This window comes from Passer montanus, unplaced genomic scaffold (assembly GCF_014805655.1).
Source record: "Passer montanus isolate IOZ18808 unplaced genomic scaffold, ASM1480565v1 scaffold126, whole genome shotgun sequence".
Taxonomy (NCBI): domain Eukaryota; kingdom Metazoa; phylum Chordata; class Aves; order Passeriformes; family Passeridae; genus Passer; species Passer montanus.
The window spans coordinates 765915-837360 of NW_024359388.1; the positions used below are offsets into that span (position 1 = coordinate 765915).

Here is a 71446-nt window from a genome sequence, read left to right on the forward strand (position 1 = left end):
CTTGTAGCACTCTGGCATATTCATCTCACCAGGATATCTGGGTGTAGAAATAACTATCAGTGATATTTGTGCACATCCAGATCATGTCTCAATGGTTGTCTGCCTTTTCAAATCATCAATAGTTTTAATTTAAAGTTATTTCTTCCCAGAGGCTGAACCTAGCCCTGCAAAGTGGCACATTCCCAGCTGAGAGTTAGGAGCAACAGGATTGTCATCAATTACTTACCTCCTAAATGGAAAACCATTAAAAAAATTATATGTTGGTGTAAACATGTTTGTATGAAGACACAACTTTTACCTTTGTATCTTTATATAGCATGTACCTAAAGCATTTACATAAACTCACCAGCAAGTGCAGTCCAGACAGGCTGTGTGTTAAAGGAACAATTATCCATGTACAATCCATGTACAATTATCTGTCTTTTCATGATGTTTCCCTCAGCTGTAGCTCATTCAAATTCCAACAGAACTACTGAGTAATGTCAGGGTGACCAACATCGAGGTGAAATCTTACCCATTCCATTTTGCAAATGGCATTTATGCATGAGGTAGATCTGATACCCCTGAATTTGTCTGGATGCATTGGCGACCTCCTATATAGGTGAATAAGATGTGGCAACGTAAGTATTTTCTATGTAAGTACTGGGTGATGCCTTTGGTTTACAGGGTTGGAGGGATGGGATAGAAATTTGCCCGGTTTGTGCCTTGACCACGTTCTCCATGCATACTGTTGCCTTTCAGGACTTCCATGTTTTGATGGCACAGAGAAATTCTCGGATCTGGAGGACTATTGTTAACTAGACACTCATTTTCTGTTGCCATCTGAGTGGATCAATAAGAATTGACCCAGAATTGCTGAAAAATTGTCTGCTATCCCTGGGTAGATCTGGCAAAGAAAGAAGTCCAGCAGCAGAAAGAGGAAGAAGAGTTGAGAGACAGAAACAAGAGTGAACTTACCAAAACGGCTGTAGAAAGCAAGGAAAGGTGTAAAATCTTATATGACCAAAAAAACCAGTGATAAAACTAAACCTCAGTTCTAAAACCAGAGCAAACTTGATGGACAGGATAATAGGATTGTTTCTTATCCCATTGGCCTTGATTTTCCACTCACTTCCTCTGCAATAAACAAGGAGTAATTCAGATAAGTTAATGAAACAGTGTTAGTGCCAGTCTGGTATACAGAGCTTATTGAAGCCAATGGAAATTTTACCGTGAACATGAGTAAAAGCAGGGGGAAAAAAAAGCAAGCTTACAGCCTTCCTCCATTTTGCATGTTTTTGTACAGCAGAATTAATCAGCAGTAATATCTCAGTGCGATTGGAACAATGCAGGCACATTGAAAAAAAGTGGAAGTGGTGGGGTTAAGTGTTAGTGCCAGTCTGGTATAGAGAGCTTATTGAAGCCAATGGAAATCTTACCGTGAACATGAGTAAAAGCAGGGGGGAAAAAAAAGCAAGCTTACAGCCTTTCTCCATTTTGCATGTTTTTGTACAGCAGAATTAATCAGCAGTAATATCTCAGTGCGATTGGAACAATGCAGGCACATTGAAAAAAAGTGGAAGTGGTGGGGTTATTTTTGGGCTCTTGCCATTGGGTGCAGTCCATTTCTGAGGCTGTGAGCTGGTTCCCCATGAAACCACCATGAGGGGGTGTTCAATTGGCCTTGCTGTCAGGAGTTGGGGTGGAGTTTGAAGTAGCTGACAAGTGCATTAGAAAAAATAAATATAACTGGAATGCTTGGGAAGTTACCTCATTCAGAGCTAGAAAATAATTTGGACTGCTGTGAGAAGGAATATTTGAAAAAAGATTATTCAGTAGGAAAATGCTTAGATTGGCTATTAATCCCCAGTGCTAGCATATTTTTTCTATATTTTTGTAATTATATTATTGCCAGCTACTGTGGGACAATTGACAAATAACATCTGGTCACAAAGCCTGTTCAGGGTGACGGAAAAATCACTACAGCAGCAATTAAAATGCTGAGAGCCAAAGAATAAAACAGCATGCAGCAATCAAATGAAACAGAGCATACTCTACAGTCAACAGTTTTTCTCCCTCAGTTTTAAATACAGCAGTGCCAGTCCTGGTTGTAACAGACACAGACTCACTGCTTTCTCAAGTGGTTCCTGCAGACTCTCCTGACACATTAAACTAACCAGGACTTTTGCATCAAATCCTGCTTGATCCTAGATGGGGATTCATGCTTTTGCTCCCTTTCTGGGTTAAATTCTTTGCTGTCCCTCTTTTCTTGATTTGCTTCCTCTCTTCTTTTTTTTTCTTTTTTTTTTTCTTTTTTTTTCTTTTTTTTTTTTTTAAGAGTCTGAATGGGGAGTGGAAAGGGGGCAGTGAAAATTGCTTTCAGTTTGTCTTATTTCTGAACACCTTATGCATATGCTTAATTTATAATTTAGCAGATAACTTTTGTATAAAAATAACTATCTCACAATTACCCCATACATGTATATAATTCTAGGTGTAGCACATGTGAAGAAACATGAGTGAATGTTTACAACTCAAGCCATATGATTTCTTCAGTTTACAGGAACTGTTTAAAAGATCTGTTCAATAGCTGAGGTGTATACATCAGTAGAATGATTACCTTTAAACTTTTGAAACAATATTTCAGCAACAATTTCCTTGTCTACAACTTTACAAGGCTGTAAATAGCCCCTGTGTGCATAATGAATTCTGACATCATAGGCCAGGGTTCTTATACACAGCAGGTTTTCCAGCACTTTTATGAGCAAGTTACACCTTGAGGCAAAACTAAACCCCCCAACTTCTATTATAAATGTTACAATAAAATGTTCCTTTGAGTTTTCCTAGAGCTCAATGTTCCGTCTTTCTTCCCGTTCCAAGTCATTCTTTCTGTGCTGTGCACGGATTTGATACCTGAAAAATGTGTTTTGCTGCAGACATATTGGATATTAGGTATGGTTACAAGGTGTTTTTTATGGCTAGGCTTGCAGGACCAATGTAACAAGGTGATAAAGAACAAAATCTCTTGCTCTTACAATACTGCACTCAAGGCTGCTGCTATTCCTACATGAACCATGGGCGGTGATTTTATTTATCCAAGCGCTGGGTGTAACAAAGCTCCAACATGTCACAAGCAAGGACTGGGAGGAGAAAGAGTCAAACGATTTTTTCAAAACATTGAGTAGAGACAGGCTTGCAATGAAACTATTCCGTGTAGCCTGACTGTGTTTCTCTTCACCCCCAGTGCTGTGGTGAGCCCATCTAACAGTGCTGTTCTAGGCTCCTTCATATTCCACCACAAAGCTGATGCAGCTTGTAAAGGTCCTTCTCCTCAGTTTTCCCACAGTAAGTACAGGCTTTAAAATCACAAACAAATCAAACTAGATATATAAACTAGATATTCAACTGATACAAGCAATCTTCTTTTAATCACTAGAGCCATTCCCAGCAACTAAAAGTGATCTTGGTTCAAGAAAATAAAGAAACATCACTTTTGTCCTCTGCATTGTCCCTGGGCAAGCCACTTGCATCTACATTTCTGAGCAGTAGACTAGCTAAAGGGTGGGAACAGTTGAATTAGTCAAGAAAGCACTTCAAAAGATGCAAGCAGACATTATTCCTAGGTGAAAAATGCAAATGGTAGTGCATCCTCACTGTGTAAAATCCTTTCCGAGCCCTTCCTTTCAGAAAAGATTTTGTGACAATGTGACCAACACCTGACTGTGCACAGGAAAAAGAAACCTAAGCAAGGTGAACTGAAGATGTTTATACAATCAGCTGCTTACTGAATGTGTGCTGCTGCCAAATGGCCATGCAAACACCCCCATTCCTGCTTTTGACCCTAGTTTCCCCTTCACTTTCAGTTCTGTGTCTGTGCCTACGTTTCTGGTATCCTCTGGTACGAATGACCAAAATCCACACTGAGACTATATATCTAAGGCAGAAGAGCTTGATTTGCATGCTTCCTCTGTGCCTTCAGGTTGAAAAGTTGTGGATAACGTGGAGCTACTTTTTCTTTGGATTCCATTTCACCTTGGTCTGTGGAAAGCAGACTTCTCAGGTGAGAGGATCAAGGCAAGTGGAGGCAGCACCACTTAGCTAGTGCTGCTAGGACAGGAAAATTCACTTCAAATCTCTGTCAGAAAACAGTTTTTTTAGAAAGCTGATACTCTTCTCCTTTTACAGACTCATCAGACGAAGATCAAAATGATGACAGAGTTTTCCTTGGCTCATTTCCTACGGCAGCAAAGCATCTTCCCAGTGTTGCCCCTCCGCCTCCTCAGCACACTGTAAGTTTCATTGTTGCTGAAGCAGGTTATCTAGAGGTCAGTAGGCTAACAGGGTGTTTGGATTTCCTAAAATTGTGCCTGTCCTTAAACGTGGCAAATGGGATTGTTTACCCACACACTCCCTCCTGAGCGTGGACCGCACACTGAAAGCCGCATACAATGCTGCTATTTCTGCTGCCCTGCTCCCCACCCCCTCCCTGCAGGTATTTCGGCTTTCCGTGGGGGGGCTCATTAAGGTTCATAAAACACAGTAAAGGACCTGGCTGGAGACACTTGTAATTCTACAGGTCCACCATGTGGGATATGCAATAAAAAAAATTGCATAGCTGGAAAGAGATGTCCTCAATAAAAGGCTTAATTGAAAGCAGCCCTGATGGTCAAAGTGGTATCAAGAGGAAGGAACTGCCATGACACTGAGGTTTGAATTTGTTTCCTCTGACACTGATTTCCTGTATGGCTTTGAGCAGTAAGGCACTAAATTTCTTCAGAGGTCTGTTTCCTACCCATAAAACAGGGATAAGAAGATTGCTTTTATTTTATTGCATTTTATCTTACCTATTTGGACTGTGAGTCCTTCAGCACAGAACCTCTCTCTAGCTGGCTAACAGCATCCACGTGGATGGCTGTTTAAGGTGCCAGCATTACACTGTCCAAAGACAGACAATATCTCTGTTCTCTTCTGCTATTTTGTGGCTCAAGAGGGTTTTATTATGAAGTGCAGGAGTGAATGTTACATTCTGCTCTTCTTCCTAGACCAGTAAAGAAGCCCCCTTTGCAAGAGTTCTCTTGAATTATTGAGGGCCCTTTTGGGTCTTCATTAAGAACTACATTATTCTTATTTACCTCAAGGTACTTCCACTGAGATAATTTCACTGTCTTCACAGATATTTTACCTTCTGTTTTTTCTCAATAAAAATATACCTGTAAAAGAATGACCCAATTAATATTCTAAACTTGAAACTTTCCAGTAATGTCATCAGCTTTGAACCGAGTATGAGAAACAAGGAAGAGCCTCCAACAATATATTTTTTTTTACTTCTAAAGTAGTGATAATCATAAAAAAGTCCTAGTTCTAGTTAAAGTGAGTGACATTTCTATTGCTTTTTGCTTTTCCTAAACACAATATTCAAACTGAATCTTAGCTTTGGCTGCTGTTCACTGAAAATACAGCATAGCACGAACACTTAGTACTACTTCTACGTTTTCTTGCCCATTTGTGTCATGCATATAATGTTAGAAATCACACATTACTTTGCTTACAGATTGACACTTAAACATTAATGTTAAAAAGGCCTTAGGTGCATAGTGAAATTTTGGGCCAGAAGAGGACAGTTTTGGAGAGGCTGAAAAATCACACAGATTTTGAAAACATCTATGTCTAGCTTAAGGGCTGGACATAAAGTTAAGGAGCTCTTACTGGAATATTAAAACATATATAATAAACTGAGCTTATAAGGTTTACATCATTCTGTCTTTTTGTCATGGCTTCATATTGTCTCCCTCCTTCCGTGCATGCCTGGCACCCATCCTGGAAACCACCACTGGTGTGAGCAGCAAGTAGTGTGAGGGATCCATCTACACATAGAAAAGTAATAGAAAAATGACAAAGTAGAAGCCATTCCAACAGCTAATGGCCACCACATCACTTTGAGTTGTGCTTGTGTCGGACAGCTGCAGGAGAGATACCATGGCACTAGGAATTGCACTGGGAACAAGGGATCTAACATCCACCCCAAACCCATGCTTGTATAGATATGAGAGACCACTTGAAGGATGACGGCCATCACCTGCCTGCTGTTCTGAGGGAATATAAGGCCAGGCTGAGTGCATGCAAATGCTCTGAGCCTGAGCAGCACAGTTCTTTTCAATATACTGCTGATTAAGGCAACCATAAAAACGAGGGTGGCCCACGGGCTGGGTTAGTGGTCACAACTGGGTGTTCTTTGTGGTTTGCAAACAGGTAAGTTGCTGTAGTACTTGCTGTATGTTTTTTAGACCCACCAAATATCAGTTGAGTAGTTGTTGTGTGAGTTGTTTCAATCCCCTTTGGGTAACAGACAGAAAAAAAGGAGTTGTCATCTTCAGCAGAAAGTGTTCAGTTGTATGCTTGAACCTTATTGTTGTAAGGCATGGATTAGTTCTTGGTATCTCTGAAGTTACAGTTGTGTGACTCTTTATCAATAAGTAATTGAGGCAGAGGGTGTGGCTAAGACAAGTTGTAATTTTGTATGTGAGCCTGTGAAAGACTTTTTTTAGAAGAAAAGGCAGAAGGTGCTATGAGTGCAGTGTCTAAAATATTGAGAGATCATTGGTGGTCAGAGGATGTTGTTGATAAGTGGCAGACTTCAGAAGGGCACAGAAATGGTCCTCAGACTGCTTCCCCAGTTCTTCTGTGCAGTAGGAAGTACTTAAGTTGGAGACATCATGGGAAGATGAATTGTAATGGTGTTTTTCTGACTGCTTTTTCTTATGTCAGTGCAGAGGAGCCACAGTCAGTGTGACCCTACCCAAATGGGAAATAATTCTGGGGCTTGGGGGAATCACAGCTCCTGTCCTTGTAAGTAGAGAGTCAGGCAGGAGCAGGTAAGTGCCAGAGGGGACTGTGTGGCTGAGCAAAGGGACAAGATAGAGTCTCTGTGTCTGCTGATCGTGAACTTTGTGTGCTCTAAAAAAGAAGAAATAAAAAACGATGTCCAGTTAGTTAAGCAGGGAGAAAGCATTTCTTGGCAGAAGACAGAACTAGGCTTGAAAAGACTTTTGGTAGGCATCCACAGCTAAATTAGTCTCCTGTCACCTGTTGGAGATAGAATGAGGACCCTTATAAAAGCCATCACAGAAACAGAACTGAGAATAATAGGGCAGTGAACTGAGTGCTTGGGATCTCTCTACACTACGACTAATGGTATGGCAATTAAAAAAAAGTATCCGAAGCATTAGACTACAGCCAAAGGTAAGTTATAAAAGGTGTTGTAGAAACTTGGGAGATGGGATTCTATAACTGCTATATCAGAATAAGTTACCATGGAAGGGAGACAGGGAAACAAAGGAAAGAGATTGCAGTACATGCCAAGAATTTTATACTTTCTCCGGAGAAGTAGAGATGAGTACCTAGTTTACGGGATGCTTCTGGGACACAGAAGTAAATATCTATAAGATTTCTGAGGTCACAAAACTGAATGGAGGAGTTAGAGTAGAACTTGGTTTTGAGTGACTATTGGAAGGATTTAAAAGGCAGGTCATGGTGGAGTTTTAATAAAATATATAACAGGACAAAACTAATCAAAATTTTGGAGAGTGCTGAGAACATTTAACTGTAGGAATGTGGAGAAAGCAATAAAAGGTGTTATTTCTGGCTGTTATTTCAAGAAGCTGACAAAGGATCTGAAGTTCTGAGGTAATTTAAGTGAAGAGGATAGTCTGAAATGGTTTGAAAATGGTAGTGGTAAAGCACCCGAGCTCCAAGGAGAAGAATATGTTCAAATAATGGAGTGGGACAATAGACTTGAAAAAAACTGTCTGCACCAGGCTGCCTCCTGGGACTTTAACAAGGTATCTGTCTGCTAAATCAAAGAAGGTAATGAGTGTTAGCTGATTTGGTCCCCACTTGTTTGTTCCTTTTCAGTCCAAAGTCTCTATTTCTCTCTTATGCTCACAGTTCCGTGTAAAATTACATTTATTGCTCATCATCTTGAGGTTTTTAGAGTTTCCCATGCAAATAAACATCCATGGATAAGTAAAGAATTCTACCAATAACCTTCACCAAGTCCTTCAATTATTGAGAAGGGTGGGGGTTTGGGAGGAAGAGGGAAGGAAAGATAGATAATTATTTCCTTCTAGTTATGAACACAGCCTGAATAATTTATTTGGGTCTACTTAATACATAGCCCATTGAAGTGACTTCAGAAGATCTTCTAGCCTGTCACTGCCACTGTGTGTCCTCTGGGAGTGGAGAACAGAGGAGTATCCAGGTGTGTCCTGGTGTTATCTTAAAACACACCTGCAGGCTGCAGTGTTGCCTTGATTATCTGCACACCTTCACAAAGGTTCTGCTTTGTTTTTGTTCTTAATGGTATACTAATCACCAGTTGTAGAAACTGGTGAAACTGGAGTCAAGAGAAAGCCAGCAAAGTGGCTCCAAAGTAAGACAATGCTGGTTAGACGATTTGATTGTTGTCACTCAGAATAATGTGGGTATTTTGTCAGTTCTAATAGAAATGTGTCTGTTCCTACCAAGGAGATCTAAGAGACACAAGGTTTGTAATGGTTGCTCATGTTTCTGTTGAAAGCTAAACCCATCTTGGCTTAGAAAGTCCCTTTTCCTACAAGTACCTACGAAGTCCCTCATACTAAAAGATATTTAGTTTTGTGTCCAAGAAGTAATATTAAATTCTGTCTTATCTTTTTACTTTGGAAAGCATGCGTCTGAAGAATAGAATGAGGGCCAAATATGTTCTGTAGGAATAGTTCCTCCTTTTGTAAGGGTGAATGATAAAAAAGGGAAGGTTTTGAGTCTGAGTTTTTCAGTCTGTGTAGAAAAGGGTTAGGATGTCCAGAGGTTGTTGCTGAAGAACATTTAAGACTGTCTTGGGAAAGGCAAATTGACCCAGTTATCATTTGGACAGTGGGAAGGGAAGAATCTGCTCTTCATTGGGGGTGTGTGGGCATGAAGTTTTTTGTTCTGATCCTCGATTGCAAAGTGACTTTGTCTAGTGCACAGCACAGGTGTCACACTTGCTGGATCAGATTTAGACGTCACGGAAACAGAAGATGGAGCATCTCAAGTGCCTCTATGGAGATGAGCTCCTGGGCAAGCCCTTGGTAGATTCAGTCCCAATGCAGACATAAGTCAAGGCATGCAGACCAGCACCTCCTTGTGCTGCAGGTCTGCTCTGCTCAGTGAGAATCAAAAGGATTTAGAAATGGAGTTTGGATGCTTTGGTGGAACCCTTGGCTGCAAGGGTCAGCACCATGAATCCTTCTATCTAGAAAGCAATTAACAATAGGAAATTGTGTCCCACTGAGAGTTACCCACTGTTGTGTTGACCTGATTAAATTGCCAGTCTGTGTGGAAAGGCAAAATGTATGTTGGAGCATTGGGCAGCTCTTGGTTGATGCAAGGCTTAGGCTTGTAAACTACACTGAGAGAGCTGTGGGCTAAAGGAGAAGTTATGAATCTGGAGAGACCAAGGGTGCTCTGTTGATCCTGACTGGTGTTGCTGTTAGACAGGGATCTGGAGATGTGGATGTTGCAAATGAATTAGAGGCACAGAAACCAAGTGCAGTCCCAGGTTAATCTGCCCACAGGCACTGTCCTGCTCAGCTGCAAGGAGACTTCTCTGTGAGCTATTAAACTTTTCCTTTTTTTCTGTAACAAAAAAAAAGGCATCTAGATCCTGCAAGCCTCATTTATTGGTGAAGTTTTTAGGCAAATTTAACAATTAACAAAACTGGGCCTTGTATACATTCACCCCAATATTCAAGACTGTAGATTTCTGTTGTATTCTGAGGTGTTTTTTCTTCCTCCACTCACTTGCTGCCTCTGGGTTAATTATGTTTAACTGATGCAAAGCAACTCTTCCACAGCAAGATATTTTTGAGCCTGATCCTGCAGGTTGTTACCCATCAATTAAATTCCAAGTCTTTGTTTTGCTTCTTATGCAGAATTCTTATGTTTTCTAGGTCAATATATATATGACTGTATGCATGACATGTAATTTTTTTTTCTTATAGTATTCCCCCACTGAGTTGTGTACTCTCCACAGTCCTTAACAAGTCCGGAAGAAGGGAACAAGTAGTCTCATCACCTGCAGCTTTACAGATAAACTGTCTCACTAGTATATGCTCTTACCTGAAAGGACTTCCTGGTGGCTAGAGCTAGACTTACAGCTAAGGACTCCATTTCCATGCTGCAGATGTAATTTTCCTGTTATAACAGTACAGCTGGTCATGTGTTTTGTATTTTTCTTGATGTAAAAGTGCCTAGGAATAGATATATCCGCTTGTATCTCAACTGCTTCAGATGCTTCCTACAACTCTTGCTAGGGCTGTCTGCATAGGTCAACATTTCCAGAAATGAAATACCTAGAAAGCATTCAAACCTGTATTTGGGAATCTGAATAGATGGCCAGCTTTTTTTTTTTTCTTTCTGGAAGGATGCAAAACAAATGCTATCATCACTAAAATCAGTGCTGGCTCTGATTTCTCAGCTATGACAGGAACATATGTCCACTTTAATTTCCTTTACAGTTCTAGTCCCTTAGTTCTATAGAAGAAAAAGGGGAACAACATGGAAAACATTCAGTGTCTGATCCAAAGCATGTTGAAATGTATGCAGATCACTGTCATGGGCTTTGGATCAGGTCCTAAGTAAACTAATTCTTGGATTGTCACCTCTGGTCATAATGACCCTTTATTTTGCCTTTTTAATAAATGATTGTTATAAAAAGCCTTATGTAATTTCTGGCATGGTTAGGTGTGTAAAGGAAGGTGTGTAATCTTAGAAATGCTCTAGCCAGTTTCTTGGGTTGTGTAACAAATAATTATGGAATCTCGTTGAGTCTTGCTTTATTATTATACAGCTTCAGGCTTTACCCCTAGTGGCTTTACATGCTTGTTAATATTTGAGCTATCTTGTAGCTTGGGTAATTTGTAATGAGTTTTGTTGTCGTTGTTACTGAAGGTAGTATTAAACAAAAGTAGTTGTTGGAGGAAAGGGGGAAAATGTGATGGATGATTTGTTCTTCTGAAAATGCTCTTCCTTGTTTTAACACCTTTTGGCTCATTCACAGATACAAATATGAACTAGGAAGCTCTTCCAAAACTTTCCTTGTGTGCTTCTCTAGCTTATCAGGAACACACAGCACTGTACTTCTCAGCAGATTGGGCAGTGGTGAGCACTAAGTTTTGATATAAAGAATACTTTGGTGTAAAATATAGATCACTCTTAAAGATGGTGGTTTTGCCTACTAAGACTAAGCTCTAGACAAAGACTATTAAAACAGAGGTCTTCTGACTGTAGAAAGTATCTCAGTTCATAGAAAGGTTGGAGAGAATTTGCTGTGAGGTCTTCTGCCTGTAGAAAGTATCTCAGTTCAGAGAGAATTTGGTCAACCTTTGCTGTGAAAAAGTGGACAAGATAGCTCTTGTCCCTGATGATTTTGCACCATCCTGTTTAATCATGAGCTCTTCCTTTGACAGCTCCAGTCAAAACCCAAGAACTTTCTGGTTGCTTATTCAAGACATCTGTGATCTATCTTCAGGGTCAGAAGAACAGATCAAAACCAGAAAAGTTTTGTGGAGAATTGAAGTTGGTCTTTGGCAGGCCAGAGCTTCTGCTTATATATGTGGTAGACAAGGCTTCAAGAATAGAATGTGCAACTATGAAAGGTCCTGGTATGGATGGAATGGTGGGGGGGGCGGTGCCTGGAGGGATTTAAATCATGACTTATTGTTAACCTCACTCTCCCTCACCAGCTTTTGTGGTCTTCACAGGGACCTGAGGACAGCACGAGCTGCATGGTCTGCATGATTCTTGATCCAAGGCAAAGGGACAGAGCTAGACAGCCTAATACTGATGACACAGACAGGTCCAATCCTCCCTACCAAAGCTGAAGTGTGTCTGGCTTTTTGAAAGAGAGCAGTTTTAATGGTGGAGAAAAAAAGCTTCAGGTAGGCTCTGAAATAACACTTACCACACAGGAGTGTTGCTTTGATTTTCCTAATAAAAAAGTCCAGATTGAGCTGCAATTGGAGAAACAGTAGCAACCAGTAAAGGTATTATGTTCATGATTACCAGTTCACTTGTGTTTGCAGAATATGGGTCCTTGGCATACTCAGCTCTCAAATCCTGTCTGTGGTTGGAGGCCTCCCAACCCAGAACTTTTGCCAACAACCTTACCTCTCAAAGCAAGGCACAGTAAAGGTAGAATAAGGTTCACAGGTATGATCAGGATGAGAGATGAATTTATCAAAACTGTTCAAGAGATTTCTCATAAGCGGGATTTAATGCAAGTCTGAAGTTATGAATAAAGAGCTTTTGGGCAATGGTTGCAAATTTGCCCCCGATGGCAGCTACAATTTATCCTGTGGCCTGTTATTAGGAAGTGCTTTTGTAACAAAATAGCAAGAGGTCCCTCTTCACACCACACAAAACTGACTGTGAAATTCAACTGAAAAAATTGGAATGGTCTTAAGAAGTGACAGGACAGATTTGCTAAAGAAAAGGGTTTTTTAGAGCTATTAAGCACAAAAATCCTGTTTTGATTTAGGAACACCCTCATTTTCATGCAGAGTTTGGAAATGCATGGGACTATGTTTACCTGCTGTTGGCCATTCCCTGAGCTATAGAGAATAGGTGTACTGGAGACAGGACCTTGGGCTAACCAAAGTTTCCCATTGATATAGGACTGGCAGATTTTTGGACATATATGAAGGGATTTTGGAATTACACAGCTTCCTATGTAAAGATACATAACAATTCTCACAGTCAAGCTTGGTGTTCCTTATGACATTTTTTCAACAGGTCAGTTGGAAAACTCTATACAAGTTGGTTGTAAATTTGGGCTTTTAGTAAGATATATTTCAGCTGCATGGAACATGCTGGAGTTATCCTGGGCAGAGCATCCAGGGAAAAGCTAATTCACCTGGCAGGCTGTGCTGGTGGTAGTCCAGCAAGCCTGTCCACCCTGCTTGGGTCTTTCAGCATCCCAACCAGGAACAGGCTGGGAGATGTTGTCAGAACTCACAGGTTCAAGTGAAGCATGTGGGCCCCTGGGGGGATGGACAGCAGTCACCTGTGCCACTTGTGGTACAAGTGCACGCTCCTGTCCAGAAGGACACATTCCCTTACTTGCCCACATCAAAAGGATGAATTCCCTCTCCCCTGTAGCATGTGGGTCTTTCTCTGATTGCAGAATAAGAAACTGGCTCTGCAAGTCTTTTTTCATACAGAACCTTCATTTTTTTCATGCTTCTATTTACATCATTGAAACTTGGAGTTTTAAAACCTATTTTTTTTTTCTAGCTTTGAGCTCTGTGTTCATAGTGCAAATATGGCCACATTTAATCCATATTTCTACTCTATCATATTATACAGCTGTTCACCAAGACATCATTTCAGTAAATGCCAATATATATTTATCTCTGAGGCCATAAACAGCCATAAAAATGTTTTTCATATAAGTGTAAATGGTGACTTGCCAAATAATTGAGGTTTTTATGTGTAGATAATATTTTGATGTATTATTCACACTGTGCATTGATGGGCCCTTTGCAATTACTTTTATTGGATGATACTTTAAAAAAAAGGTGGTTTTTCCCCCCTAATTTTGTCTGGCGTTACTAAGTAAATAGGTACTGGATTAAATAGAGCAAATGAAAAGTAGTACTATGTTTGACAGTGTTGATCAGGTCTCTGAGAAAGAAACTAAAGTTGAAATGTGAATAATTTCAAATAGGATGGTTTTTTTCTCCTTCCTGACTGAAAATCAGTTTCTGGTTTTGTTCTCACTATAACTTTATTTTAATGAAAAAAAAAATCTAGTTAAATATTTAGTTTTTCCTGTATGTTCAGTCTGTAGAACTAATGGAGCAAGGAGAGAGCCTTATGCAAGCAGGGCCACCAGTCAAGCTCCTCTACCAGCCTGTACATATAAACACCTCAGAGTTCAGGTATGTTTTCAGGCTGATATGGGTGATCAACACCGTATGGTTATCTCGCATCAGTGCAACTTGAACAGTAGTTGAGTTTACATGATAGAAAATGATGATAACATATCTCTGCATTGATGGGCAGAAGGGAACCCCCAGGGCTCAGAGCTATACATGGTGATAAGAGTGTTTAGGTTGGAAGCTTATAAACTTCTAGACTTGTGACTGATATGGTGTCAGGCAGAGCTGAAGCAAGGCCTTCAGGAGACTGAGTGGTTTCCTCCTCCTTTCCTAGGCTCCATCCAGTTGCTGCTTTGAGAGTTGATTGTCCTGAGAGGCAGCAGGGCTTGGACAAAGCTTCTATCTCTGCAGACATCGTGTGGAGTAGTTTTAGTTGGAACATGAATCCATGACCCTCTGGACCTCAGGATTGTCTCCAAGGTCCTAGTTCTCATGGATGTGGGAGCAGCTTCCCTCTGCTTTTTTAAAGGATGATGTGTCCTTGTCCATGAGTATCTGACTAACTCCTGCCTATCATGACCCTCCCTGAAGAATTAGTGTGTATTTTGAAGGCTTAAGCGGTTTTGTTCTGCTCATAAGGGGATGTGCCCTTGCAAGACCTGGTCTGTCAGACATTCCAGGTGTTGCTCATTGATTTCACCTCCCACTGGAGTAAAAATTCTTCTATCTTTGGTAAGGATGGCACTGCATGTACTTCTGGGTGGCATTGTATGAGGTGGAATTCTCTGTTCCATGCTGAGAACCTCAGAAGAACTGGATGCAGCCTGGCCCATGGTAAGCTCAGCACCCTGAAATCCCTCTGGTTCCTCCCAGCTTACTGCCATAAGGTTGTGGCCATAAGGCTCTTTGAAATAAGTTGAAATCCAGGAAAGCAGTTACTGTGCAAATGATCATTCTGTTCAGACTCTTGAGATCTCAAATTTGCTGTTATAAGGCAAGTTTAAAGAAATGCAACAGAAATATGAAAATAATGAACTATCGGAAACTTAGTTTTATGATTTTTTTGGCTTTATGACAAAATAAGTGTCTTGCTCAAAACAGAGTTTGATGTCAGTGTTTGAGCCTTCTAATTTGAACACCTATTTGGCCTTTTAATAATGCAGGGGACACAAAAATACCCCTTCATGCCACTGGTTGCTCAATTTGGCTGGGGTTTCCCATTACCTTCTTTCCCAGACTATTTATAGAATAGCAATTAAGATTAATGTATAGCTGCTCACCTTTAGTTCCTGGCTCAGCTGGGTTTTGAGCCACTCCCAGTAAGAGCTGACTGACTGAGATATTTAATGTCCATGAGAACTCCTGCTGAAATCAGCTGGAGCCATCTGTCATGCAGGTAGATATGTGCCTATCTGGAAAATAAATGGACCTTTTTTGCGTTTTTCACCATTGTGAAATGAAATTTTGAGGCTGAAGTCAAAAAGAACATACTTCTCAGTCAATCTATGGAAAACATCTTCAGTTTTTCTCAGTCTATTCTTGTAATTGAACGGGAAATTTATCAAATAAATAGAAGTGAGCTCCCTATGTGCATCCAATCCTAATCCAACCCTTTTGAGGGAAAATAGCCTTAAAATTCAACCATTTTACAGTTGTTATGAAGTGATGAAATGCAGTGATTGGTGAGGTTTTCTTCTGCCTGCAAGATTTTGTGGTTAGGATGTGACTGGGGACAATTGTGTAGGCATGGTCTGAGGGGTGCATGTGCCACTTAGAGGAATGTACTCTAGCAATAAGTGCACAAAACCGAAGTTCTTTTTGTGATGGAGATCCCTGTGATAGTCCTGTGCTGCACTTTGTATAGTGGTGGCTGATAGATTGATCCAGGCTATTGGCACAATCCCTGATTGTAGGATGTTACTTGCTGGCCCTGTGTCAGGGGATGTGGATGGATGGTGCTCACAAAAGCAGCCAACCAAAATAAATTGAACTCGAGCAGTGTTCAATCCTGTTTTGCAAGCAATTAAATAAGAATGAATATGATGATATGGTTTTGTCAGCCCTCATCACATCTGGGAGACCTGTAGGCACCAGCCTGTTAAGCCAGACTTCTTGATCTGGTAAGGAAGAGCAGAACTGTGCCAAAGGGAAGGGTCCCACGGCTTAGATTGTTATCTGAGTTAGATTCAAGTCTGGGTGCCTGTGACTCCTCAGAAATTGCAAAACCTCATTTCTTAAAGGATACTATGACAGAGTGTGCAAGTCCACAAGAGCCCCGCTTTTCCATTGCAGTGTCCACTGTGTTAGAATGGATTCTGGCAAAGTAACACAACTGTCTGTGTTCCTGATAAAGCTAACTACCAGAAGTACTCTAAATAAAAAAAAAAGTCTTTGCATACAACAGGTTTCTATATATCCTGACACCAAGCTGGCTGAAAAGAAGTTAGAGTTTAGTTGTCCCATGCACATCTATAATACTGTCACTTAAATATTTAAAACATTCACTCTTTTCCAGAGGTTTTTATTCACATTTAGAATAAACCTCCTGACTTCCACTGAATCAGGGCCCTGAAAACAATTTTTATTTTAGTTCCACAAGACAGTTTCCTTTCCACAACAAATAGTTATATTGGATGGTGCAGCAATCCTATAGGAAGAGGAGAAGTGTGGTCCTTTAATTTAAATAGTTCACTATGGTGATATGTGCATTGAATTAAAAGGGGCTAAAATAATGGTGAACACTGGTCCATTTTTAAAATTTATTTGCTTTAAGATGTTTTATTGTAGGGGCTTTTATTAATGTAGTACATATAAATGTGAAAATAATTACTAATTACTGATACCACGCTGCGACCTGAATTAAAAGGTTTTTATGACATCTTAGAGTAAGACAGTAAACTTCAGCTTTGGCTAATTAGCACAAGTAATAGCTCTAGAACTGTATTCCATGCTCTTCTCTGTTGTACAGATTTACTCCTCCAACTAACAGGCCTTTGGCAGCACTGCAGTGTTCACAAACCCATGGGTGACCTGGCTGACTTCTAGCTGCTTCAGCTGTTTCCTAGTTTGAGTCATCTCCACGCTGTAGGAAACCCCAGCATAATTCCCCAACATTTAAATCAAGCTATGAAAATTTACACCTTTCACTTCTTTTCACACAGATGATCTCTTGGTCTTGAGATTTCAGTTGTGCAAAGAACAAAAAGGTGTCTAACATAAATTTTCCTGATGCAAATATTAATTAAAGTTTGGGTAATCTTAGAATCCCTGCTCTGGTTGTTTGTAGTGGAGAGGAAGATGTTATAACAACAACATGATGATATATGTTGATTGTGTTGAGTCACCTGCTCAGATTTGAATTTCTCATCTGTGGTGCTAGAGATAATAACACAAAGAGGATATTCTCCCTTGCATCCACTGGTAACAGTATGGGATAGGGGAACCTTATTCTCAGCAAAGAATAAAACCAATCTTCTTTGTATGGAATAAAGAAATGGGGAGCAGTACCTAGTTCCTGTGGAGCAGGAAAATTCTAACCTGAATTCTTCTTGGGAGCTCTGACAAGTGTTTTATCTTGTTAGCTGTGGAAGATCCAAGAATTTCCCAATTTCTTTGGGAAATGGCATGAGCTGTGCTATACTGCAATTTTGCTTTGGCCAAGCTCTCAGCAGTGACTTTACTATGGGATGAACAGGCTTTGGTTTAGGAGCTGTGACCAGACAAAATACAGTTTATATGCTTTTTCTTCCCAATTTAGGATCTGGAAGGAGAGATGCTGTCTGTTAGAGACTTGGGGCAAAGTCCTCTTAGCAGAGGTTGCTAAGGCATCAGAAGAGTCAATGGCAAGTTCTGCCATTTTGTAGCCAGTTAGATTTGAGGGCAAAATAGTTTCTGTTTCCTTAAGGATAGCTTTGAATAAGGGCAAGCAAGACAAGGGAGCAGAGGGAAGTGAAAGGGGAAGGCTGCTTCTCTGACTGAACAAGGTTGTTGAAATGTTACACTGCAGTGGTTTTTTTTGATGGTTATTGCTGAGAAGGTTGAGTAACTGCAGTCTGTACTCTGTTGTCATGTGTGAGCCTGGCTGCTTTGGAAATAATTTATAACTTCTTTGTCCTTTTTTAACCTGCTTCTTCTGGAGCTGGCGGGCATGGGAAGAGCCTGATATGACTCCAGGTATTGTGACACAGAAAGCTATGCCTTGGCCATGTTCTTGCAATTAGTCAGAAAGAGATGATCCAGAGGAGTTCAGAGAAACACAGAAATGACTTGGGGGCTTCCTGGATTGACTTACGAGGAAAGAATTGGGTAAGTTTTTACTGTACATCTGTAAAGTTCTGCTAAATGATTAATGGGAAATGTGATGATAACATACAACTAATTGAGGCTTGTGTATGCCAAAGCAAGGGGAAGTACTCTGGTGTTGTATGAGGATGAGTACGGAGCACTTACCACTGTATTGAAGGTGGCTCTGTGAAGCACCCAGAGCAACAGCAGGTGCTTGCTGGTGAAAGAGAACTGCATTGTACTCTTGTTTTAGGAATAATACTAAAAATCTGCTGTCACCTAGTTATGCAACTTAACTAGTCTCACAAAGAAAGCCTGCAAAGATATGGTTTTCTTCTTCATTGCTTAGGATGCTCTAAATATAGCTACTAAATAATGCCTTGTTCCAGAAGTTTTTAAAAATAAACTTAAAGAAACTGCACTGGAGGGGAAGTAACTGGGTGATTCCAGAAGATGTTCCTATCCACATTTTTATACATTCTTATTAGAAATCTAGTGAAGATATTTCTGTAGTAAGATGCTGTGATTTTAAACAGTAATGCTGTGGAAAGAACTGAGATGGACAGTTTGGCGTCATATGCCTGGTTTGAAAGACCATAAGTAATCTGAGGTTTTACAGAAAATTGTCTTTTCAAAAATTCAAGATTGACAACTTCTACTTGGAATGTTGAAGTTCGCCTGCCTGTTTGTAACAGCTACTGAATAAAGTAATATGCCAGGAAAATGGAGTCCCAGATTTCTGCTGAAACATTGAGATCTTTAAGACAGTTAACTTAAAGATCTACCAAATAAAAAAATTAATTTCACAGAAGCAGTCTTGTTGAAGAGTCCTCCCAGTAAAGTATCCTGGGGTAACTCATGGACCCACAGAGTGCCTGTAGTTAAGCCGAATTTTGCTCAGGTGTGTTATTCATTAATACTATTTCTCTACAATGGACTAAAAACATTTTAGCAATATTAAGGATAAACAAGAAGCGTATTATTTATATGAAGGGTTGCCAGCTGACTGTCAGATGTTATTGGAATAACATCTCCAGTACCAAATTATGACTTAAAATAACAACAACAATTCAAACACAGCTAAAATAAACCCATTGGACCCTAAACCAGCTAAATTGTACTTATTAAAGCATTTATGAACACATACTGCATATAAACGTGTTCCGTGAATAGTTATGATCAGGAAGCAACTACAGAGGAATTTGGAAATTAGGCCAAACTAGGTGTTGGCCTATTTTCTTGGTTTTTCCCCTCTTACATGTTTTTTCTACCTTGGGGTCCTAGGTCCCACATGCTCAGCGCAAGACTTTGTACTGAGGACTAGAGTTGTATTGCTCCATCTTGGATATTTTCTGCAATTAAGGAGGGGAAAGAACCCACAAAAACATTGCTTTTCCCCATAGCAAAGGAGGCTATTAGTGTGCCATGCTGCTTGAAAGAGCTCTAACATTTTGAAACAGGTCATAATAAAGAAAACAATAGCATGGTGCAAGAGCACAAATGTGTAATGACTGTGTTCTCTCAATCCTTCATCATACTCTGCCCCCTCTGGCCCTGGAATAGAGGACAAAGACCTAGTCCATCCAGAGGTATCGAGGTATAACTTCCTGAACAGCAATGTTTAGCTCCTATGCAGGAGTAGCTTTCTGAAGCTGTCAATAGATAACCTGAAAAAGTATCATTAATATGTTTGGATGTTTAGAAGGGACTAGGTGTTCTGTAGCCATTTGTCTGAATTTTATGATAGGGTATTTGCACTCCATAGATGTCTTCTCTGAAGCTGGTTTTGGGACTTCTGAGAGTCAATGAAGACAATTTAGTCAAGAGGAAAATGTTTCCTCTTCAGGATGTAAACGAAAGATGGAACTATATTCACCCCATCATTAAAGTGCTACCGTAGTGCTCAGCAAAGTTGCAACAAACACTCTTGCCAAAATCACAACTTAGTGCCTCGAATTTGGCTGGAGGTGGATTTCAGCTTTGTTTTTGTCTACTTCAGACTTAAAAGGCAAGAAGCCTGGCACAACAAAAGGACTGACTCTCTTGCCTGTTATTAAAAGAAACACCTCCTCCAGCCCAGTGAAGAGTTGTGCAAAATGTGGGCTTTGGTTAGAAGCACTACCCTTCTATGTAGGGCTGTGTTGCTCTCCTTGCTCTTGTGTAGGAAGTTTCACCTTGGGTTTCTTGAAGCATGGTGTGAAAAATGAAGGCCCTGTGAATCTGAGTCCTTTGTATGTGCCTTTTTTGGGGTGGAATTTCTTTTTCTAAGGGTCTTCTGTTCCTGAAACATCCAGCCCTTAAGAATCACCATTTTGAAAAAATGGTTTGGGGTAGAAATACTTGCAAATTCCCAAGACAAAAATCCATCCAACTTTTTTTCAGTCTTCTTAGCATCTAGTATGATATGAAGGGCCACACTTTTTTCCTTAGGAGCCTTCACTAAAGAGCTGTGTTGAAATGAGTTTTGCAGCTAGCACTCCTGTTGAATAAAATGTTTGATTTCAGTGGATTCCTTCCTGAGTAGCATTATGGATACTGATGGGATACTTATGCCATCTTATGGGTGATTTGGAAGGCAAGCTGAAAGCAAATTTCAGGCTTCTTCAGATCCGGATGGTGAAAATTTGGGTTAATTAATCTGAAAGGAAAATAACAATCAAAAGGCTGTCCTGCTGGCATGCTTCTACTGAGATACAGGAGCTAAACACTTTGCCTCCACTGTAGAGGAAAATAGGCACAGTACTGTTATCCTGCTGCATGGACTCTGTGTAATATATGCAAGCTGTTATCCACAGATTGCTTTTGCAAGCTCATTTCTTTTATGAGTTCATGTTTGGCAGCTATTAATTCCTCAAGTGCACAAAATTCTGCTTAAACATCTCCTTTGCATTAATTTGATCTTATTCCATTCAGGAAAGGTTTATGCAGTTCTGCTGCTCACCAGCTTAAAATCTGTAGAGATGTAGGAAAGCAGCTAGGACTAACATTATTCAGGTAACCATTTTACTCACTACCTGCTATAGCTGGGGCAGGATATGGAGAAGCTGCCCAAAATAGTTGATCAAAATACTTTGATTGGCAGGTATGATTTTTTTTTCCCCTGCTTTAAAGCAAGTTTAAACATTCAAAGCCTGAAAGAGATGAATCAGTTATAGGGGGGGAAAAGTCTGAGGAACAAAATATATTTATTTGGGAAAGCTAAATCTCTCCTCAAAAAAGTGCTTAAAACCAGAGCCTGGTCTGAATCTGAATTCGCATGCAGTTCTGCTTAAACTGGTGTTTTATTGAAGAAACTGCAGCGGGATTGGAACAGCCAGCATGGGATATTTTCAGGTCCTTTCACACAGTGATAGACTTCTTTTGCTCCTTGTTCCTGTCAGGCTTTCTTTGCTATTGACTTAATTTTTGCCTGTGCAGTGTGTAAAAATCCCTCAAGTATCATCACAAACGGCACCCATTCAACAAACACGCTGTGGGTGATGCAGACACTGGTAGGGCTAAAAGGCCATGGCGCCAAAGTGTTGGCTCGCTGCTGATGTGTCAAATATCACAGGGCAAAAGGCTTTGTCTCTCTTCTGTCATCCTGATTTATTAGACGTTTAAAAAGACAAAGTACCCAGACATACAAACATCGCTGTTTTGGGAAGGTCTGTGAAATGGTTAATGCGCTTGTTCCGCACAAAAATGTAAAGTGTCGGTTCTCTGATTACCTGCCGCTGGAAAGTGTTTGGACAGGTGCTGTGTTTCACCAGCCGTCTGTCACAGCCGACAGCTCGGATTTATGGCTGTGCAGCGGGTCCGAGTGCCGGGCTGCGGCTGCTGCGGTCCCCGCGGCCGCTCTGCCCGCCCGGCCGTGCCTCTGCCGGGTGGCGGGGCCGCGGCACCGGCACAGCGGCTTTTCCCTGCGGCTTTTCCCTTCGCTCCCTCGGGAAGCCAATCAGCCCGCGTGCTCTGAGAAGTAGCGCGAATGGGACAATTTCCACCCAAAGGCCAACTGGGGGAAATTCGTCTCTTGCCTCCTCTTAGGAGGATGATGCTCAAGCAGGAGGAGGCGGAGAAGACCCTCCCTACCCTTCAGCAAGTGACAGCCGCACAGCCCCGCCGCCGAGCGGGCTCCGCACAGCAGGAGATACCTGCCCCCTGCTCCCACCGCCCCGCACCGGGGACCGCTTTAAACCCTCATCTCGACCGTCTGAGGAAACCCAAACAAGGGCTAAGAAAGGACCGCGAGGACACAGATATCCCTGTTACTGTACTGTTGCCATGCGTTTCTCGACATATCAAAAAATGGAGTTTCACAGAAGATAAATACAGAATAGAATACTTATTAACAAGGGCTATGTCGAACTCTGCGGGCTTTTTTTTTTGTTTTGTTTTTGTTCTTTTGTTGTTAAAATAAAGCTCAATGTCATCCTGTTCAACATACGTTTACACACAGCTCATCCCTATTCACACTTAAATATATCCGATTAAAATACACGCTTGTGGCTATAATAACTAATTCCACTTTCCATCAAGATATTTTTAATATACCCTGAAATATGACTTTTACAGATGGACAAAAGCAAAAGACACCAGGAGTTGCGTGCTAACAGGTTATATGGACTCCCATAAAAAAGAGACGGTAAAAAATACAAGCCAGAGGAAAGAGCAGATTATGGAAGGGTAGATTACTATTTGCACAGAGCCTTGAAGGCAGAATGATGTCGAAATAGTGTGTGTGTATGTGTGCGTGCGCGTGTGTACATAAAAACCAATTCCTTCAAGGGCTGGATTACTTCATACATTAGTCACTAATCTCTCGCAATGTTCTGATGGATGTTATGGTCTGAGCTTAACGCGGCGTGAAATCTGTTTGAGCTGTATTGAAACAAGCCGGTGTTTTCGGCCGCAGATTGTTCTGTTTGAAGCTTTCCTTTCACAACACACCTTTGTTATTCGGAATAATTTTTACGAGTGGGGTAGAAGCTAGGCTTCAGTTGCTGAATCTCGGCGCTGAGGGAACAAGAGGTAGGAGAGAAACTCCAAGGTCCGAAATAGGTATAATTAAAAATTCTCCTTGACATCGTTTTTTTAGGTAACCTGAGCTTACAGAGGACTTGAAGGGGAAAAAAACTCGCCGATTTTCATACTTTTAAAAGTATTAATTAAAACAAGCAACCGAACAAACGAACCCCGAATGATCATTTCAGCATTTGTATAATCTCTTCGAGTTCGGGAAAGACACTGATTGGTAATTCAGCAGCACGGGCAGTTAGCCTCCCCAGCCTTTCCTTTTCCCGATTTAGCCTTTCTGAGGCTTTGCTGATCGCTTCTGACAATGCAAATCAGCCTTAACATAACGCCCGTCGGGAGAAGGCAACGCCTGCAAACTTTTTATTACCAGCAGATACTTCCCCAGCTTTCACCCCGCTGAGGATTCGCCCGCTGTAAGTGGCACCGGGGATGTCTCCACCAGAAGCAAGCCGAGCCCGGTTGTGCCAACGACCTTCCTGAAGCGAGTTTTCCTTGGACCGAGAGATGACAACAGGATTACATGTCGCCTGCTGTCCTTCGTGGGAACAATAACAACCATAACCACAATAACAACAACAGAAAAAAAAACCCAAAACCCAAAAAAACCCAACCCCCCCCCCAAAAAAAACAAACCAAAACCCCAACGTTTTTTCGGGGGAAGGAAAAAACCGGCAGGCAGATGTACAGTATTTTCACAGGCTGCCCCACGTCAGGTGGTTTGCCTGCAAATCTCTCCGCCTGCAAATCCCCAGCATTTCTGCAGGGCTGAGCCTCGGCGAGAAATTCTGATTTGACTCGAGGAATTGCAGAGGACTTTCATTCCTGGCGGCAGCCCAAGAGGAGAACTTCTCATCTCCCGTGACTAAAATAAGGCGGGTCCGTAGGTGGCACCTCTACCCGCCGGCCGGGATGGGGATGAAAGGGCGGGCAGCCCTGCTGCCCCCGCGGCCCCAGCCAAGCTTCTCGTTCAAGGTTGTCCCACGACAGGCTTCCCTCCCTCACGCCAGCACAGACATCACGCTCTTCTCCTTATTACCGCCTTTATTTAGGGGGCAGCTTTTATTCAGGGGAAAGGAGAAAGGAAAAAAACCGGAAAAACATGGTGGCCGAGCGTCCATAAAATGCACACGCACATATATTACATACAAACACAAAAATAATATACGAAAAAATTTACTCTTCTCTTTCCAGTAGCAATGGTCTTGGCCATAAACGCAGAACGCCAGCCAGTACAGGAGACAACGCCTGACATTTCCTTGAGCCCTTTCCCCTCTCCCGCCCCCTCCAATAATTAATTTAAAAAGCTGCACTCTCTTTGTGTTAAAAACACTACTTTTATAAATAATTTAATATCCTCCCTTCCCAGGAAATGCCAGTTGCCGGACAGGAGAAAAGGTTTCTTTTGGCACAGTGATGCATTGCTTTGCAGTACAGACCTACGGCTCCTCAGCAGACCCCGGCCCCCTCCCCTACTCTCTCCCTGCTGTTCCCGGCCCCCCTCCCTCCTCCCAAGCGCACAGCGCATCCCTCAGCGGCCGCAGCCGCGCCCTCCGCGGGGCACCCCCGCTCTGCTGCCCCAGGCTGCGGTAGCGGGAGATGTGGGGACAAGAGAGGGGCACAGAAAGGAGATGGCGAGGGACTGGCTTAAGTCAAGTAGTCTCAACGAACAGTAAGAAGCACTTGAGGCTCATGGCTATGTCCAAACAGACAGTTGTTTGAATTTTTTTCATTTTTCCCTTTTTTTTTTTTTTTTTTTTTTTTGGCTTAAGTTAAACCCACTGTCATTTCACTAAGGCACAGTCACCGAGGCTTTTGCTTGGAGGCTGTGGTCGCCTCTGGAGTTAAAGTGCGGGATCCAGAGCCTCCTCTTTTCCCCCTCCACGCCTCCCCGGGCAGGTCCCTCGCAGGGGAGGAGGGGGGCTCCATTAAGCCAGCGGGGTCTCCACGGCGTACGGCTGGAAGGAGGCCGAGCCCCCCGCCGCCGGCGGCAGCGGCCCGGCCAGCCGGAGGGGCCCGTAGAGCGGGGAGCCGGGCGGCGGCCCCCGCCCGCTCTTGGCGAGGCCGGCGTGGAACAGCGTTGCGGCGGCGGCGGAAGACGCCGTCGGCGAAGGTGTACTCGCTGCTGGGGTTCAGCATCCAGTAGTTGTCCTTGCCCCAGGGCCGCGCCGGGTCGCGCAGCACCTTGACGAAGCAGTCGTTGAGGGAGAGGTTGTGGCGCACCGAGTTGCGCCAGCCGGTGTAGGCGCCGCGGAAGAAGGGGAAGCGGCTCATCAGGTAGTCATTGATCTCGGCCAGGGTCAGGCGGCCGCCGGCCGAGTCGCGGATGGCCATGGCGATCAGCGCGATGTAGGAGTAGGGCGGTTTCGGGCGCCGCGTGTAGGGTTTCCCCTTGGCGCTCTCGGCAGGCGGCGGTGGCGGGGGCTGCGGCGTGGGGGGCGGCGGAGGGGGATGCCCCGGCCGCCCGGCCCCGCCGCCCGGGCTGTTGGCCGCGCAGTCACCGTCCGAGCCCAGTTCGCTCTCCGCCGGAGCCGGGGAGAGCGAGCCGCTGCCTTCCTGGTCGCTGCCGGTGCTCAGCTTGTCCTCATAGTGCTGCGAGAACACCTCCAGCTTCATGGCGGCGCCGCCGCCGGCCCCCCCGCACCCCGCGGCTCCGCTGGGCGGGCGCGACCCCCGCCCCTCGGCGCGGCCTCAAGGGAGGCGGGAGGCGGCGAGGCGACCCAGGGGCTTTCTGTCCCCTCGCCGGCCTGGACAGCTCCGCGGTGGCAGGCGCCTGCCTCGGCTCCGCTGGGCGCCCGCCTCGGCCCGGGGTCGCTAGCAGGGCCCGGCCCTTCGCCGTCGGTGGGCGCCGAGGACGGGCTGCGGTGCCCTGCCGCCTTCGGGACCGGGCGATTCCTCCGGGCGTCCACCTCCTTCTTCCCCACTGGGATGCTCGCTCTCCTTTCGCCCCGTTTTTTGTCCTTCTCGCTCTTTACCCTCGCCGCTCCATGGGGCCGACGGAGAGGGGCGAGGAGGTCCCCGTGGGGCCGGTGCGAGCAGAGGGCGGACGGGCGGGCGGCTGCCGGAGCCGGCACTTCTCCGTGTCCGGCCGGGCTCGGTCCTCCTCGGGGGCGCTGCCGCTGTTACCGATCGGCGCTCCCCGGGCGCGGGGAGAAGCTCTCGGGGGCCGTCGGGGTTACTCCGCTCTCTCCGGCTTCGGCCCCTGTCAGTGCCGGGACGCCGGGCTGGCTCCTCGCTGCGAGGCGGGCAGCAGACGGGTTATTAGGGTTATTAGTGTTATTGTCATTATCTCTCCCTTCCCCTGTGGTTGTGTGTCTCTCCACCACTTTCAGACCAGCCCATTATAACGCCGGCGAGAGGCGGAGCCAGGACAAAGATCTGAAAGGGTGGTGGGTGGAGAAGCAAGGTAGCAAAGGTGGGTATGCCCTAATAAGCCGTATCAGAGCCGTAATTAGCCAAGATGACAGCGAGGTCTTGTTGGAAAGTTATTTTACGAAACTTGTTTGTATTTTCTCCTGCCAGGTCCCTCCCCTTCCCGGGTATTTCGAACGAAGCCGCAGTTCGGCGCGACTAAGCAGAGCCGGCCCGCCTCCCAGGTGTAAAATGCAGAATGACTTATAGGTGGCAGAGCTGAACCTGTTACGTGCAGTGATTTATTTTAATAGCGCCGTATAAAGCAACAAGTTGTAATATGACAGCTCAACAACCTGTTGGAAAATAATACATGGCTTTGCAGTTGTGAATTCCTAATGATTTATGTAGCCTGACAAAACAGTTTCAGTCCTGGTCTCTCTTTCCTTCTGTCATAAGCACACCTGGTGCAGAGGTAGAATGGGAACGGGTAGGCAATGCTTTGGAGTTTTGCTATGAGAGAGTTAGTCAAAGCCTTAACCTCAGTTTCACGTGTGCTACTGTTTCTGTAGTAGCGTTGCTTAAGCTCTTCTGGATGGTGTGTTAGTAACCTCTCTCACAACTACCACTCTCTAGTAAAATATTTTATTGTGTAGGTTTTGGGTTTGGGTTTTTTTTTAATGGTAAATAACATTTTTAAAATCACTGCGAATCTGTAAATTTCCCATAAAACTTGGGACAGTGTATTCTGCAATTTTACCTGGACCCTCTTTTTTAAAAAAAAAATAGTAATCCTTTTTGGGTTTGTTTTCAGGTTTAAGTTGTGAGGGTCTTGCCCTCCTTCAGGTTTTTTTTTTTATTCTCCTTCAACATTATGCTAGGTAGAGCAACTCAATAAAGAGAGCTAGCTGGCAGTAGCTTCTCTGAAAGCTCCCTGTTCTGCTCACTGAGAGTCCATTGCAAAATGCCATTTCACTCATACGGCAGTAGCGCTGGCGTCTGCAAAACAATAACAAAAGCATCAGCAGAAATCCAGTGTGGTGCTTATGTTTTATTTCTCATATGTATGCTTCGAATTTTATGTCCTGGAGTAAGAGTTGGATTGCTCCATGTTTTCCAAAAGCAGTCTTTCTAAATCAGACCTTATTTTAGAATAAATACATAGTGCAGAGTCACTCTGGTTAGAGCTATTCTACTGTGGTCTGGCTCTCAAGGAGTATTGGAGAGGAAGATGAAAAAAGACAGGTTTAAAAGACTAAGAGCAGAAACAAACAGCCCCACTTTCTATCTTGATATCTCTTGAACAGAATATATGTTCCCCCACACACACCTGCATTTTGTTACAAAGCTTTGCCATTTCTTCAGTCTGCATGGTAAATACTGAAGAGTGAGAGGTTCTTCTGTCCCTCATTGCATTCTTGACAACTTTAATAGAAATAATAATACACTGGATGTCTTGCTGTTCTCACAAAAGCTGTACCAGTTGAGAAAAGCAGGCAATTCAGAAAGACAAAAATAAGAGGAGGGAGACCTCTCTTGGTTCATTGTTGTTGTTGTCTCCATGTAATGTAAACTGAAATCCTTCAGTAAATTGTTGTCTTAGCTGTAGGTGCCAATGTTTGTGTTTAAGGGTATGGGAAAAAGGTATCATTCCTTCCAAAACTCATATTTTCTACGATGATGCCAATGGCAAGGGTAGGTTTGTTCCTCTTCCTGCTTTTGTTGTAAATAGCAGCGAAGTAGCGATGATTTGCTAGCTTGCCTTTGATGTTTATTTTATTACCGTTCCACTATTTGTGTGGAAAATGTACACATTGTCTCTTATCTTTATTCAAAGAACTTAAAAAGTCATTCAAATGCTGTAGGTAAACACGTCAGACATAACAGAAGCTTTTTCACAGCCATACTTCAAGACTAGGAGTGGATGGCAAAGCTGGTTTTGCAAGATTCAAGAGGGGACAGAAGCTTGTACTCAAAATAATACAAAGATAGCTATTAATGGGTGGGAGCAGGGCACCTTTCTAAGATCAGCACTGATTCTTGTTGTGGCTCAAGGCCCCTTTGCTATCTCTGAGCCAGTGCCTGTTGTAAACTGTCCCTTGAAATCTCTGGTGGCCCTGACCTGAGAAAATATATGAAAGGTGCTTATGAAAAGTCTGTGCAGGGTTTAAATAGAACCTTCCTGGCCTGAGTGAGAGCAATATCAAGCCCATTGCTAACGCTGCCCATGAAACACAAGCAAAGTTGTAAGAAGTGGTGAAATAATCCAACTACTCCCATCTCTCACCACTGAGAGTATATGTAACCTCAAGCCTTTTCCTGCTATAGTTTTTAAAAAGGCACAGTATCGCCTTCAGGTTTATAAAGATTAACACAATCATCGGAAAAACTGATTCTGTTAAGTAAACTTCACATCAAAAGCACTTTGATGTGCTGTATTATAGCAAAGCCAAACACCCCACCCCCATCACCCCAAGAAAAACCTCCAAAAACCTCCAGTGAAGCAAGGTAAAAAAAAAAGTCTAATTCTTTGTTCTAAAATGAAATGTCTCTTCCTCTTTAGATCAGCAGAGCAGGACTTTTTTTGATGTATGATCTCCTCTTTTCCTACCCAAAGCAGTATCCAGTCAAAGACAAACAGAGAAATGTGAATGGTCGCTTGAAAATCACGCGACCAGCTTTGCTTCCCATTTTCTGTAGTATTTCACTCATTTAATTCAGAAATAATCTACCAATGGGTATTTGGAAATGAGGTTGTATAGTCCTTTGCAGTTTGCTCAAGCTACCAATTACAAAAATATTCCTTACTAAATGTAGAAAAATGCTACGCTGTCTGGTGGTTGAGTGTATTTTTGGTTGATCCATGTTGTCTCCATGGTATTTTAAACTGTGGAGACATGTGTTTTTTAGTTCAGCAAACATCGTTCAAAGGTGTGTCACGATATGTTCTTGGTTCAAATTCTTTAAAAAATTGTTTCTTTCTGGTTTTTTTTTGGTTTTTTTGGTTTTTTTTTTCCCATGCAGTTCTTTCTTACTTCTCTTTTCTGCTTTCTGTCTCTCCAGACCACTAACTGTAGATTAGAGAGGGTTTCCAGGTAAGGTCATATAAGAACAACTGGTCAATAAAGGTCTCTGTGGTGTCTGGGAAAGTCCTGTAGTTAGTGGTAGGCAAGCTTATTTGTGCACCTGAGATGTCCAGCACACCAGCTGGACAAAGTGCTCCATCGTCTCTTCTCCTCTTGTGGCAAGCTGCAGGAGAGCACTGCCTTGCCAGGAAGGATCAGACTGGACAATGCCATACACTACGTGAGAAACAATGGAGCAGTTCAAAGAGTTTGCTCTGGATGGGCTGCTCACAGCAGGAGGTGTGCCTAGTATGCATAAATGAGCTACAGTCTGTGAGGGTTGGCTAATTGCACCATGTATATTTTTGTAGTTGAAGGAAATCCAGCTAGAGACTGAGCTGTAAGAAAGGAGGTTAGTGCAAATTCCTTGAGATCTTGAGAGGAAGAGTTTGATCATTGAAGCAGAATGCATGTCTGCGTGAATTCCCTCATTGGGAAAGACTGGCACTTTTTCAGAAGGACATCCATTCCCTCTGGGTAGAGATTTTCTGGTGTCTTTGGCAGGTACTAAGAGCTGAATTTACAACGGGGAGTTCCATTTCTACTTTGTTTCATGCAATCTTTATTTTCTTGGGAGACATTACTCAGAATGAAATTTTCCCATGCTGAGAGCTTAGTATCACTTCCTCCCTGTGCCCACTTCATGTTCCATAAAAAATGTCTGCATCTAAGCAATTTTTTTTTTCTCCAGAGCCCTGGATTGTGGCAGAATGGGCAGGCAAAGATTTTCTCCTGTGAAGGAAGTGACATTATTGTTCTTGTTATTAATGCTTAGTATTGGAGAAAAAAATTCCAGATTCTTACCCCATCCTTTTCACCAACAAATCTCAGACCTCTACCATTTTACAGGCGACAAGGAGAGAAGGTGAGTCCTGCTGAAAATAATTTGGGAAGTCAGTTGCAACCTTGCCTGCAGAATTGAGCTCTCTGGAGCACTTGTCCTGCGCTGTGTCCACTGAAGTATCCACCACAAGGCCTCACTGAAAAGTGCTGTACTATTTAGCAAGGAGCTGTCAAAATGGAGATTGCTCTGTCTCGAGACTCAGATAATTTATAGCTAATTCTCGCTTTTTACTAGTGCTGTGTTAAGCCTCCAGGGCTTGAATGAGGTTCCACACTGGCATAAGATGAACCTCTCTGGAATATATTGCAGGTTTGCAGTCTGAGAAATACGTGACATAAAAGAGTGCAGGGTGAGGTTAAATCAACACAGTATTTACAACATATTTTGTGATGACTTAATTCAGAAACTGTCCCCAAAGGCTTTTCTCATGGCTGATTACTGGGTTTCATGTAACTGCACTACGAGAGACAAAATCCAAATGGTGATGGACTTAGGGGCTTGTGGATCTTTTCAAGGGAATTTTTCTTACAGTAAGGAAGAAACTGGTATTGGAAAGCAGCACATGTATTGATAATCCTGGATATAATTGCCAGGAGAGAATTGCTTGCTAAGGGGCAGGCTCCACCGCAATTAGAAGTTACACTGTGTTATGCTTGTTATGAAGTTATGATGCAGAAGCCATTTGGTGAAATTCTGTGGCTCTCTGCCAAGCATAGTGAATGGTTTTTGCTACTGGTGCCAAACAAACTTAAAAAGAAACCATCATCGCTTGTTTTTGCTGGTGCCGGACCAAATATCTGTTGGCATCAAACTTGGTATTGATGCCAGAGGCTTGCTATCACTGGCCCGTGATATGAGGAAACACCAGCTGAGCTGTTAGAATAGCCTCTCACTGCCTTCAAGTCCATGCATTGATGGAGGAAAGTGAAGAACCTTGTAAGAGAATTACAGCAAAATTAACCGAGGCATGAAGGACTTTGAATATGTGGTGGAGGCTCACTGAACTTTGCTAGCCCTTGCTGGAGTACACCTAAGCCAACTCAAACCCACATATATTTTACATGGGTAAACAGTGACTAGAGATATGAAGGATATGTTTCAATTCAACAAAGTTAAAGTACTATTTATAGCACTGTGGATCAACAAATTAATCACCTTACCAATAATATTCAAGTTGAACAGCAATAAGTATTTAACATTCTTACTTCTGGGTTGGATTTCTTTTGTTGTTTCTTTGCTTTCAAAAAGCTATTTCTGGGTGTAATCCCATGATTTATATAAGCATTAACCAAATCTATGAATAAATAATGGTGTGAAAACCTTCTTGATTTTTATTTTTTCCAAGACCAAGTGAAATGCATTATAAGGGATCTATTTTGGAGCAGGCTGCTGACAGTCAGAATTTGCTGTGGTAAGGCAGGATTTGGCAGTACTACCCCTAAATTGTACCTCTCTGGTGCATTTTCTGTCTTCCATTTGCTGTGTTCTTTTTTTCTTTTCTGCAACTCCCTGGACAGCTCCAGAACCATTGGTATCTTTGAAAATTTGGTCCATGCTGCTGGCTTACTCCTGGAACAGAGAGCAGAGTTGTATGGAGGGCACATCCACTGCAGTACCTCAGGTGGCAAGAGATGGGAATTTATGTCCTGCAAACTGGTTCTAGGAATCAAGCATGTTTTCAACACCTTTCAGATGGCAGAGCAATGTAGCAAAGACTTGGAGAGCTGGTCCTTCTGTTGCTGCAGATGTAATAAAATCATTACTTTGTTGAGTTGCATACACTGTGTATTTGATTTCCAGTTCCTAGGTGAGTTCTTAAGGGATTAGCTGAGTTTCAGTCTCTTTAAGGTGTGAATAAACATCTTGTTACCTCACACCCATGAAATTTCTTCCCTACAGATGTCAGAGTGCTTTGTGTGCTATTTTGGTTCTCTAAGTAAAGGTTCACAGGTTTTCAATGTCTTGGCCAAACTTACATGATCTAAGATGGGAATAGGACATGGGTTTCCTAATTCCTCCACTGCTGCTCTACCTACTAACCCTGTTGTTTCCCTGAACCTTTACATATACTTTAGTAGATTAATAATTAACCTCCAAGTGGGGCACTTTGAAGCAAATGTAAAATGAAACCAAACACTTGTCATGGTTTTTAGTCATACCAGATTTGCAAGTAGGGTGTGTTTAAATGATGCAGGTAGATAAAGCCTTGTTAATTTAGATTAGAGTAAAAGTCAGTGCCTTATCAAAGCAAGTGACTAATTAGGAAAACTATTACCTTTTGGAAAAGAAACAGTTGAACTATCACTCAAAATTATTTTAACTAATTGAACTGTGCAACTGCTTAGGCTCGTGCAACTGCTGGGAGAGAGGAAAGACAGAGAGCTTTTCCCAGGAATTGCCAGTGTTCTGGGGGTTTTTTGATAATTTTGCTTTTAGAAAGTTAACAGTACTTGTCATCACTGTGTAAACATGGGGAAGGGAGGAGAGTCCCGTGAGTCATCAAGGAACCAAACATAAAGAATTTAAGTGAAGAACTGGAGCATTTCTATTAAATACACTGCCTTCATTCTCTTCACCTTACCAAGCCAACAGGACAGCAAAGTGCTCATGAGTGGTTCAAAATGATGAAGTGAATCTCAGGTCTGTAATAACAGACATTGGGCATTTGGGAATCTGCAAGGGTGGAAACACTAGGGCAAATTCATGGTGTGAAAAGAAAGATTACGATCAGACTGTATTTATGTTCAGACAGATACATGCAATTGTGAAGAATCATTAAATAACTGTTAACCACACCTGCACAGAGCCTCTGGCAATGCTGGCTTATACAGAATCTCAAGAACTGCCATGTGCCTGACGTCATACCTTTGCAAGGAGAGAAAAGTCTTGGGTGTTAGCCCAAGACTGGTAAGTAAAACATAGTCCACGGATTTGTGCCAGTTTAATGTCTACAAGTGACTTTCTGGTGTGTCACACCCAGTATCTTCTGCCCTGTAAACCTGTCAGTAGTCCTGATTTGTTTGCTTATGACCAGGTCTTACTAAACATCTCCAAATCTGCTTTAATGCAATGGCTCCTTCCCTCTAAGTCAGTCAGGACCGTGAGGAGGGAGTGGGTGAGTGTGTGTGCACAGAGGCAGTCTAGCACAAACAGGATCCTAACTTCTCCAGGATTGTAATTGCTACTGTGGCACCAGATGCTGCTTTGGGTTTCTTTGTACATGGATCATTTTCCTGTTTAAAAATATTGGGAGGCTTTGATATTTTTTTCATGATAGAAATGGCATTTCAGAACCTTTTTACTGTAAAAAATAAATTAATGGAAATATATGGGGGAGGGAATCAGGCAGGTTAAAGGTAGCATATGAAAAAGAAAAGGGAGCAAAGCTGAGATAAAGAGGTGAAGATGAGGAGAAAGTTGGAGTAGAGAGCTCCAATTGAGAGCACATTGCAGAGCAGTTCCACTTAGACTGCAGAAAATTTTCAGGATGCCCAGAAATCTCCAATTTGACTTCTTCTGCTGGTGTAATTTTTTTGGGCTTCTCCCCTCTACACTTTCCTCAGGCTAGGGAGTTCTCTGGCTTTTCATTTCCCATGGTGCTTTTGGAAGCGATTGTCTTTCATCTACGTTTTGTCTCTTGGAGTATACTTTTCCAGTCTTTCATGGCTAGGGGTGGTTGAGGAGTGGAGGGGTTTTTTTTGTGGTTGATTTTAGTTTTGTTTTGTTTTACATAGAATAAAAATTACAAAAAAAAAAAGGAAAAGTAAAGGTTGAACATCAGTATGTAATTTCTAAAAGGGCTGGGGCGCATCAGTTTGAAAATTCTTTCCACTTGCAGTTTCTGTACAAAATATTTCCTCCTTTTATTTTTTTTCCTAGTGAAAATCTCTAGCCACTGTTAAGAAAAGGAGATTATGAATGAGAAATAGAGCATGACTGATACACAAAGGGATTCAAATATTTGTAGACTTCACTATTCATATATGAGAAATGTAAGCTCTGGCACCTGACATTGATGGATCAGGCAATGGAGATATTTACTCATCACTTATGAGAGTTCTTATTCATAGCTTGATTTATTTACGCCATAAGGGTTTGGAAGGCAGTCCGTTTTTACCTTTTCCATCTGACACATGGTCAGTGCCAAGAAACTCCACAAGGCCCAACACAAATTTAAAAAAAATTTTAAGAGTTATCTAAGTGGTGTGGGGAAAATGGCCTCCTCCAGCACTACTTTAAAAAATAGCCATCTCTGTGAGTAAGTCTTGGTGACTTGGATAGAGTTTATTTTGAAGGCAGGATGCAATACCCAGTACCCTCTTACCCCTAGTTTGGCCTTTAAACGAGCTGTCATTAAATTTTGGCCCCATGAAGAAAATAGGTGCAGTCAGGTGCAGAGGCAAACTGAGTAGGTGGGGCTCTCACTCCAGTGGGCCTGCATTCAAACCTTTAAAACTCTGTCGAGACTCATGACTATTCCCAGTTGAGACTTTAATTAAATGGTGTTGGATATGAGAGTATTCTATTATACTGGCTTGTGCTGCTGAAAGAAATAGTGCCGTGCTTCTTGATTGAAGAGACAGAGTCAAGTGAATAATTCGCAACAAATAATTAGTCTAAATGTTCCTAAGTGACTCTTACAGAATCTGAGTCTGGTTGAGAAAGATCCCTATTTATTAATGCCATAGGACTCCCTTCCACAAGGGGAAAGTTTATTTATATAAGATGAGTAAGTTAAAGTACAGACTTGCAAGTTCTTCTTGAGTCATCAGACCCAGAAAACATGTATTTTATATTAAGGTTAGTACAATCTTTCAAACAAAAACATTTATGAGTGTGCTTTAACTGATGGGTATATGATGACTGACATTCCAGAACCTCTTCTGCGCACACCTACGCTGGCATACTTTTATACATAGGAGTAATCCTAATTAATTTGGGAAAATTGCTCTTGTGCATGAATGTATTCATTAGTATTTGAAACACCACGGTATGGTGAGTCTTCCAGATACAATCTTGATCTTGCACTTTAAGGTGCCCACAATGTCCCATCCGGTCTTTAGGGCTACCTTAGCTCTAATAAAAACAGGCCAGCACCCAGTCCTTCCCCTGAGGGCTTTAGCATGGCTAAATTCTCTTCCTTACAAAGAAGTGGCCTCATCTGTGCTGTCTAGAGGGAACTGTCCTTTGTCCGTGTTATCTCCTGACCAGAGGCCTCTGTGTGGCATGAGAAAGTGCTGGGTTAGAGGGACAGCCCTTGTAGGAGGCTTGTTGCTAGTTAAATAGCGTGGACAATCACACACCAGCTTCTTGAGGGCATGACCTGGCTCTTTTTAATTTGCAAGTGCAAAATGTAACTTAAATGAATATTTGTGTTCATTTCATACCTTGAAGCTTTGATAAGGTATTATTGCTCCCATCTGCTCTTGACAGGAAAGAGCAGCACTGTTGCTCCCTTTAGCAGTGTATTTTTGGGGGTGTATTGGCTGGGTTTCTGTCCCAGTGAAGCTGAAGAGTTTTGCCCAAGAACATTTCAGGGAAACAGTCTTTTTCTGCATGTTGTGAGCCTTGCTTTTCAGAGGTAAGATTTGATGCAGCCTAAATTTTTTTAAAAATTATTTTTATAAACACCATTTCAGTTTGTTACAAGGAAACTATTGGCTAAGTTACTAAAGTTTTCAAAAGTCATAGCACAAGAAAGAGTGGTTTTATTTTAAACACTGGAGAAACACTGACAATTTCACAGGCAACAAGAAAGTTAAGCCAAGGAACCAAATAGTAATAGTCAGATTGAACTGAAAATTTGTACCTTTAAAGATTTCTAAGTATGTAGATTCTGCTTTGCAGATAGTGGGTTCTCAGTGCTGCTGCCTGAAATTTTAAATGCCTGCACATGTTGTCACACCAGGAAATTGTTATAATCTCATCCCAAAACAGGTGACTGTAGTACATGAAGTGATTTTCACCCTGTAGTATTTCTGTTAGCTGAAAGGAAGTCTAAGGCTTCCCAGGTGACCACCTGGGATGTATTACAGAGCTCTGAAAAGCATTTAACATCAGTTCCAGTTGGTCTGTCTTCTCTTATGAAGCACCTAGAATGGAGGTTCTTTAGCTTTTAATGCTTGAGATACTCTGCTCATTTATTAAAATTATTTATGAAGAGATTATTTATGTAAGGTCATTGATTATGAAAAGAAAAGCTACTTTCGCCATTAAATCAAACTTCATCCTGACGTTAAGATAGGATTTAACATACTGAGCAAGACAAAAACATTGTGTAAGGTGAGAGGGATTACCCCTCAAAATTTATTTGCTGTCCAAAAGCTGCACACTGTGTTCCACCGCAAGCATTGCAGATATTTTCTTCCTTTACCTGGCTGCCACTGGTTTATAGTCCTTTCTGCTATGACTTGTGCAGAAGAATGTTTCCCATCAGGCTATTTTGTAACATCCTTCTGCGAAGTGCTTGAACATTAGTGCTTGCTCCAGGAAAAGGTGAGTTAAGATGTGCTTTCATGTGTCCTGATAGCTGCCTTGCTTCATCAATACTAAAAAGGATGTCTTTATTGACACCCAGTGCTTTCCAGAAGTGTTCTTTCCACCATTACTGATGTGTTGCTTAACAGAGCCAGCTTAATCTTGCTGCTCTGAGTTTTGTGTTGTTTGTGTTGCATTGGTTGGTTACCTCCTTCTGTTAACTTTCCATGCACAATTTAATTAAGCTGTGAATAATGGGACGTGTTATCAGATGGTACAGCATTATTAACTTCAGTGAAGTGTTGTGTGATGAACCAGCTAAAGATCTGGACAATAATTTATACATTCTTCACGTTTAACTGTCAGTGCATTTTGGATGAAGATAGCTACTAGCATGTGTGATTGCAACCCTGCTGCTGAAAGAGGTGTGTCTGTTTATGCCAGCAAAGTGCTTGACTGTTGGTATAAATATAATGGCATGGTAATTACTGGTTAGAGATACAATGAAGATCAAACTTTCCCCCCCCTCCCCCCCCATCCTGAATGCTTTTATTATCCTGGAAGCATTCTTCCTGTCTTTTCGTATAAATAACCAAGAGTACAATGTTTTAGAATTAGAAAACTGAGTGAAACAAGAAAATCAAGATAATTTCTGCAAATATTTTTCTATGTATTAATTGCCAATGTGCTGTAAACAGTATTCTCAGGTGCTCTTCTATACAAATTGTTCATGACTTATTTTAGCTAAAAATCAACAACAACCAAAGAACCCTTTATAATGTGCATACTTGCTATTTGTGTAAGCAAAATGGTGTGGTTTCTTTCCTCTGATTAGATAACTTATGGACAAAATTAATCTGACATATATGTGAATAATAGGGAAAATTAGAAATATGCCAACACTATCTAGTTTTAAAGTTGTTTTTCTCATGTATCTGGAAATTTAAATAAGGCTAGTCTGATTTCTTAGTAAAGCAAATAAAATGTACATTTTAATAGAAATCAAACTGCTTATAAATGTTTTCAGATGGAAGTTGGCTTTCAACAGCAAGGGGCAGTGCAAAGTTTTCCTGCTCTTTTCAGTTCATACTTCTGGCTGAAAGGTGTATACAGTGTGACACAACATGTTGTGACTCCTCAGCAAAATGTTGCAATTCATATTGGTCAAAGTATGCAGTGTTTCAGAGCAGGGCATAATTTGTGATTGCAACAATCTCAAATAGAGTATAAGCAATGGGAGCGCATAAAATGTGTTCAGTGTTTCCATCTCATTCATAATTTTGACTCAGCAGTTCCAGCTGATTATTAGTAGTTTCTCCAACCAGCTTGGATTGGCTAAGGGAATTCACTTTAACATACTGAAGAGTATTTTCATTAAACTTGGCCTATGTAAAAGTGGCTTTCTAAATTGAATTTACTGAACTAATCTTGGTGCCTTTGCTATTGTGTATTGCATCAAGCAACAAAATAAGCAAGAAACAAAGTGGTAAAAAATATTATTTAAACTGGAAGTAAGGCAGAATTCATTAGAAGGAGAATATGGACCATGCTCATTATAGGATTTGCTAATGCTCATAAGTTCTTCTAACTAAATTTAATGTATGCAAATCATTATTTATGAGCAGTTATTATCAACAATACTAATAACTTCTGTAGTACTAATAATAGCTATCTGGGCTAATTAACTGTTTTAAATTGAATTTTGTAATATTTGCAATTTTTCTCACTTTTATGGGAACTAAATAAAATCACCTCCATTGCTTAACACAAGTCCGTTTCATACAGGACAGTTCTGGTTTTGGAGACACGATTTGAAGCAGAATTAAGTGGTGCTTAAGAAAGTTCCTGCTTGTGCCAACAAAACAGAGGAGTAAATTCAACATAAATTCATTGAGCGTGTTTTCTCTGTTAGTATGAAACCAGTTCATTCTGGTGAAGTGCAGAAGGCTCACTTAAAAGTTTTGTGCTGTAAACACTGTGTGTTTAGATGTTCCAAATGGTGGGGGGGAATGCTCTTCTTGTGTTGGTTCTTTTCTGTTTTTCTGGTTAGAAAGAAAATAATTTTATGATCTCTAGGCAGTTGTTTGGGTTTTTTTATTATTCTTTCCTGCTTGTGGGGGGGGGGGAAGAGAAGAAAAATCTTGACCTAGCTGTAAACAGAAAGTAGAAGGCAAATTGATGGGAGCACAGAAAAGGGGATCTCCTAGCTTTTACAATGACCTCTTCAAAATGGTTTAAGGATGGCGATAGTGTGCATTAGTCTGCAGATTTCATGGGACCTCGTTCTATTTGAACAATGAGATACCATGTATATGTACCCTATGTAAGGCATAAAAATAAGTGTGAATGATAGCAATGCAGATAATATTGCTTCTTATAAATAATAATTAATGCTAATTAATGTTGACTCTATATATTGTGGCTTGGATGAAACTCTGGCAGGAATTGGCAGACATGCTGATATGAGATCTCCACCCACAAAGATCTGCTGAAAGAGCAGTATCTGGTGTAAGGGGACCTGCCCTTTTAAGTGCAAAGAATGCAAAAGTTTTCTAATTGTTTTTCCCTTTTGCGGGGAAAACAAGCTTGTAGCTTTAGAGTCGGTCTGCAAACAAGTCTTCAGGAGCTCCAGAGGTGGAGAAAATGCAGGATGAGCTCATGTTCCTTATGTAAGCTTATAGCAGTGTTGCACCTCCTTTGGAAATAGCACATGCAGTGCAGTGGTCTCCAATAGTACTGCCCCTTCCCATGGGAAGATGTAGATGCTGATGCATATGTTGAGGACAGGCGATGCCCTTTCCCAAACTGGGTGGGAAGCTGCTGAGCCATGCTGCAGTGTGGCTGTTCCACAAGACGCAGGAAGGCAGGCTGCACAAACTGGTGCCAACAGGGAGGCTGACGCCTCCTCACTAGGCTTTGGTAAATCAGTATCTGCAAGTGTGTCCGCACATATGCAAACTATTTTCCCTCTGCCACTTCCCTCCCACTCTGAGCTGCCTTCCTCCCCACACTGCCCTTGAGTCAAGAGGTCAGTGGTACTACTTCTTTTTTCACCAGTCATGCTTTTCCTTCTGTATTTTATCCTCTGGGTGTTACTTTCCTTCCTTCCAGTGGAGGGGCAGCTAGAACCATTTGGCTGATTTAATGTTTTTCTGGGAAGAAAAGGATAAGACTTAAAAAAACAGGATGCCTTCAGGCAAAATGTGATTTTCAATCAAAATTCTTGGTCTTAAGGGAGGGAATTTTTCTTACAAGGGAGATAATTTGCCCCAACAGAGCAGCTTTACCCACATTCCTCTGAGACATGGGGCTCTGTGTGCTGTCGATGTCAGGGAGGATCAGGGACGGAATGACCAGCTGCCATCACAAAATAATCCAGCTTCCCAGAGGGAGAGGAGGGGGCTGCATGTGGCCTTGGAAACAAGAAGGAAAGGAGAGGAGGAAGTGCCTCGTTGTTCCTGTCTTGGTGGGGAGCGTTGTGTGGTCCTTGGTGACAGTATGACCAGCAAACACCCTTGTTTAGAGCTGTAGACCAGGCAGTTTGCAAGAGCAGCCCTGTGCCTGCAGCAGCCGCCTCTTGGGGGGTAAATGCTAGAGAAAAACTGTGCCTGTGGAGCTGTGTTAACTGGCATTTCAAAGGCGAGATATTCTGTTTTCTTGTTTGTTTATTTGCTTCCCACTGGGGGATCAGTTATATGTTGAGATGGCTTGACTGGATACACACCTCCTTAGCAAATACATTGATTCAATGTTTAGAGGATTATGTTTCTTTGTGGTGCGGAGTTATTTAATACAATATTTGTGGTAGGCTGATGACACTTGTGATGATCAAAAAGAATAAGTTGTGTATTTTTTTAAGAATGTGTTAAACCAGTTCTGTCAAAATAGAGACAATAAATACCAGTAATTGTTTAGTCAGTTGAAAAGGAATAATTCCCCACGTTTTTTGAAACACACCAGGTAATGTTTTGGTTGAATGTATATGAAGAACCTATACTTACCTCTACGTTTCTGAAGCTGGGCATAGAGTACTATACTTGTTTTGTATGATTCTGGAATTGGAAAAACTGGACTATATCCCTGATCATGACAAGAAATGTCTGCATAAAGTAGACTAACTTTAAATGTTCAGATTTCATCTGCTAAACTGCTCTGGCAGAGTGAAATGCTAGAATAGCAAAGACAGACTACACCTTCCTTAAGCTGAGGAAGGTGGGCAGGGACCAGGGAGATGGCACAGGTTCTGCCAGTTTGGTGGAAGCCTGTTGGTGGAAATCCTAACAGACCAGCTTGGGACTGATCTTTCTTAACATTTTCCTTAATGCCTTGGGTGTAGAAGGTTGGAGCTGACTTATGAAATTCTCTGCTGACACAAGACAGGGAGGCATTGTCAAGATAGAGATAATGTCCAATTCTTCCCATACAGGGAGTGTGAGGGCAGGGACAATAAAAACAGACTAAATGTTTAATAGCTGAAGATTTCTGCCTTTAGTGGAAATGGTTGTTCCCTAGGGAAAAATGCAGCACAAGGTGGGAAAGAAAGTGGCAGAGAAAGATTTGCATATGCTAATTGACTACAGAATAACTGTGAGCTTCTGGTGCAATCTGGGAAGAGCCAAATGGAAACAGAGTGGTCATTAATGGATTAGGTTTGCAGTTAGGAGGTGACTAAAAATGAGATTCTGTTACAATCTTACAGCTGGAGTAGGAAGAGCAGCAAACCTAACTGGATCTTCATAAGCTGATGAACAGGGCTCTTGATTTAGGAGTTAGCAATATCAACATTAGTATGATGGCACAAGGCTAACACAGGCCTTATTTTCAATGAAAAAGGTATGTGTGCTTTATTAGCTGGATAGTGCATATAGAACGGGAAATTACTGTAGACATTGCTGATTAAAAGTCTGAAATCCAATAAATGTTAATATTGAATGGTGATAATGTACCATTTTATTAATCTTAATTTTCATTAGTTTCTCCATGTATGGCATATTTTAGAATTTATGGAACTTGTTATTTATAATTAGTCTTGTGTCAACAAGCAGCAAAGATCAGGCTGTCTGCCTTTACTGAGAGTTGGCTTAATTTAGTAGTAGTACTTAGCAGCTATGTAGAGCTTTAAAATTTCAAATATTAGCTAATTAGTCATCACACCAATTGCTTTAAATACTATCAGCCTTTTATAACAAAGAGTAAATAGCTGTTGTTATCCATATTTCTGAGATGAGGAAATTCAGACACAGATGGGCTGTTTATGTCCCTGTGTGTATTTATATATAGGCATTTCAAAGGCACATATAGTTTCAAGTCTGTCTACTTGTTAGACCTGATTTGGTGTCCAGTGATGCCAATGGAAATCATTCTATCAGCTTCACAGAGTTCCCTTGCTGCCTAATTGAATTACCCTGCAGAAGCCAGCTTCTAAATATTACGCAGCTAGTTTGGTACACTTTGAGATGGGTTGTGATGAAAAGCACATCTTCTCTGGCTGTCAGAACCCTTACTGTGGTTATAGGGACAAACAAGCACCAAAAGTGATGAGATTTGCTCAGCAGCCAGTAAGTGAGTCCTGGAGGTGAGACTCCATGTGGGCTCTGTTTTCTAGGAAAATAATATAAAAGCTTGAAAATATTGATTATAAAATAATGAGATTTTTCATGTGTTCCTAAGCAAACATCACCTGTTGATTTTTGGAAGAAGTAGGTATTTTGACAGTCTCAACATGTATTTCTCAGTCTATTCAGACATCCAGATGACTTAAAAAAATCTATCTCTACACTTCAGTGCTATGTGGGAGTTAAAACTTAGATAGATATGTCTGTTGACCTTTTCCTGAAAACTCTAAAACTCAACAATGTTTTTTTTTTTTATATTGCATTTCAAAACCTGAAGTTCTGTGAAGAAGTGAAAAGGAAGAGAAACAAATCTTAACTTCAATGTAAAGCTGAAAATCATAGAAATTAACGATAATGACATGGCCAGCAGCTCTGTAATGTCACCTAAATATGACATATCTAGTCCAAGTTTGACCAGTTATGGGCAATCTTATGGTTCAGTTGTGTTCCTTGAAAGATGGAAATAACCCTTCACAAATTCAGGATCATATTCTCATGTCTATTAATTCAGAGTTCTTGTTCTTTGAGCATTTATGATGCTTTACATAAGAATGATTTGTTTCTGCAAATGTTCATGCCCTTAAACTTAGTAGAATTTGTGAGAGATAGCATAAAATGAGTAAAACCATATGGAAAATGTGCTTTTACAAGATATATTATTGAATTCCTTTTGATGTTAGCATTTACTTGATCCTAGTACTTAGTAGTATAGTATAGCCCAAGCTTTGAAAGATGAGCTTAGAGTGGGAAAGAAGCACAGACAGCATTTTCTACATTGTCCTGCCACATGCTGCTAAATACATACTTCTTTTGCCTGCCTTCCCAGCTAGGAACATCTCAGTATATGGAAAATATCACAGTAACAAGAACATACAGAACACTCCTCTCTCTGGTTGCAAGCCCTATGCTGTGCTCCCAAACAAAGCTTTTCATATTTTCATGTTAACTTGCTACTCAGCAGCAATTGGGAAATGACAGATGCTGTAAGGGAGACCCCTCCTTAGACTTATTTCTGTAAATGATGAGAAAGAGAGTCGTGTTCCTCCACGTGCCTCAAGGTGTCAGATATTATTGGGGCACTGCAGTCAATCCGGTGTGTTTACAGCAGATCAAAGGGGTGAAATGAGCCAGGGATGAAGGCTGCTGAACCAAACCCCCACCTGCTGCTGGCTCCTTGGCTGCATGTGTTACACTCAGCAGTGTGGGATCAATGCTATTGCAGCAGCGTCGTAGCTGTAGTGCTCAGCTTCTGTTTTCAGGTAACCTTCAGCATGTGAGGGGCTGTTACTTTCTGTCCTTGTGAAGCTTAGAATAGAATATAATGGAATCATAGAATGGCTTTTGTTGGAAGGGACTTTAAATATAGTCTAGTTTCAACCCTGCTGCCATGGGCAGGGACACTTTCCACTAAACCAGGTAGCTCAAAGCTCCATCCAACCTGCCCTTGAGCTTTTCCAGGGATGAGGCATCCACAGCTTCTCTGGACAAGTTCTCTTAGGCTTTACTCATAGCTCCTTCCCTGTGGTCATCTTCATGGCTCTCCTTTGGACTTACTCCAGCAGGTCCATGTCCTTTCTATGTTGGAGCCCCAGAGGTGGGTGCAGGGTTCCAGGTGGGGTCTCACCAGGGCAGAGCAGAGGGGCAGAATCCCCTCCCTTCCCTGCTGCCCACGCTGCTTTGGATGCAGCCCAGGACACGTTTGGCTCTCTGGGCTGGGAGTGCCCATGGCTGGGTCATGTCCAGCCCCTCACCCCCCAAGTCCCTCTCAGCAGGGCTGCTCTCACTCAGTTCCTCTCCCAGCCTGTGTCACTACCAGGGTTGCCCTGACACCGGTGCAGCACGTTGCACCTGGTCTTGTTAAACCATGACGTTTCCATGGACTCTCTTCTTGAGCTTCTCCAAGTCCCTCTGGGTTGGCGTTCCATTCTTCAGATGTGTCAGTTGCACCACCCAGCTTGGTGTCACCTGTGAGCTTGCTGAGGGTGCACTTGATCCCACTGATGATGTCATCAGTGAATATATTGAACAGTAGTGGTCCCAATACAGACCCCCTAAGGGACACCACTTGTCACTGATGTCCTTTGCAACTCTTGGCCATTGATCACAACCCTCTGGATGCAACTGGGAAACCAATTGCTAATCCATCTAACAGTCCACCTGTTGAATCCATCTCTCTCCAATTTAGAGATGAATTCTGGTTAGCTATATATACTAAAAAAGGAATCTGAATTAGACCCAGGATCTGTGTGGCCACTTCCACCAGCCCTCAGCATGGAAACAGAGGAGGACCTGTATCTCCTCACCAGGGTGTCTGCTTGCTCTCCAGAGCAGCTGCTTTCCCTGTTTCCTTCTACTTTTGGCTATGATGTTCCTCTTTCTTGGTTCGTGTTCCAGAGGAGACCATTCAGTGGAAATTCAAGATGGAAGATGTTTTATTTTGTGTGTGATAGAAAGGTGGCAGCTATGGTTTGCCACTTTGCTGGCAGTTTTATGGCTATATTGACACTTGTATCCCTATTCTAGTTTTTCTCAGCCCTGGAGAGGAGATACTGCTTAATCCTTTGGGTCCTCTTGATTCCCAAATTTCTCCAGGCACCCTTGTATTCTTTCCTTGTAGCTTATATCTGTTTAAGCATTTTTGTCTCATTGGCTTGGGAATAAATTGAACCAAGATTTCATTTCCTCAGTCCTCCATTCTGCCTTTTTTTAGCTGTGTGGGATTTGTTCCTTTTCCTTATGTGTTTTCTCCATCAGCATGTTGTTACTTTTTCTTGAAGGGTATTTAGGAGGACAATCTCACTCCTGTCACCCAGATACAATGTGTGTTTAAGGGACCAGAATCTTTTTCCACAGTTCTCCTCTCCCCGTGTGTTCCTGCCCCTGTGATAAAAGGGATTGTTCAGACAGAGCACCAGAATTGTAGTGGTGAGACAATTTTTAGTTTGGCAGTGTGATGGTGTACAGATGATCTAAGGGAAAGGCATGGCTTTGGAACGTGACTAAGGCACAAGAATCTTAAACTGTTTCTTAAACTTCTTGTTTCTCCCACTCCATGAGCTGAGCACAGAGCTTGACTCTGTGCCCCAATTTTCCAACATGCAGCCTGAGCATTGTGGTAAGGACTCATGTTTCACATGGCTTAGAACGAAAGTGCAATATAAATGGCTCCCTTTCCAAATGAGAAGGAGATCACAACCATCTGATCCTTCTATGGGCAATTTTAGATCCTACTGTGGCCAATTTTATGACATTAAAAACCATTGAAATTAGGTTCATTTTTACTATGAGATCAAAGTCACGTCATGAATTGCAGATGTATGAAAAGTCAGGTGCAGCTCTTGCCCTGGAATACTGTGAAGTTAACAATATTGTTTTTATAAAAAATTGGCTATTATTCCAAATTGTGGAAAAACTGTTAATGGATCCTTTCTAGAGTTCTTTGGAATGAAGCTTGCTAAGGCCAGTCTCAGGCTGTCTTCTGTAGGCAAGCAAATTTCTTATTAAGAAAATGAATAGGAGTTTATTGAAATTATTAGATTGGAGTCATCAGGTCTTCTCTGGTAGTCCTCCAATACCTCTCCCCACAGTGCCTGAAGCCATACTTAAATTTCATGAATCTACATATGCAGAGAGAGAAATGAGATTATTGTGCTACGGATCACTGTCTCCATAGAACACAAAGATATCTTACACACATACACATACTCTGAGATGAATATGCATAAAGAAAGAAGAGATGATGGCTTTCTGTAAATTAGTGTAGCTTAATTGAAGTCAATCAAGCAGCTAATTTGATTTAGTCAAACAGTACTAATTTACACCAGCAACTGAGATTTTGGCCCTTACTTGTTTAATTTCATACTAATCTGTTTATAGCTTTCAAATATATGGAGCCAGTTGATTGCTAAACTGTTTATTGGGTGTGGTTCCAGGATTACAACAGTAATTATTTTACTGAAACCCTTTATTTTCAAAAATGCATGCTTCAGATTTACATAATAGGACTAGACAATGACTAAGGGGCAAATTATACAAAGATTATTGCATGCACTTACGCATGTGTTATGTTTTTATGACTCAGAATGGAGCTTGTTTGTGTTCCACCTTTGGACAGAGGTCTCCTTGTGGCAGGGGGGGAACAACATTGTAGAGTACAGAATTACAAAAGAGTCTCAGCCTGTGGAATTCTGTGCCAAGACACGATGCTAGACGATAAAATATTACTTAAGTGTGAAGGTGGGGGACTTGATTATGAAATGCCAAACGGTTTTCCATGGCTGTGCTCCCTCCATGTGGTGTTTATTGCATCCTTAGAGCTGAGGCCTTCAGTGCTAATCCTCTCTGCAAACCTTTCTCTTTGCTACCTGATATCAAATGCTGGCACGGGGGCATTTAGAGTGGTATTTTGGGTGATCTTTGCCTGTGATTATCCACTCTGAATGCCTTTCCCCATGCCAGAGGATAGTGTTGATAAGGACAGTGGCATGGTGCTTTGAAATGTTGTTTTTCCTCATCTCCCTTTGGTGTGCTCCAGAGAATAGTTTGCATCAATTTCATCCTCAGGAAGTCTGCCAGCAATCTTGTCTGAAGAACCATTGCAGCAAGAAAAGTTTCAGCCCAGCACAGTGCCTACGTTGGGATCGATGGATCCCAGTGCTCCGCCCTGTGTGGTCCTTCCCTTCCTCTCTCAGCCAGTGTGAGCCAGTGAGTTGCTACTGGGTTTGATGCATGCTGAGGGTGAGGGACACCTCAGTATAGGTTTGATACTTGAACGAACCTGTTCAGCCTGGTTGTTGGTGGCATCTGCAGTCTGAAGGTGGAAGGCTTTAGACTCTCATCTTTTGAGCTGTGCAGCTTCTCTCCTGGCTTCTTGGTGTTTACAATAATTACCTTAATGACAAAGACCATCATCTCTGTGCTGTTATCAAGTGCACAAAATATTTGTTGGAGAGTTCAGGACTGCAAGATTTGCTTTCTTGCAGCCAGGAAAGAAATTAATGAAAACATCGCTCAAATAATCCTCATCCCTGACCTCTTTAATGCATCCTCAAAACTCAATGCGTATAAATAATCACCTGGGTTTTGTAAACATAACTAAGCAGAAAGATACAGCCCACTTTGGGTTCACCAACTCTGACAGCACTTCTTAAAGAAGTGTCTGTGAAACAACTTACTGTAACTCTTACAAGTTTGCAAAATGACCTCAATCTTGTTAAAGGATTTTCTAAAAAGAGCAGCAACACCTGGAGACTCATTTATCACTGTCTCTGCCTACTGGCAATCCCACCTACACACTGAAGAATGACTGCTAACATAATATTTATGCAATAAACCAGCTGAAATGTGTAAAAAGAAAAGTCTTTTGTAGGGATGGTAGAGATTAAAGAACTATTTGAAGTCATTGGTTATTTTTTTGCTGCTTGATAAACAGGGAGGATTCTTTTGGTTTCATGGCACAGTTCTCTTAAAAAGAGAAAACTTCTTGGTATTCATTCTGACACAGGAAGGCCACCTAAGACTGAGAAGATTTTCCTGTCATGAAAAAGGTTCTTTTTTCCCCTCATCTTCTTGGTTATAAATCATGGTTTCATCTTCTGTAACTCTACTACAGAGCAGGGCCACTGAAAATTCCTTGAAGCCATTTGTTGTCTCTCAAGACTCTTCAATAATATCCAAAGGTATCCACCAGGCAAATACCAGCTTCATAAATCCTAAAGACCTTAAACTTCTCTAAATGAAAAATGGTGTGAAGACTCTACCTAAGACCCAGGTGTTAACTTTAGTCAGTCCAGCAGCTTTGATTATGAGTCGAAATTGGTTTTGTAGAATACTTCTTTCTGCTTGCAAGCATAAGGCCTCTCTCCCTAGGCTTCTCTCTCTCCTATTCAGTGGCCCTGTGCATTGAAATTCAGGAATGTTCATGGAACCCAAATTTTATCTTAAATCTCTGGGTCATCAACCCATGGAATTCTTAAACAATGAACCTGTTAGTACAAATGTACAGTATCTATGTTGGTCAGTTGCTATAAATGAAGAGGGCTATCACCTAAGATCATGTTGGTCAGTCCAGGAAAAAAAGGACATTCTCTTCAGATCTAGGAAGCCAGTCACCACAGGACTATCACTTTAAAATCATGTGTAATTATTCTGTTGGGTCATACATTCATGCCCAGTGCAAGTACACTGATTGTACAAAGGAGGAGCAATTTGTATGCAAATGGCCAGCAAAAAGTGACTCTGTAAGGGCAGAGGGAACAGCCACTAAAGATGAGCTGAGGGACAGAGTCCTCATGGCCCCGTGAGAGAGTTTGTGACTAAGCACATAGCAGCTATGCAAATATGTGTAGTCAGCAAGAGCACTTACTTATGGCATGGTCCTTCTTCTGTATGTATCTTCTCCCTGCCCAACAGCTTTGATCAAAATTAACAAAAAGACCCCAATAAAACTAAAACAAAGCAAAATGAAAAAAGCAAACAAAGAAACCTCCCAGGATACACAGAAGTAACATGTTAGATCTCTGCATCAAGGTTTTGATGAGGGGTAGTTTGCCCTTTAGCTGTGTTGCTTTAGCACTGTTTGTTAGTGAAGAACACCACCAAGTCATCAGCTGATGTAAGTAAGTGTCTGGGAAATACTTCTTCAGAATAAAATCTTGCAGCTTGTATTGGATCACATGTGTGAACATGAGTTGGGAATGCAGTTTAAAAAGGAAAAATAAAAATAATTGCCAACCTGGGACATACAAACAGGAATACAGCTGACAAGACACATGAAGTAATCCTGCTTCACTCAATGCTGATAAGGCATCAGCTGGAGTACTGGAACTGATTTTGGGCTGTGCCTTCCTAAGAGGATGTGAGCTAATTGGAGAGAATCCAAAGTGAACAAGGGGTTTATCAAAAATCTGCAAAATCCAATGGTAAGAAGTGATTGAATGAATTGGGGATTTCTGCCCAATGAATGGAGGATCTCAAAGGGAGAGAGAGTTTAATAAGGGTCCTCTAATATATTGAAAAGCACTGGCAAAGTAGGGACTAATTGGAATATAATTTTATCTAGTATAATCCTCTGCTGCTATTGTTCATATCAGGCTCTAATTGCATTTTGTTGAATGGTAGAGTAGATATTTAGGAATATTTTGTAGCAATAAGGATAGTGATTGCCTGGAGTAGTAGCAGAGATTCTGTAAGAAAAGAAATAGTTTAGAAAAGGTGGGTAAATATCTTTGAAGAAGGATGTAAGAGCAGATGCTTTTGCCTTGGAGCACCAACATGAAGACATTTATTAGGCTGGTTTTAGTGCTGTTTTTTGCTATTATTTTATGGGAAAGCGAAACACCAGCAACAATAACAGGACTGCTGAAGGCTTATGATGATTGTGCAAATTTTAAGATGCGTTTCTAATCCAGTGCCATGTTTACAGACAGCTTCTTCATCACATTACAGGATGACAATCCACACAGACCTCTCTCTCTGATACACCCAGCAGTCTGTAGGGGCTGGTGAAGGAGGAGTATCACAGGGTGGTGCCTGGCACAGCACAGAAGATGTGGTTTGGGCTAGTCTCAGTATGTTGTAGCTCAGCCAGTTTTGTCTAGATCATCTCCATGTGGTGTAATTTAAGGGAATTTCTTTTTCTTGTAAGAAAATAGATAAGGATTTGATTGAAACTGGTGGAGAAGAGATTGACTAGATACTGGCCATATGTTGTGCATGAAATGCTACTTGCAAGTGCTACTAGGAACTTGTGTGAAATGCATAGAACCATCAAATTACTGCTTAGTGTCAGCAAATAAAGGAAATGCAGAACCTGAAACTAAACAGCCCTAGAAACTTACCTTCACTTCTTTTTTATTGCAATATTAGGGCTAAGGAGAGGAAGAAAAATGTGATAAAAGTCAGGTTTTGATTAAAACAGGAAGAATTGAAAATTTACTGTAAAAAAAGTTTTAATAGAAACTTAATAGTGTTTTCATTTTCAGATAACAATAGCAAATCAACGTAAATGGAAAATGCTATGTCATAGTCCTCAGGAACTGCAGGGGTAGGTACTCCTATGTACTCTATTATACACTTGCGTTCAAGTTTTTGGACAAATGTTTCTGCCCCATGATGAGCTACTGTGTGCCAACAAAGTGAGACCATCAGGTGTTACCAGAGAGGGAGCCTGGCACGCCAGTCTCATTGATAAAGGAGAATGCATACCCATACCAGGAAGTAAACCATTGAGCTGTAAGTCAAGAAGTCAAAATCTTTAGTGTTCAGACAGAAGTTGGGAGTTTTTGAAAGATATTATTTCCTGCAAGGAAAATTATTCTGTGGCCAGCTCTAATGGATAAGAAAAAGTCAAGCTAATATGGCTGGTTTGTAGGGCGAAAGGCTTATCTTGCATGTCTGACCAGTTGCTTTTCTTTGGGGGGCAGTAAAATGGGTGCAGTGCTGCACAGCAGTTGTCAACTGTTCTGTTTGTCTGGAAAAACATACAGTGAGAGTGAGCTGCTAATCTTTTCAAATTTCTAAATCCATATCATAACACTCCTGAGAGTGGAAATAACTACGTATCACCTTTAGGCCTCTGTTGTGCTGAAGAGATGCATTTGCCTGGCCTAACAGAAAGTGCCAGATAGGTCACATCCATCACATGGGAACCTGTGGAAGGCTAACCCTGGCCAGCAGCCCAACACTCACCCTGCCTCTTGCTCGTTCTTCTCTTCTGTATAATAGGAAGAAAAAAGAAAGAATTTGAAGAGCCTTGTAGATGGAGATAATGATAGATTAATATGGAAAGCAAAAGTGAGTGTGCAATCAAAGGAGGCAGAGGAATTAATTCATTACTTCCCATCCACTTTCTTCCTGGAAAGCAGTGTCTCAGCACAAGTAACAGTTGCTTGAGAAGGTAAATGCTGTGATAGCCAAAGACCTCCTTCCTCCTCTTTTTCCCTGAACTTTTACATGCTGACCACGGTGTTAGATGTAGGGAGTATCCCTTTGTTCATTTGGTGTCCTGTCTACATCCCCTCCCAACCTTCTGCCCACTCACAGCCTGCTTGCTTTGTGGGGAAGAGAGAAAGCTTTGATGCTGTAAGCATGGCCAACACACCGGTGCAGGTGGCAGAGCATGGCACCACAGGAATAGCTGTGAAGGAAGTTAACTCCATCCCAGCCAGAACCAGAATGGATCTGAAGAAGAACACTGGTCCTTGCAGTGTTTGACTCAATGTTTCAGTTCTTTGGTATCATACTTACACCTTTTAGGTTTTTTTGGTGGTGTTTTTTGTTTTTTTTTTTTTTTTTTGATGAAGTGTGGGTGGAGAGGCCTTGAATGTGCACTGAAGATCTATTCCCTAAGAGTTGTATATACAAAATGCATTTTCAGGAAGCTCCAGATATGATGAAATTACAGAGACAAAAGAAAACTTGCTGCAGAACTTGTCCTTTAAATAAACAGCTGGGAAATGCCAGATATTGGAACACTCTTGGTTTCTGTGGAGATTAGAATAACTTCTTAAAATTAAAATATTTGATCAGTTTTTTTTTTATTTTTTATTTTTTAAATAATGAAACAGTTTGTCTTGCAATTCTCTGCATGCAAAAGGAGAAGGGAGCTTATTTTTAACCTCAATTTCTGTAGCAACCTGCTAGCTTTTCAAATTGCTTGAGCTCTGAACATGTTGAAATACAATTATCCAAAGGGAAGCAAAAGCATTCCAGGGAAGGTGATGTGTGTATGCTTCCACTCCTATAGCAGAACGGAATTGAATTCAGCATTAAACACCAGCAATGTCATAATGCTATCCTCTATAATTAAGTGTCTATGGTGCTAAGGATTTACTGTTTTGTTACTGTTTTAGCCTCTCTAAAACAATTTCACTACGGGGCTGAGATGAACCAATTTATCATATTTTCCCATATATCAGCAGAAAAAGCCATATTTTCCCCAAAAGACAGGTTTTGGCAAAACATCAGAGCATTTCAAATGTATTTTTCTCCTAACCTTTCTGTGAAGGTAAAGAATATATTTTAGCTTTTGTCTAGACTTTTTGAAAACCAATTAGAAAATAAGAAATTTTGAAATAAAATCTGAGACTTAGACATAGAGAGGGGAAAAAAAGAAGGCTGGTGGATACTTAAGGAGCTAATGCAGGACTTCAGTCTCTGCTCTGCCACAGGCTTCTCCTGTGAGCTTTGTCAGGAATTCAATTTTCCTGTGCCTCCATGCTCAATCCGTAGATGGGATAAGAGCTTTGTTTCCTCACATTCATCATTACCTGAGTGTTTCATGGGGTGATGACTAGCAAATCTCACTTGTCCCTCTCAAACTGCTACATTGCACATAGATACGTAAACAGTGGAAATATTTGAAGACTGTACTCACCTATGTGACAAAATGGGATCCTTCTTTTAGAGCAACTTCAGGTTGATAATTGGTCTCTCTTTTTTTTTCTTTGCATGATTTACAATTTGCAGCAACAACAATGGGTGTTCTCAGGCCATTATTTCTGATGGAAGCATGAATGGGGATATAATTTTAATCTCATAATGAAATGATGACAGATAGACATAAACATATAGCAACACATTAAAAATTCCCACAGAATTGTAAGTCAAGTGTCATCTAGAAGAGGCCAGGAGACTGAGCTACCATGTTATTACAGGCAGACCTGGTAATTAAGACTGACTAACTTTATTCATTATGTGATTTTTCTTGCAATTGCTGATAAGATTGCCAAAGATTTAAACCACTGGGACTCAAATTTTCTGTGCCAGCGCTTTGGCTAAGATAGATTTTTGTTGTAATTTTTGTAACATAGTAAAAAAATGATTCAACAATTTCTGAGAATGGAGTAAGGAGGAAAATTCACTGCTTTTGAGCAAAGACTTAAATCTTAACTTGGAAAACTGTCTGAGACTTATGCATTTAATTGACCTTGTAAAAAGACCAGAGAGAAGAATAGAGATGGACATGAAGGTTGGAAAGCCTGAATACAAAAAATAGAAAGAAAAGTTTTTAAAAATTTGATAGAGCCAAACTTATCATAGTGCTCTGTTATCCTTTAGCAACTGTATGATGTGCCTGCAGTGAGATGCCTTGGTCAGCTCATACCAAAGACAGCAACCAGCTACCAGTTATCCATAACTCCCTGCTGAAATTGAAAGGGTTGGATCTGCAGGCTGTAGAAACAGAAGAGATCTGTGGGGTAAAAGTGTTGAAGTTCATATTATGTCTCCAGAAGCACTGCCTGTACAAAGAGAGGAATGTACCAAAAAAATGAAAGTTGAGTTGAAAGGATGGAGGGCTGCAAGGGCAGGTTTGAGTAAGGGTAATCGGTGCAGTGCTACAGTAGTGCTGTGGCATAGGTGTGTTCTGAAGTAATTTCTAATCACATGTCTGCCTGCTGCTCTCTTCTAGTGAGTGTCTGTCACATGAGACAAGGTGTGTAGAGGTCCATGGAATTGAATGCTGCCCTGGAGTAGCCCATAGGTCAGTGGCAGTTAAGCTTTAAATATAGGAAACCTTGCAAAAACATGGGGAAAAAAGTGTTTATGAGCAGAGAATGTAACATTAGGGGACAATTTTCAGATGCACCAGTATTTCAGCTCTGATCTATATGATGGATATAGGACAACTCTTCCTTTCTCAAAGGAAAGGTGCTTTGTGATTATAAATCCATCAACATTTGGTTGCTGCTTTTCTTCTTTTCTCCTCTTGGGTGCTCTAATGACAATATGATACAAGAGCTTGTGAGTCCATTCATGGATGCTGGTTTAGTGTTGTTCTAAGAGGTTGTGCTGGCATGAATCAGAGGTCCTTGGGAAAATCAGCTATCATGTCACTGAAGAATGCAGATGTGCAAGGAAAGCTGACATGATTTTGCACAAGGAATCATTAAGCCTGATGTTCTCAATCCCATTCATTTTTGCACCTTCATATTTTCTTTAATCCATATTATTGCCCATGGTAGGGAGGTTATGAGAAGATTTCAACATGATGCTGTACAATTGAATAAAAATCAAGGAGTTCTCTTCATGGTTAGGGTTAGTAGAATAATGTTAATATAGCTTCAAGTGTGGCTTTTCAGCCTGCAAGGGATCCAGCTCTGGTTAAACTTCAGTTTCAATTGCATGTGATTGGGAGGTAGGGAGTGGATTTTTCGAGTGACTCTACTGGTCCCACCTGTTTCATGCAGTGGTTTTGTGTTACACTGTGCCACATATCAGATGCTTATTTGGTTGTAATGCACCCAGTATTGGATTCCCATCTGTGTATGTGAGACCAACAAAAAGCCTCACCAAAAGCTTAGGAAAGCCACCCTAAGGGTGTCTCTTTATTCCTTGACTTTATTATTGCATCTTGCTCCGATGGCTTGTGCTGTGCACAGTAGAAAAATAGTGCAAGTCAGTCCTTCTCTCAAAGATATTGCAGTAGAAACAAAAGATAAAGGACAACAGTGGACACAGATCAGCAAGTGAAGAGCAGAGGACAGCTGTGGAGAAGGACAATGAGATAGCCATTGCAAACATAAGGGATCCTCGTAGAAAAGTGCAGCAGTGTAAGAAAGACCTAAATCACTGATTTGAAAACTTACTGAGTACAATGATGGAATCTGGCCTCCTGGGTTAGTGGCAGGCAGAGTCCTTATGCATGAGGATGATGAGAAACCTCTGGTGAAGATTTCATATTCTGCTCATAGCTTGCACCATGAAATAGCTGAGGTTTCTGAGAGAAATAGCTTCTTTTCCATTTAATTTTGGAATTACGTGATCTTGCTGTAGCAGGAGAAATCCTTCTGCTGGTGTAAAACATGTAATAGTGGCACTCTTTTTAAGGAGCAGAGATATGACAGACATTGAACACTGTTGGTTTTGAGGCAGTGCACCACTGATTTGTGTTCCAAGAGGAATGAAGAAGTGTTTGCAAAAAGGTGGCAAGCAGGAAGAAAAAAAAGAAAATATATGAAAAAGGAACAAACATAGATAATGGGGAAGGTGCTATGAGAAAAAGGAGTATGTCAGATCTTCAAAGAGTACTATGTTTTGTGGAAGATTAGCTTCTGGAGGTAACAGAGGTAGAACATTTCATTTTATTTACTTTGATGTCTTTCAGTCATGTAGAAAAGTGTAGATTTGTCCCCTTTTAATTGAACCACCTTTGCAAAAAATACAGGATTAAGTTACAAAAATAAGGTCTATTGTAGTCAAACAAGTTTTGCAGACCCAGACATTACTCAGAAGCTTGCCAAACCTGGAACTGTGAAAGATTCATACGTTCTAAGTGCATTCTTTTGCAGTATCTCTTTTGCCTCCTGAGTACATTTTCAACTCCTCTGTATGGTTTTAATGTGATTATCCTTCAGACAGAAAAGTCTCTTTGGTCATTGTCTCAAGTGATGATGAATTTATTTTTTTTGACTAATCACCTGCTCTGTCTCCTCTGAAGTAGTTGTAAGTATTCTAAATAATTTCAATGAGCATTAGTTTTAGCAGTAGGCCCTGAGCCACATGGTTTGTTTGGAGTCTCAGGCCTTTTTCTATGGCCCCAGCTCTTCCTTTACTGTTCTTCTGTTTTGAATAGCGTGAGTGAATCAGGCCCACGTCAGGTATTAGGTACTCATCACTTACCAATGTCAAAGTGATTTAGTTTCTATATAATTCTGAGGTCATCATCATCTTATGCACCACAGAGAATGGCAGGTATTTGTAAATATAATAAATTAAGTTGGTCCTGCTTTTGTTCTGCAGAAATCAGTGGCCAATCTCATGACTTCCACACACTCAGGTGCTCTGGAAAAGTTTGTATTTCATTTACTTCTGTGTCCCATACACTGTCTTGAGCAAAGAAAGCATTAGAGCTGCTGCAAGTGTCTTGTACCACCCATCTGCCTGTGACCAGAATGACCAGAGCTGCCAAAAGTCATCACTCTCAATCCAATGTGTGTGGGCCTGGGGGCTCAAAGAGTGAAACTGAGCACATGGATTAATTGTTTCATAAGCAGTCTCAAAAATTTTGTGTAGAAGATGGCCAGACTTCCCTTCCGCCTTCTTCAGTGCTTTCCATCCCTGACCTGGGTTCTGTTGTACAAGTATGCATTTGTTCCTTTAGCACGTTCTTTCATGAATTGACATACACCCTAACTTCTGGAGCACTGCAGAAATTACCTGTTAAAGTGGCTGTGGGAGAAGAGCTGAAGCAAATATGTTTGTGCTCCTGTTTGAGGCTGAAACAGAAAAGGGTAAAGGAGAGAAGGACATTTGATCAAAATTAGGCCTGTTTTTAAAAAAAATTTAAAATGTAATTTAATTAATTGTAATGTCAGAGAATGGAAAGTGAGAAAGCATAATTTCTTTGTTAAATTTCTGATGCTTTTAAATTAATGCACTGAACTCCAGATGTACAGTCTTTAGTATCAATTTAAAAAAATGTATCAAACTGGATAAATTTGTCACATTTCCATGACAGGTATAACCAGGATATTATTTTGAGTTAGAATCAACTGGAGCAGTCATAGTTGAAAAGAAAGTTAAAGAGCTGAGAACAGAGCTAAATAGAAGGATGGAAGGAGGCACCTCATATGAGAGGTGCAAGAGAGAAGAGGCAGGGGAGTTATGAATTTGTCCATCCACAGCATGATTTCCTGCTTTCCCTAATAATACATATAATGTGTCTTTGTTTTTATCTTCAGATACGTCATTGCTAACAATAGGATGAACGTGGTATCAGTCAGCAGGGTTGGAAGGGTTTTTTTTTGCTCACCATGCTTTCCACCAACGCATCTTTACATATGGCTTATTTTGTTGGAACATGGGGAATGAAATATTCTGAATCCGATTCACCCCAACTATAAATCTGGTTGGCATTAAGTGATTTACAACATGGGTGTTCTTGATTCAATATAGCTACTGGAAGGAAATGATTTGTTTATTTTAGACTTATTTTTCTAAAAAATGCAATGACCTGATCCTGAAAGGGGGAGAGAAAGCACGATTCTCTACCCACATAAGTCAAATGCCTGGTTTGGTTTTAGTGGGTACTAACTTGAATTTAATTTCTTAGAGGAAGAAATTCCTTGGTAACCTAGGTTTGTTCATTGGTTTGCTCAAAGTTTTTTTCAAAAAGACGTGCTGTCTGCTTTCCTTCTCTAATGTGCTCTGCTCCATCTCTAAGCAGCTCTTTAATTTTAACCATCTGTTCTTCTGCCACTACATCAACAGACAAGGGGAGGAAATGACTTCAGATTTTCAGCTATATGTATTTTTTGATTAGTATGTCTGTGTAAGCAGCTATTAAAAGCAGGAAAGAACATAGAAATGTACCAAGATATTAATATAATTTAACTAGGTCATCAAAAGAGATGAGTTTTGCCTTAGCCACAAAACTACCTAGAAGTCCTATTTCATTTTAGAAGGAAAGAAAAGAAGTGTAACTTGCTTCATGAGACATTAATAGCCCATATATGAAGAACAGGTCTAAAGACATTTATTTATACCTAGTAAGGTGCTAGGTACAACAGAAACTTCAACTGATGTTAGAACATCATAGAGGTGATTTGATTAATATTACCACATTAGATATTATCTTTTTATTATTTCCATGTACAAAATAGTACTTGTGTAGAATCCCATGCTGCCCAGAAGGGGAAAATAAGTGTAATCAAATGAGTGTGTGAGCTCTATGAACAGTTGGGATGTGCAGCCATGCCTGTTGCTTCCTTGGGCAGTCAGCTCTGCTAGCCCTTGCTCAGTGCATAGATCAAGCAATCAAGACTTTTGTCTCACCCTTTGAGTCTCTTCTGAAGTCACTAGCTTATGATTTTTACCTACATTTTGAAAATTCATTAATTCACCTAGTTAGCTCACAGGAGCAGTGCATTCAGTGGCTATTCTCCTTTATGTACAGTAGGGATGAGTGTTTGCAAAATCAGTGTTAGACAGGCTAAGATCTCTTTATCTTGGCCAGATTTCTACCTGGAAATGCAGCAGCCTTTCCTGGTGCTGCATACCTGCTCTGCCTATTGACTCTAATGGAAGTTAGTCTGGGAGACTATATTAGGAAGCAAATTTAGGGATTTGAATAGTTTTGTAAAAACTAAATTTTATTTGGGTTTATTTGGGAAGGTCAAGAGGTTTTCCTACCTGGCCATAGATCAGTTTACTGTTTGTCATCTATTTTCCCTGAGGAAAATGCAAGTTAAACAACTTCAGTGGTGATTATTGTTAGTGGTCCCTATTAGTCTTGTGAATTCACTGGTTTTGCTCATAGATCTGTGGAATCTACAAGAAGCAAGAAGGCAGAAGACTGTACTATTTCTCAGTACCTTACAAAACTCTTTGCAGTGCACTGTGCAGTATTACCTCACTAAGTCTTTGGAGGTGAAGTAAGGTGAACCTCACAGACCAATGACTTGCATACACAATTAAGGTAAAGTGTCTGCAGCCAAAAATAAAGGGTGTCATCTGTGGTGACTAGCACAATATACCAATATACATGCAGAGTCAGTTTTGGAGGTGAGCAACCAGAACAGTTGCTGAAGGCCCTGAAACCTGAGGACACCCCTTCAGGTTGAGTTAAGAAATTATAAGTCATCTAATGTGGGAATGAAAAGAAGGGTAGCCTAGCCTCTGCCTAGAGCCCCGACAGGTAAATGGCTCTGCATAAATGTCTGGATCAATTAAATTGCTTAACAATAACTATTGTGGCATTGCTGCTTTTGTTAGGCTAGAGTCAGTTGTTGCAGTAATGAGCATCACATACGGTTTTAAATCCTGACATTATAAATTACCTCTGGTAGCAGCCTCAGGCTCGATCCGAAGTGGGACTTTGATGCTGCAACACTGAGTGTTATATTGCTGAGCTTTTATGTGGCTGGCCCAAGGTAAGCAGACACCTCTCTTGAGTGCCTTGGCCCCATACAGGTATGTGGGAAGAGTGAGGTGCATCAGGATCGAGCTTTCTATTAGGAAATGCTGAGGATACTGTGGGATCTTCACCAGCACGTAGCTACCTGTTACACCCTTTATTCCAAAAACAGAGCTTGTCTCTCTCTTCTTCTAAAACATGGCAGAAGAGTAGGTGGGGGTGGCCTTTTGAACAGGAGCCTAGTGATTAAAGCACTCCCCCAGGTTGTGGGAAATCTCTCTCAGTTATTGCTTTCGCCTGAGGGAACTCAAACTCGCCTCCCAGAGAGTTTCCTAAATAGTGTGTCTATCTGCTCTCTGCAGTGCAGATACTGACCCTGCTGTGGGATGAAAGAGAACTGAAAGTGAACTAGGCTAGAAACCAAAAATAAGACAGTGCTTGCAAGGAGCACAGTGACTTCTCTCTCCAAGGGCCATTTCAATCAAAACGCCTTTGCCATGCAGAAAGGAGAATGTTGACTTCAAAAATTTCTTCTCCCTGTTAAGTGAAAAGCAAGGACTTTCCCTTCCCAGTCAAACAACTCCAGTGGGAAATAAAGGAGAGTAGCATATACTTCAAAGGCTGGGGGGCTTTTAAAGCAGATGCTTAATGTGCATTTGAAGTCTCTAGGGCATGGTGGTGGCAGGCAAGCTTCTTGCATGCTGGCAAGAATGCAATGTTTCTTCCATGCTGGTGGCTGTATCTAGAAAGAAAACAGTAGCTTCTGTTGTGTGTTAGGTGGTGCCTGGTGTGTATGGATCCCCTACAGACTCTTGATGGATCAAAACAGCAAGGAATGAGGAACAGAAGAATGATCAACTCTTGGATTTTGCTTGGGTAGGTGAGAGATACTTAGTGCTGTTGAGGTTGGAGTGCTTTGTGGCACATGGAAAAGCAGAGCTAAGGGTAGCAGCTGAATTGGAAGTTGTGAATCCACTTGAATGGGTGGAACTCAGGCATTTTGGTCCTTTTTTGATCTCTATTCTTGTCCTGCATCTGGTCATTTTAGTTACTTTTACTACTGTATAAACAAAACCATCATGTCATGAGTGAATTTGTACCGTAATATTTGGGGCACGTAAAGCAGTGTAAACTAACATTTGCTCATGATGCATTTCTACACACACTCGGAGCAGCCAGCGTTGACAGTGGTAAATATGAACACAAGTGTTACTAGATGGACATGTCTTTGGGCAGTCTAAGCAGGAAGATTATGTTTGTCTGCAGTTCAGTCAGTTCACAAACTTTCAGCTCAAAGTCCACTGAAAGTTGTACCAAGCTGATGCTATGAATGTAGCATTCTGCCCTCATCACCTGGCTGTGTTAGGGCATTGCCACTTCTTTCAATCCAGTATCTGAATGCAACCTGAGTGAAGGCAATGACATCTCAGAACAGAATGGGCTGGGCACTCTATTTAATATTGAATGGTGTTATACATAGAACCAAATAGCTAAATCCACACCTTTGGCCTTGTTTGTCATTATGTCATCAGGCATTTTACATCCTAGTGCAGTAAGATTTTGGGAAGTGGAGAAATTTAGATCACGTTCCAAATATCATTGCTGGAAGAAATATTTTTTCATTTGCAGCAATTTGTACTGATTTGATAAGATGAAGCCTTTAAACAGCCTCTAAAGCATAGCTGACGAACAGTCCTTTACAAGTGGTGCTAAGCAGAAATAAGAATGGTTTCTCCTTGTGAAAATTTACATTTAGTCAGAGCTGGGGCAATAAAAGTATTTAGTTCTCAAGGAACAAAAAGATCCAGGAAATGTCAGTTCACAATGTTATGTTGCTGGTAAAGAAACTACAATTTCTGAGGTTCTGAAATGACACAAGGAAGCTGTAGCTCATTAATCTGTGTGGAATTCAACTGACTTAATTTCTGGTCTTCTGACATAGACAACCTCACCTGAGTATGTGTCCTGGTTCTGGCCAGGATAGGGTTAATTTTTGCATGTCTAGGACCCAGAGGTTGTCTTGTACCACCTCACAGCATTTTCCAGGGATAGGGAAAGGAGTCTTTTCCAATTGGCATAGCATGGTGGAGGGAGTGGTTGGATATTATTCAATTTTTGGGGAATTTCTGTGTGGATTGTTAATTTTTGGTACTCTCTGTCATTGATATTGTTGCTGTTGCTGTTCATTTTCCTGTCATTGCTGTCTCCAGTGAATTGTTCTTATCTTAACCCACAATCTTTACCTTTTGTACCTCCAGTTCTTCTCTCCATCCTACCCTAGCAGCAAGCAGAGGGGGAAGGGGAAGCATGTGAGTATGGAGACACTTGGTTTGGGCAGTCTCAGTGGGAACACTAAACTGGGGAGTATCATTCCTAAACTGTAACAGTATGTCACTCCAGGATCCCTTTTACTCACTGTACAGAAACACACATTTCTACAATGACATTCATTTTCTGTAAAGCAAGCTTTTAAATAGGTCACACTCTAGAAGTGTAGCTGTCCAAAGGGATCTGAGATGGGTCCTACCCCATACATATTTGCTGTTATCCCACAGCCAAGGAGAAGTACCTGTCCTGTGGTGTAGGTGCTGTTATGGCTCCAAAAGCTCAGTCAGAGGGAGGGACTATGTTTCCTAGTTGGAAGTGTTCACTGACCAAAATTGCAGATAACTGCAGTTACAGATGAGATTGTAACTACAAAGTCTTCTTCTCTTGGCAAAACACTCCTAAAACCACCACGAGGCTGCCCGCCTCATCAACTTACCATACCAATTATCAGACTACAGACCACTAATGAAGATTCTGTTCAAACTGTTGCTCTTTGCATTCCCTGCTGGGTGACACCAATTTTTCCCCCTCTTCTTTTTAAAGAGTAACAGCAAATAGCAAATGAGATGTTCTGATGGAAATTTTCTGAGAAACTGTCATTCATGCTAAAATTCATGAAACCGTTTAAAAATACTTGGCAGTTGTCCACATACTGTTAGGAAGAGAAGAAGAAAAGGGGTAATGTAATCTCACAAATCATTGTTCAGATGAAGCCAGCATTCTGGACTTGAAATTTTTTGATTCCCATCAAAATTATTAGATATACACTACCTTCCTTCCTCTTGTGGTAAAGGCTCAAACTCACCTCTTTCTAGTGATTCTTATATTTCTGAGTTTGTAAACAGCTTTCAGGCACGTGCTTGTGTTTGCATGAGTCTTTGATAATTATAGTTAACAAATATATTTGAAATATAGGATAACTTCATCAACAAATATCCTACTAGTTCTGTTATCTCCTTTTAACCCAAGAATTGCTTTTGATGGTTGGACCTTTGTTAATATAATTTTGTTTGTGAGCTTATAGGTGAGTGTGAGTGCATGTTGGGCAGTAATAAGTTTATGATTACACCTTACATCCTTGGAATGGAAGCTTTATGTTCACTTGAATTGAGACATTGGAATATAATTAAATATTATATTGATCTCCACACCGATAATATACAGGCAATTACAGTAATGCTTCTTGTCCAGACTACATAGTCAGGAATATTCAGGTACAAATTTAGCAGTGGAGAGACTACCACCTCCTGACATCCTAAACAAAGAGGCAAAACCCATCCAAACTGGGTAGTTCAAGTTGGCCAGGGACATATGTAGACTACTCTTAATGAAGTACATCATTATTAAAAATAATAAAACACAAATGCATTTTTATAGGATTCTTGTGTGGGAAAGCCTTTGGGCATTTCACAAAATACAACCAAAACCAAGAATCTTGGTTCCCATTAAAAACTGCAAAATATCCTATTGAAATTGGAAACTGGCAGGAGAGCAAAAAATGCCTACTAAACAGCTAGCAAAGCACAAAAGATAGAGCAATCACCCACAATTCATTAGACTTCTCTACATGCCAACCCCTCCTGACATCAGAGTGAGATTTTTCACATCAGTGGGAGAAAGATCAAGCTCAAAATGAACTGTAGGAAAGGTCTTAGTGAGAGAATAAGGGCAGCAGTGCTCTCAGCTGTGCTTGCACAGATTGAACTAAAAGATGCTTTTCTCTGAGCTAACAGTAACTGGAATAATGATATTGCCATCTTTTAGAATTGAAACTTCCTTTTGCTGGAGAAGGATGATGAGATGGGAGCCCTCTGTGTTGATGTTTAGACCTAGGCTGAATACTGATATCTGTATTTGAAATATCTTGTGGTGTAAAAGAATTCTGTACCATTTCTTTATGGTTTTCCTTGATGTTCTCCTCTTTGTACATATTCTGGCAAACTCTTCTTATCTCAGCCAAAAGGTGATCAAAATAAGATCTGATTTTTTTTAAAGGGAGTTCTTTTAAAATCTGCCGAGTTGATAAAAGTGCTGGATTTTCAAAAGGATTGGCATGGTGAAGATGTAACTACCTTTTGGGGTGGATTGAAAGGGAGCTAAACTGCTCAAAAAATGTTGTGTTACTTTTAAAATGCCTGCAATTCTTCCTCAGGCTTGTAAATCCTCATTTATGTAAACCACAGTCTTTTGTGGTGAAACTGTTCTCTAACAGAGTTTTTCAGCCTTGTAATATGCTGTTTCTCTCTCAGTTGTTTTGGGTAAGGATATGGTCTGAATTACCATGTTATCAAAAACACCCCCACAAATAACTTTCACTTCCAGCAATCATAAACTGCATAGCTTTTCCTATTTTGGCAGACAGTACCTTCACAACATTGCATACTAGATCAGATCAAAGCTGAAAAAACCCATTGATGCATGAAATAAAAAGCAACAGATATCACAAAGCTTGTATTTGTTCAATTCAGGAAGGGAGAATAAAGATTCCAAATGAATTGGAGAAGAAAAGCATGATCATTAATGAGGGTGGCCTTTGGTGTGGTCACCTCTGTTAAGATTCAGTCTAAGAGAAGGTTGTTGTTGCCTCTACTTGTTCTGTAATGGCCCCACCCTATTCATTTCTGTAGAAGAATGGATCAAAGTCTGCTTGAAGATAGACAAAGTTTATAAAAACAGAAAACTCATTTTCTCATACGTTCTTTGGTGCCTGAGGCAAAGGTATTGATTGTAAGGCAACCGAAACAAGCTAAGCTATTCTTGCCTCCTGTACGGTTGAATACTTGTAATTGTGCAATATGCAGTGAAACAACCCAGAATGACGCACAAAGTGCAGTACAAATGAGAGACAAAAGGAGATGAATTGTTTAAATAAGGCAAGGCTGCAAAAGCAAGATTCAGTTGGGATTTCATCTTGTAGATGCTTCACAGAAGGGATAAAAAATCATTAACTTGCTCAGTGGTATTGTCTTAACTGTCAGTTCATATGGCAACTCTACACTGTATAAATAGAAGTATGTTTGGTTTGGTTCTTTTTTTTAAGTCTGTGTACTTTGCACAGGCACATTAACTTGTTTATTACAAAACTGGCTTGTGCTAGATCCAGGTGTAGAATGTTAAGGAGAAAATTAAAAGGATCTTTCGTAATGGATTATGACTCTTTTGCTCTGCTTGGGGCCAGTGGGAATCTCTTAGGCATGACTGACGGCCCAAAGAGGGACTTTGGTAATTTTGGGTACTCTAAATAAATAGGTTCTCTGTGTTGGGTAATGGTATTTCCCGTGAGGAGGTGTTGTTCAAGGTTGTTTGCAAATCACTTAAAATATATGGGGCTGATCCATGATGTATATATTGCCCAATCCCAATTGATTTTTGCTGTTTTGTCTCCGTTTGCCCACACACCATCTTAACCGTAGCAGCACGTGTCTCCTGCTCGTCTTGTGTCCACAGGACTGGTTTGTGGACAGCCTGTCAGACATGTTTGGCGGTCCGCTAGCCTCCTCCATGTGTCCAGGCACGCTCAGGTCTGCATGTTTCAGCTGTGTCAGCACCTCTGCGTGCTGCTCTGCTGCTTGTATGGTCATGCAGCTGGTTTTGAAGAGGGCTTTGAGGTCACCCTCTGTGGTGTGGATTGTATACACGTGGTGGACAGATCTGTCCAGAGATGAAAGTGCTTCTCCAGGGATATCTTATTCTGTTTGAGGGAGTGGAATTAAGTTCTACATGTGTGAGATGCCCTGATACTGGTGTAACTGTACCCTTGCTGGGATTGGTGTGCTTTGCTGCTGGTTTTCTGGTACTGACCAACAGTAAAGAGACTTGCACAGCTGTGGCAGCATAGAGGAACCACAGTGAGGGAATAAATGCTGTTTACACTCTGCTGAAGGCTTCTCTTTAATCCTAACACAGCAGAGAGCAGTCAGAGCGGAAGGAGGAACAAGGCTCCCAACTTGTGCAAAGTGTTCATTACCAAGCCTCTCCAGCTCATTGCCAAGTCTCTCCAGCCCCTCCCTTGGATTCACCTGGACATGTGCTTCTTCAGTAAGATAAATTATGTTCACTTTCCAATGTGCTGACTTTGGGGTAAGGGGGAAAAAAGTCAAATCAGATATGTTCTTTTTTGTTTTAATTAAGTCATCTGTATTTGAAGGTGGTGACAACTCAGCTTCAGCCTCCTCTTGTTCATCCCATACTCTGGGAAAAGTTCCAGTCTGATTTTAGCTTTTCTCATAACAGAAAGTTTGCATTGGTGTCCTAGCCCTATAATAAATTGTGAATTCTGTCATCAGCTCTAATGGTATAATGAAATTTCAACAGTTACACAATGTGCAATGTTCTTGTCTCCTAAGGTCCCCAGCTGAATGGCCAGCTGCTGCTGGGAAAGGTGAAAGCTCCATATAATACAGAAATATTCCTTGGGATGAAAGTTGATTTGCAGTTCTTGAGAATTTCCATTATTGCCTCAAGGGTCCCTGCTCTGCTGTTTGTTTTCCCTAGAAATGTGAAATCTGCCACGTCAGTGAAGCTCATTAAGATTTCATTCCTGGTATCCTGCCTGTAGATAAATGTAAGTGCTGTGGTTCAGACACAGCTGAAGTCCGTCTGGTTCAATCTTCCACACCTCGACCTCTGCTGTAGTTAACTTTACCAATGCTGTGACCTGTGTTCCCCACTCCTCCCTGATCACTGAATGTGCAGGGGATGCTCACTTAAGTGTTGCTGGGTGTAAGGGGAAGGATGTGCAACTTAAAATTGTTCATGATCATGGACAGGAGGAACAGCCCTTTCCAAGCTTTTTGGGGGTGGATTGCTTTACACCCTTGAATAAGAAGCCTAAATTCTCCCTGCAGATCCCATGCATAGAATGATTCCTTCCTTTCTTAAATCCATCAGTATCTTTACCTACATTTATCTTCACCTACATGATTTTAGTAAGCACCCTGACAGACCCTGGGATAAATAAACAATCTATCGCGTTTTACTGTCTTGTGTTTCCCAACCCTGTCACTGAATTCATCTTATTGTTAAGCTGCGTAATATAACAGGCTGATCAGAGTTTTGCATCTTGATGTTTTTACTATTAACATACTAGGCACTGTTCTGTCTTCCTTTTGTCACCTTGTGGCACTGTGAAAGACAATATGATATTGACTAATGGAAAGTTATTTCTGCATAGATGGATGTAGCTATATATTCCACTTCTCTGGAGCATTTCAGGAGACACAGAGAAGATAGTCATAGCCTGACACCACAGTGCTGCTCAGATGCTGGAGTAGCAGTAACTTTACCAGCTGTTCAAGTTACTTAATCCTGCATTGTGACTCAAACCACAAAATTCAATAGCTACAATGGAAATATAAAGGCCTTTCTATCCTCTTACCTATATTCTGCATCTAAGAATCAAAACTATCATTGGGTTGACATTTCTTGAGGTTGTGTCTGCATTTCATTGCTGACATTTAATGAAACCCCATTGGATTTATGGAAGCCATCTAGTCAACCCTGCATTACTGCTTATTAGGACAAGCAGCAGGTAACATAGATAAAGCATCCAAAGTGGTGGAATAGGTGCTTGAAAACAGGATAGGCATATTTCAGCCTTGAGAGATTCTACCTTAGTTTATGGGCACTAAGGACATGATTAAGTCAAGACTTGCCGTTTTAACAGCATTGCCAGGTAACATTTATTGCCACAAAGAATATAGAGTGTAACACAAATGTCCTTCATTTGACAAGCTGAAGAACCTCTTATTCTGATGGAGATGGCTGTAAACTTTGATTTTAGCTTGCAGCCAGTCTGTGCCCTTTTCTGATGATGCATATGGTGTATGCAAATGGTGTAATACAGTAGTACCTAGAAACACTGAATAGTCTTCCAGATCTCATTGTGCTGGGTACTGTATAGAAAGCAAAAAAAGCCCCAACCCAACACCAGAAGGTAATAAATTGAAACCTTAAAGTGTCTTTCAGCTGCTGATTGATAGACTGCTAGAATTCTGGTTTGTCACCTTCCTTTTTTATACTTTCTATAGGAGACATTCTAGCAAGAAATTCACAGTTTTCTTTTAAAGAAACTTGATCTGTGGAGTTTCTGATGGGTGGTGCTGTTCCTGTTGGATCCTGTCAAATTTGTGGGTGCAAAACACCTTCCTCAGTTAAATCCTTGCTGACTAGGTCTTCTCCATTTTTTCCCTTGCCATCTGGAAGGTGCTGTGCATGATGATGCTCAGTCAGAAGAAAAAGCACTTTTTTCTCTAACACTTGGCAGGGAGCTGGCAACAAGAAACTTTTGTTGCCAGAATCAGTGTTCACTGTGGGGGTGGCTCAGATGGCACTGAATTAACTCAGATACTGTTAAAAATGAAGAGTATTTGTGATACTTTTTATTGATGGCAAGTAAATAACCCTACCTCTAGGACAACTAAACTAATTAGCTCTAAGAACAGGAAAATGAGCTGCTCTGAATGGCTGTTAGACTTTGGTTTTACAAAGAGATTAATTTGTCCATTCTACAGTAATTCTTCTTCAGCATACATAATGGCTGGTTCCTATGAATCAAGACTTTATGACAAAAGGCATATCTCTATTCCTTCTATACAATTTTTAAATTTCTTGGTTGAATTCTATAGGGGATAAAGTCTTGGGGCAATGGGCAAAGAGATTGTAGGTGTCTATAGTTTTAATCAATTCCAATAGATAGTTGGAAAAGAGGGACTCCTATTAACGCCTTATTCCTTCTAGAATGCTCTGTTTCCTCCTGTAGAAGTGAAGGACTAGCATTAATGATCAATCTCTTACCCAGCCTGAGACCACAGCCCACTGACCAGTCAGCTTGTGCAGCTCCAAATTGGATGGAACATGTGCTGCTGCTTCTGCAGGCAGATGAGCACTGGGAAGGGAACAGGGGGGTTCTAGGATTGCCAAGCCACGCTGTCTTTAGTGGGGGTGTGGGTCATACATCTGCAGGGGACTCAGCTGCATCAGTTGTGTTGCTCATAGAACAGCTCATTGACCTTATGCCTATTAGTTCCCTAGTTCTCCACCCGCTTCTGTGAGGGCTCAGGGAACAATAGGGAGAATATCATCCTAGTGAATCACTGTTGACTGTGTCCTCCACATTTCCCTTATTTGGGCAGCCATTTTTCTCAGGTATGCTGAACATCCACAAAGTGGCCAGGTACTAAGCCCTCAGACACTCAGACAGGTTTGGGAGAATTACTCCAAGGTTCATGAACTAGATTTTTAAATAAGTCTAAAGAATTTGGATGTGGGATCTGGGACCATACTTCCTTAGGCTTCTTTACTCTCTGAAGGCAAGATATTCAAATAAACTTGACCAAATTAGGATAATTAGTCCTTCATCTTACCCCTGCAGCATATCTATTATACTTGTCTGGTGAGTCTACTATTCAACCACGTCAGGGATCTTTGTTGATTTAGTGGAAATAAAGGATATAACCAGTATTAATGCTAAGAAGATTTTGTTTACCATCAACATGCCCAGTAGATGTGCAGATGTTAGCCTGATGGGAAATTTAGACTTCATCTTCCACTTCCAACTGGCCAGTTCATTAAGTCATGTCTTACATGTCTTTGTGACTGCATTTGGCATGGGGTTAGAGATTTCAAGATGTGCTGGTGTTTGTTTACTGTGTATGTTTGAGATAACATACCAGAGAAGAGAAGCATAGTTTGTGCCTTGGCTTACTTACAAACTTGTAGCTTTTACGTGCCCTTTAGGTGCAACTGCTTTCTGGGGTACCAAGAAGCTTCACCTTTTGATGATATATTTGGGACAAAATCCTGTGTCGAGTGATGCAGCATTGCCAGACAGCTGTCACAGTCGAAGAACTGGGTAAGCTTGGATTCCTTTGATTTTTTGTTTTTACATAACAGCCGTAAGAACCTTAGAGCCCGAAGTTCACTGGAGCATCATTTTTGTCTCTTTCTGCAGCAGGACTTGCAGAAGTAAGAGAACTGCTTGATTTCTTCATTTATCATTGTTATTCCCACATCCAGCTGACAGAGAAGGAATACAGAGTCAGGTGCCAAATTGGACAAAACACAACAGCCAAAACAAACCCCCCAAAACCCCCTCAGTTCTGTTCTCCATGTTTGTCTTTGGAGGAGTATATGAATGAAGTACATTGTTGACTTCTCACTCAGCTTTTTTTCAGTGGATTATATTTGAAAAGCTTTTTGGAAGAGATACTTCCATTTTGCTCAATTGTTTGTGTCATTCTCATTTTGTTTGTTGAGTGCCAACATCTCATCCAGATCTAAGAAGAGATTAGTAAACAAATCCTGACTATTCTGTGGCAAAACCTCAAAGATGAGCAAAAGCCAAGGAAGTTTTGAAACTATTAGCAGTGTTTAACTGTGCTTTCAACTCCTTTTTCAATTGAGAAAATTGATTGAGAAGAGTTATATGATGGTTTTTGAGAAATTATGATAGTAGTAGTTTGCAACTGACTATGTATTTTTTTGGGGAGGAAAAGACAGAACACCTGACCTAACTGCCCATCTCTGAATATTTGCTGTGGGGGGGTATTATATGAAACACAGAGGTGTTAAATGGATTTTTTTTTTCATCCCCAAAAAGGTGCTTTTTCATCAGTGGCATGGTTACTCAAAGGTATTAGAAGCAGTGTTTTGGAACATCATCCAAAGATAGATAATCCATCAGGTTTGTGAAAAGATTGAGGGTATAAAACCTCTCTGCTATCTTGAAATACCATCTTGCAAGACACTGGCAGCTATGCCCTTTATGCTATTTGGCTTCTTAATGTTGCTTTAAATTTGCAAAGATTGGGTCACAAAAAGCATCATTTGAGTTTCGGGAGTGAACTCTTCTCTCCCATTCTCTTTCTTGCTACTGGCCCATTGAGCATTCCTTCATGAGAGATCGTTAGGTTTGTAAGGCAGATTGCCTCTGGTGTAACGATGCAGTTAAACCAGGAAGAGATTTGGGACATTTTAACTGTACTCAGTCACATGAGCCATGCAAAGACAGCCTTCCCACGCAGAGCATTTGCACAATGCTTTCCTGGAATTTGAGGATGAAACACATCTTGCCTGTTGTGCTTCAGGCATTTCACCCAATGAGACAGAGCCCTGCTTGCTCGATCACATTAGTTGGATCAGATCAGCAGTGACAGTTCTTCAGCGGTATTGCTGGGGCTTTTTCTTCATCTTGTACCTGCTGACCACCATCCCAGACAAGTTATCTGTATGGATGTACTTTTGCTTGGCCCAGATAAAATACTTCTATATTTTTTTTTGAACAGCTGGTATGCTTTTAAATAGAACATTTGAGGATGTGCCAGGAAAAATCTATTTAGAGGGTGTCTGAAATTGATTGTGGAGAAAATTCCTGAAATGCAATGGCTGCTGATAACTTGTGATGACAATTATCACTGCCTGAGTATTGTTGCTCTGATCAGTTTTTACATAGTCTGTTAGGCTGAATGGATCTAATCAGTTTTTCCCCCAGGTATGTCTCCCAGGATTCCTTTTACTGATCCTTATTTTTCCTGGGTTGAACCAGGTTGCTGAAGGACTGCTGTGTCCCCTTGCTTTTGTCCTTGATGCATGCAATGCCAGAGCTGTTAGAATAGAAGCGTGTGTGGAGGGGGAATCATCCCCTTTTCTTCTTGGTGTGGAACTCATCTTGGAAGCTC

At 41.3% G+C, this 71446-nt stretch overlaps 2 protein-coding genes and 1 long non-coding RNA gene across 6 annotated transcripts; 2 read left to right on the forward strand and 1 right to left on the reverse strand.

Annotated features, from left to right (window-relative positions):
* Nucleotides 1-6117: 6117 nt before the first annotated feature.
* On the forward strand, nucleotides 6118-21986 carry LOC120497261. 4 transcript variants are annotated; one of them, XR_005626467.1, is made up of 8 exons: nucleotides 6195-6228; nucleotides 11528-11660; nucleotides 11742-11936; nucleotides 13840-13937; nucleotides 14615-14711; nucleotides 18016-18182; nucleotides 18971-19062; nucleotides 19446-21986. It is a non-coding gene; the product is annotated as an uncharacterized LOC120497261 (long non-coding RNA). The 4 variants fall into 4 exon arrangements; XR_005626466.1 differs by having other exon boundaries at nucleotides 11760-11936; XR_005626469.1 differs by lacking the exons at nucleotides 11528-11660; nucleotides 11742-11936; nucleotides 13840-13937 and having other exon boundaries at nucleotides 6181-6228.
* Nucleotides 21987-24072: 2086 nt separating this feature from the next.
* Nucleotides 24073-25931, reverse strand: FOXQ1 (forkhead box Q1). The gene has a single exon (XM_039698484.1). It carries the CDS (start codon nucleotides 25788-25790, stop codon nucleotides 24978-24980), a length of 813 nt encoding a protein of 270 aa, XP_039554418.1. The 5' UTR covers nucleotides 25791-25931; the 3' UTR covers nucleotides 24073-24977.
* Nucleotides 25789-29511, forward strand: LOC120497258. The gene is made up of 3 exons (XM_039698481.1): nucleotides 25789-25834; nucleotides 25930-26589; nucleotides 26697-29511. The coding sequence occupies exons 1-3, from the start codon at nucleotides 25789-25791 to the stop codon at nucleotides 26774-26776; spliced, it is 786 nt and encodes a 261-aa protein (XP_039554415.1). The 3' UTR covers nucleotides 26777-29511.
* Nucleotides 29512-71446: the final 41935 nt, after the last annotated feature.

What these genes read in the sequence shown, in the direction of transcription:
- FOXQ1 (XM_039698484.1), bottom strand. Translation starts at nt 25,790, where the DNA reads ATGAAGCTGGAGGTGTTCTCGCAGCACTATGAGGACAAGCTGAGCACC.
- LOC120497258 (XM_039698481.1), top strand. Translation starts at nt 25,789, where the DNA reads ATGGCGGCGCCGCCGCCGGCCCCCCCGCACCCCGCGGCTCCGCTGG. An exon ending in GCACCCCGCGGCTCCGCTGG is followed by an intron (nt 25,835 to 25,929) that starts GCGGGCGCGACC and finishes CGGCCTGGACAG; the next exon opens with CTCCGCGGTGGCAGGCGCCT. An exon ending in GGAGAAGCAAGGTAGCAAAG is followed by an intron (nt 26,590 to 26,696) that starts GTGGGTATGCCC and finishes TTCTCCTGCCAG; the next exon opens with GTCCCTCCCCTTCCCGGGTA.